At 44.6% G+C, this 72,089-nt stretch overlaps 2 long non-coding RNA genes across 2 annotated transcripts; both read left to right on the top strand.

Annotated features, from left to right (window-relative positions):
• Positions 1–29,321: 29,321 nt before the first annotated feature.
• LOC140578793 (uncharacterized) lies at positions 29,322–31,008 on the top strand. The gene is made up of 3 exons (XR_011983065.1): positions 29,322–29,456; positions 29,725–29,861; positions 30,563–31,008. It is a non-coding gene; the product is annotated as an uncharacterized lncRNA (long non-coding RNA).
• Positions 31,009–31,280: 272 nt separating this feature from the next.
• Positions 31,281–32,980, top strand: LOC140578796 (uncharacterized). Its single transcript, XR_011983071.1, has 3 exons — positions 31,281–31,394; positions 31,479–31,606; positions 31,731–32,980. It is a non-coding gene; the product is annotated as an uncharacterized lncRNA (long non-coding RNA).
• The last annotated feature ends 39,109 nt before the right edge of the window (positions 32,981–72,089 follow it).

A 72,089-nucleotide genomic window follows, 5' to 3' on the forward strand; every position in this document is an offset into this window, starting at 1 on the left:
TGCTCCTCTCACGGCTCTCACGTCGTCCAAGGTTCCTTTCCAGTGGACTCCTGCTGCCCAAGACTCCTTCACTAACCTACGGAATACGTTTACATCTGCTCCCATTTTGCAGTTACCTGATCCGTCTCGCCAGTTCATCGTCGAGGTAGATGCCTCGGGTTCAGGAGTTGGGGCCATTTTATCCCAGCGTTCCGTTGAGGATAACAAGGTGCACCCCTGTGCCTTTTTTTCCCGTAAACTGTCGGCGGCCGAAAGGAATTACGACATCGGTAACCGTGAACTGCTGGCGGTGAAGCTGGCTCTGGAGGAATGGAGGCACTGGTTGGAGGGGACAACGGATCCGTTCCTGGTCTTGACCGACCATAAGAACCTCGCGTACTTACGCACCGCTAAACGCCTGAATGCCCGCCAGGCTAGGTGGTCTCTGTTTTTTGCTCGTTTTCACTTTCTGTTTTCATTTAGACCAGGAGCGAAGAACGGCAAGCCGGACGCACTTTCTCGTCAGTTCGAGGGGGAGACTCGTAATGACGACCCCGGTCCCATCCTGCCTCCCAGCCGTTTCATCGGAGCCATAGCCTGGGGTATTGAGGAGGCCGTCCAGGCAGTCCAGCGATTCTTCCGTCCTCCTGCAGGGGGGCCTCCAAACAGGCTCTATGTACCCAAGTTTCTACGTTCTCGAACACTCCAGTGGGGACATGCGTCTCTCTTAGCTTGCCACCCAGGAGTTCGGGGAACTGTCGCCCTCCTTAAGCAACGTTTTTGGTGGCCCACAATGCTTCGGGACGTTCGGAGCTACATCGCTGCTTGCCAGGTTTGTGCGCGAAACAAGACTCCGTCCCGGTCCCCAGCTGGTCTATTGCAACCCCTACCTGTTCCTCGGCGACCCTGGTCACACATTGCTGTGGATTTCGTGACTGGCCTTCCTATATCAGCGGGGAACACAGGCGTTCTTACGGTGGTTGACCGATTCTCCAAGGCTGTTCACTTTATCCCCATCCCTAAACTCCCTTCTGCAAGTGAGACTGCTCTACTACTGGTCGACAATGTATTCAAGCTTCATGGCTTGCCTACTAACATTGTTTCCGACAGGGGTCCTCAGTTCGTGTCTCGTTTTTGGCAGGAGTTCTGCAAGTTACTCGGTGCCACCGCAAGCTTGTCTTCAGGTTTTCACCCTCAGACTAATGGTCAGACGGAACGTGCCAACCAGGATTTGGAGCGCATGTTGCGCTGTCTGGCTTCTGACTCTCCCAGTTCATGGAGTAGATACCTCTCTTGGATTGAATATGCGCACAATTCCCTACCTGTGTCTGCTACAGGGTTGTCTCCTTTCCAGTGCTGCCTGGGATACCAGCCTCCTCTGTTTCCGGCCCTAGAAGAAGAGGTCACGGTACCTGCGGTGCATCGGTTCCTGCAACGCTGTCGTCGCACGTGGCGCCTGGCCCGTTCTTCGTTGCTTCGATCCAGAGCACGGATGGAACGTTATGCGAATAAACGCCGGTCACGCGCACCTGTCTACCGGGTTGGGCAGAAGGTTTGGTTGAGCACCCGTTACCTACCTCTACACGTCCAGTCCCGTAAGCTGGCTCCTCGTTTTGTTGGTCCATTTCCAGTCTCTAAGGTGGTTAGTCCCTCAGTGTTGCGGTTGCAGCTTCCACGCTCCATGCGGCGCATCCATCCGGCTTTTCATGTGTCTCTGCTTCGACCTCATGCGACCAGTCCTCTGGCTTCCCCGAGTCTGCCTCCGCCCCCGCCCCGGTTGGTGGATGGAGGCGAGGTGTTCACAGTCCGCCGTCTGTTGGATGTGCGCCGCAGGGGACGGGGTCTCCAGTACCTGGTGGACTGGGAGGGTTATGGCCCAGAGGAACGCTCCTGGGTGCCGGCCCGTTTTGTTCTTGATCCTTCGTTGATAGCGGACCTTCATTGTCGTCGTCCTGACCTCCCGTCTCGTCCGCCTGGAGGCGGTTGTCGGGGGGGGGGTACTGTCATGGATAGCACTAGGGAACCCTCTTCGTCGTCTCAGCCACGCCCCTCCGGGGATCCCGGTCGATAGGGCTTCCCCGAGGTGTTTGCGTCCTGTCAACCAGTTGTTCTGGCCTTACCGGTTGCTCCCGTTTCTGACACTCTTCTCCCAGCTGTGTCTCGTTTTCCCCAGTTTCGGTGTTACTATATCAGGCAACTCGGCTCTCTGATCAGTGCGAGATCTTCGTGGTTTGCCCTGAGTTCGAGCGTTTTTTCCGGTGTGTGTTTCCCTGTGTTCTGACCTCTGCTACGTTTTCTAGACTCCGAGTTTCTGCCTGCCCCCTTTCTGGACCGACGCCGATCGCCCGACCACTGCCTGGACCCTTGACTGTGTTTTTCGTCTTTGCCCCTTTCTGGACCGACGCCGATCGCCCGATCCCTGCCTGGATTTCCGACCGTGTTTTTCGCCTCTTCCCCGTTTCTACCGAAGCCGATCGACCTGCCTCCCCGCCTGAGTTTCAGCCACGCTCTCGGGCTTGGTCCTGGGAACTTCTGATCTTCCTACAAGAAGAAAATAATAAACGATCAGGACTTACAGCTTGCCGCGTCAGTGTCCGTCTTCTTGCACCCACAACAGTGCATGTGTGATCCTACATATCCCCCCTTTCGGCTGATGATGGCATTGCCATCATTCAGGCGACGGAAGTTGAAACAGGATCACCACCATGCAACGAGGCATTGTTGACATCCCATTGTTTGGCGCTCAGGGTGGCACAGTGACAGGATGGACAGGGAGGAGGCGCAGGGGCTGGCGCCTGGCTTCTGGGACCGCGAGGAGTGGTGAATCCTATGTCGAACAGGGTGCCAACGGCTGCTGCAGCTCCCAGTAGGGTGCCCAGGAGCCTCTTGGGCCGTCGATTGGACTCAGCTTGGGTCTGCTCCAACCCGTGGGTAGTGTCCATGGCAGCATGATGCAGGGCATCCTGGGTCCATCGGACACCTGTCCCACTAGTTTGGGGTCTCTCGTGCAGGTAATGGCTCAGTTGACATCGTCCGATGAATACTCTCTCTGTGTAGGTACAACAGTTGGTAATCACGAGACCGGGCTGTCCCCGGAAGACGGTGCCAGGCGGAGGCCCAGGGAACGCCGTGTCAGACTGGAGCCTCAGCCTCCTAGGCAGAGTAATGCTAATAGCGGGGGCAGCATCATCCTAGTAATAGGGGGTAGAAAATAAAGACCAGATTAGGATTGAGGGGGTGAGTCGAGACTCTGAATGTTGTGCACACCGGTGCAAAAGGAACAGGGAGAAAGTATAGTGGGCAACAATTCTCGGCCAGAGAACAATTGCAAAGAAACAAACAGGACAAAGAAAATTGCAAAACCGGATCCTCTTCAGTAATTTCCCGGGCACGCGTGAGCCACCCCAGGTCCTTACCAAAAACAACAACCAAATAAAATGAAAAGTTATCAAAACAAAGAAACAGATAAACAAAAAAAAATGAAAAGATCACCCAGATATCAGTAGTCAAGCCCACCACCTTAGTCCACCGTATCTGTGACCATCTTTCCTCCCCTTTCTCTTTGGTCTTTCTTGTTGGGGTTTTGGAGATTTCGGCTGGAAAATTTGTCCTTCTTTTGGTTGGAATGTGGTTCATTCCAGGCTGCTGGCTTCGTCTTGAGAAGGCTGGCTGGTGGGTGTTTCAGGCTTTCTTTGGGCTTGGTATTTCTTGATTTGATTCCAATGAACCCACTTGAGGCATGTTTCTTGGGTGCCTTTGTTGGTTCGGATTCGGTAGGCCACAGGTGACAGTTTGTCCACGATCTCATGTGGTCCTGACCAGCGTGGTAGAAGCTTCCTGGAAAGTCTTTGTGCTGAGTTTGGTTGCACAAACCTATAGTACCAGATTTTGTCTCCCACTTGGAGTTCATCTTGTGAGGTTTTCTGGTCATAGTAGGCTTTCCTGCCCTCTGCGGTTCTTTGCAGGTTTTGTTGGGCGAATGCAAAGGAAGCTCTCAAATGCTGGTGCAGGCTGTCCAGATATTGTTGTGTGGTGTAGGCTGTGATGAGATTGTTGTCACCAGGTTGGTAGAGCAGGTGGAGAGGGAGTGTCATTTGTCGTCCCGTCATCAGTTCGAAGGGGGACACTCCTGTGGACTTGTGGGGTGTGGCTCTGATTGCCATGAGCACCAGAGGCAATTTCACATCCCAATCTTTCTGATTGGATGCCACATATTTCTTGAGCATACCGACAACGGTTCGGTTGGTCCGTTCTACTTGGCCGAATGCCATAGGATGGTGGCTGATGTGGAACTGGGCTTTGATCCCCAACAGTTTCCAGATGTCCTGCATCACTTCGGCTGTGAAGTGGGTGCCTCGGTCTGAGTTGACTTTCAGTGGGAGGCCAAACCTGGAGAACACATGGTTCGTGAGCAGATATGCCGTTGTCTGGGCTGTGTCGTTGGGTGCCGGGAGGCATTCTACCCACTTAGTGAACTGACAGGTGACTGTGAGGAAGTATTTGTCTCCGCAAGCTGATCTCGTCAGGGGTCCTACCCAGTCAATCTGTAGATCTGACCATGGGAAATTGATACCCCGTCACTGCAGAGGTGCCTTGTGGTTTCGGTTTGCTGGTTGAAATTGGCAGCAGACCAGACATCCTTTCACATATTCTGTTACATCCTGTCGCATGTTAGGCCAGTAGGCTACTTGACTAAGTGCCTCGTAGGTTGTTTTGGCATTGCGGTGTCCTGCACAGGGTGCGTCGTGGGCGTACAGTAGCATATCCCCCCTTTGTGCCTGAGGGACCACGAGCCGCGGCGAAGTGTGGGCATCAGGGACATGAAGAAGTACGCCCTTGGTAAGACGAAGAGACGGTAAGATCGTTGTCAGGTGACGGAGTTCAGGAAGCGAGTCTCGATCGGTTGCGGAGATCGAGTTGGCAGAGGGGACGCGGAGGTGATCACAGACCTTGCCGAGCGCAGCATCAGTGGATTGGAGGGAGATGATGTCTGAGTCAGAAAGCTGAGGGGAAAGTCCCAGCAATGAGGCCGCTGGCTGCGAGGCAGATGCTCGGCTGTGGCTGCGGGTGATGACCTGGACAGCATGGGTGGGTGGGGGGGAACGAAACTCCCACGGGTCACCATGTAGTGCCCCTGCTTTTGCGAGTGCGTCCGTGCGGTCATTGTATGTCTTGTCAAGTCCCGGGAGTCTGGAATGACCGCAAACCTTCTTCCAGTAAATATGCATATTTTGTGCAGTAATGAGAACATCACATGCCTGCAGGAGGTCTTGATGTTTGACAGGCTTGTTTCCTGAAGTTTTAAAGCCATTTTGTTTCCAGTGAGGGAGATGGCACATGAAGCTGAGACGTGTGTAGTTGGAGTCTGTGCAGAGCAGTAGGTCTTGTACTCCATGTTCGGAGGCCACCTCCAAGGCAATTAAGACTGCTGCCAGCTCTGCGTACTGTGACGTGTGGGGACCAAGCTTGAACTGCTGTGGTGGGACGGGGTCGTCGTTGAGCCACAGAATGCCGGCTCCAGCTTTCAGGGTCCCCTGTTGGTTGAATGCGCACCCATCCACATAAACGGTGGTCATGTTTTGACAGATGTTCTCATCAAAGTAGTGGTGTTGAGATGGTTCCATTGGGGTCGACGTGTCCAGAATGCTGGGTGTTGGTGGGCCTTCCTGAGAACAGCTTTGGCAGGTGGCCAGTCCCATGCCCAGGGGTAGCTTGTGGTTCTGGGCATACCGGATTTCGATGTCACAGCCTTGGAGTGCCATCAGCCAGGTGGCTATCCGTGCATTGGTGACCACGCCATCCCTGATGCGCTGGCTGTTCAAGAATGTGACAGGTTGATGGTTTGTTTCTATGACTGTCTTCTGCCCTCCAATGTAGTTGGAGAAATGCTTTATTGCCCAGACAGTGCAGAGCAGTGCTTTCTCACAATCAGAGTACTTGCGCTCTGGTGCCAGAAGGGTTTTGCTGGCATATGCGACCACGCATTTATCTTGGTCGTAGGTTTGATACAGCCCAGCACTAAGGCAGTGGTCTGAAAAGCCCGCTTCCAAATAGAACTCCTTGTCTGGGTTAGGATAAGCTAGGCAAGGGGCTGAGCACAAAAGTCGCTTCAGCTCTTTCATGCTGTTTTCCTGTTCTGTGGACCACCGGAATGGAGCATCCTTCTTCAAGAGTATAGTTAGCGGTCTGGCAACATCGGCGTAGTTTTCCATGAACTGCCAAGAGTAGTAGGAAACTACGCAACTCTGTCAGGTTCGATGGTGCCTTAATGGTCTGGATGGCTTGGGTACGGCTGTATTGGGGTTCGATACCATTTGGACCAACCAGTAGACCCATGTAGTTGACTCTGGTTTTACACCACTGGCCTTTGTGGAGGGCGATTTTGGCACCAGCCTTCGCTAGTTGTTCCAGAACATGGTCGATTTCAGCTAGATGCTCTTCCATTGTGGTGCTTCTGATGAGGATGTCTTCCACGTAGATGAGGTTCCCTCGAGCACGGGCATCAGGGCATGCTTTGTTCAGGAAGATGTTGAATTCAGCCGGTGAATTAGCGTATCCAAAAGGGCAGCGGTTGAAAGTGTATTGTTTGTTGGCAAAAGTGAAGGCTAACTTATGTTGGTCCTCGGGGTGGACTGCGATAGTCCAGAATCCTGAAGCCACATCCATGGTTGAGAAGACTTTGGCGCCTCTGACTTTAGGCAGTTCCTGGTCCAGTTGCGTCATGGGCCAACGGGACAGGGGAACTTGTTGGTTTAATTTGCAGTAGTCAATGGTGGGCCGCCATTTTCCATTTGGCTTAAGAACTGGCCAGATGGGAGCCGAGTAAGTGCTATTGCACGGTCGGATGATCCCTTTTTCCAGCATGGAGTCAATGATGTCCTGTTACAAAGGTCGGTGGGGCCCCTGGCCGGGTGGGGATGCGGACCATGTGGATGTCCGTCAGTCCACAATCCAGGGAGTCTTTGGCAAAGAAATCCTTGTACTTGTAAATGACTTGACGAAGCTTTTGTCGATCTCCCTCATTGTCGATAGCATCGGCTTCTGCAAGGATTGTTGCACTTCCATGTCAAAACCAGAGTAGGGTTCCCCGAGTCCACTTGTGCAGGCCCCTCCTGGAATCGGCATGCTAGGTGATTGTACTACGTCTGGCTGGGTGGTTATGGCATGGATTGTGAGATGTTGATCACCAGCAAGCTCAATGCGACACACAGCCTGTTTTGTCACCGGCACTGAGGAGACGATGGCGATAGCTTGAGTCGGTACTGTAAACAGACGGTCCCTGTCCAGTTGGGCCGGCAGCAAATTAGTGGGGATCTGGCCGATCACTGGGAGAGTCAAGTCAAAGTCGTGGAATTGTTGGCTGATGAGCCATCCCACCGTATTCCTCTTGGGTATGGTGATGTCGGCTGCTGTGCAGTTATTGAATAGCACGTATGCCGTCCGGGATGTGACTTCCAGCAGCGGTGTGGCTTCCAGCGTTAACCCAATTTCTGTGGCTTGTGTGGATGGCTGGAAAAAGGCCAGGGAATGGTTTAACGTCTGGCCCCTTTTCATGGTTATGCGAATCGAGATGCTCTTTGTGTAGGCGGGGAGTGTCGTGGTGTGTTCAGTGGTCATGGCACATGCTTTTGGGATGGTTTGTCCCGAACAGAGGTTGTCTAGGGTCACTTCAGGTGGGGGTGCTTGTCCCCTGAAGGAGGTCCAAAGGACATTGTTGATTGTGTCCACTTGAACGGCTAACCTGACCAGGAGGTCTGCACCGAGGTACACTGAATGTGGGAGGTCTGGGACGACCATGAAGCAGTGTTTCAGGGCTCGCTTGTTCCAGACAAGGTCCAGGGCGCAGACGCCAGTGGCTGTAGTGGTGGACTCCGGGTCCATGCTCAGTGGGAACCTTGAGGTTTTGCTGACATGAGGCACGGGAGGGTCACTACTCTTCAGCTTATCGTACAGCTTCTGGTTGATGGCTGATTTTTCCACCCCCATGGTCATCACCACATCGGTGACTTCCATGCCTTGGAGCCGAATGCCTTTCCTGATCTTGGGACGGAAGGATCCCGGGGTAGGGTCCAGCCCGCACAGGAAGGAGGCATGATGCTGGCATGGGTCTCTTGTGTCATGACAGTGCTCTCCAGTTGGGTATCCTCCATGGTGTGGAGTAAGGTCTGAGGAGGCAGCCAGGGTTTGACATTCCTGTGTGGCGGCATCAGGTGTCCCCAGTGGCAGCGGTTCTCTGACTTGAGCCCACATTTTCAACTGCTGGAAATCCAATAACGGCTGAAACCGGTTCAGCAAGTCTTTCCCAATGAGGAGAGGAATGGACTCAAGTTGGGAAATGTATACAGGGTGCATAAGATCCATGGGGCCGACAGACAAACTGAGGGGGATCATGTGATCCATCCTGGTGCCCACGGCTGAATACGCCTGCACGTCCAAAGAGCATTTCCTCGGCTGGAAGGTTTTGTTCTTCTGGGCGGCTAGGTGCTGCACCTGGTAGAAGAGACTGGCTGACATGAGGGTGATGTCTGCTGCAGTGTCGATGAGGGCCTCGAGGGTGAGAACATCTTCCAGGGTGATGGAGAGGTAGAATTTCTTGGCTACCCCCCTTTCCATCAGGTCACCCAGAAGCTGTGGCACAAGGACCTGGTCAGGAATTGGTGAGGCATCACCCCAGTGGGGTTGGTGCTCTTCTGAGTCACAGCTTACAACCAGGACAGCGCTGTCAGGCACTGGTGGGGGCTGATCCCCTTGATCAAGCTCTGTGTTGGTGACGGCGACATCAGGTGCTTTTACCAGGCCTGAGTCAGCCGCTCTTTCTGGTTGAGGTGGGACTTCTTCAGTTATCCCAATATCTCTGGTAGGGAAGGCCGATGGCTGTTGAGCGTCATTTGGGGCTGACATCTGAGGGAGTTTGTGGGCATTGTCTGGTGTGGGTTCAGGTGAGGGTTGTGGGGTCCTGCGTGATTTGTGCTTCCGTCCTAGTCATTTTGGATCTTTCTTCCGAAAGTCTCCTGGGCCCTTAAGGGGATGCTGAGCACAGAAATCACGCAGTAACTGTAGTAGATTCGACTCCTCTTCTTCCTTGGTTCATCCAGACCTCGAGTCGGGATCGTGACCTCTCCTTCGGTCTTGCCAGTTCCGTGGTGGATTCCGTCGGGAACTTGGGGGAGAGCTTGGCTTAGGGAACCGGTTTCCCTGTCGGTCTCCCCGTTTGTTCCTAGGCTCCATTGGTCTTGACTTCCCTTTGTTAAGAGAATGCTGTCTCCCACCGGTCCGGCTGGGTCTTTGACTGCTGTGAAGGCGGACCAGGGTAATGCTCACCATGGCTTGCTGTTCTCCAACCTCGGTCGTGGATTGGTGGTTGATGAGGAGGGTGGCCACCTTCCAACGCTAGGTTGGGATCTGTAGTGTCAAGGTTCAGCACTGCCGGAGCCTTGGTTGCCTTCTCAGCTGCTGCTCTTTGTTTGTGGTATGCCTTAATCGCCAGGTCTCGCAGTTGTTGACTCGTCATGGTGCGGGGACAAGCCATGAGCCCCAGGTAGTGGTTAATGGTTGGGTGGAGGTTCCGAAGGAAGAGAGCCTTGAAGTTCGCATATTCCATGTCTGGCTCATTTCTGGACCCAAAATATGCCCGACGAAGGCGATTGTAGTAGGCTTGGGGAGCTTCTTGTCTGTTCTGTTTAACATCGAAGGCGACAGTGATACCTTGTTCTGACTCAGGATCAGCAAACTCCCGAGTCAGTGCTTCGTGTAGCAGCGTGGCGTCGGCTTTGATTCGACTAGGTTGTCGATCCAAGAAGCTGCGGACCTCCAGGCTAGATGTGATCCTGATGAGGTAGACTCTGTCCTCATTGGTCACATTGTCCAGTCTTTGGAGGTGGAAGTCAATGTCTTGGAGGTAGGCATGAATGTCGTGGTCTCCTCTGGGATTCGGGGTAAACGTGTTGATATTCCGATCTACTTTATCAAGCTCCTTTGTGGTAGCCCGGTGCGGGTGTAACGTTCGCTTTGGTAGGCCTGTTCCATCCGTGGTGTCTTCTCCGAGAGAGACCTTCTGGGTTCTTGGTTCCTCAAGGTCTGGTGAGGGGCAGGGAGTTACCTCGTCCCGATGAGAGATCCCCGTGTGCCTTGGGAGCGACCGCACTGTTAGAGATGACATCGGTCCCATCGCTGATTCGTAGGGTGCCTCGAATTCCGACTTCACCTCATATGCTTGCTTCAATTCCTGTCTCACCCGGTCAATCTCTTCTGCGTCCGCCCGATGTTTCATCCTGGCATCGGTGAGCTGTTCCTGGGAGCTGATCAGATGGTGATTCATCTTGTGCAGACGTCTCTGTGCCTCGTCCAGATGGTTTTCCAGGGCCTGGATCTGACCATCCTTTTTCTTGAGCTCTGCGTGGGCTCTGTCCAGCAGGGTGTCGGCCTGGTTCAGTCTGGCTTCAAGGTTTTCTCTGGTGGCTCTGGCTTGCTGTTTTTGCTGGTCAGCTTCAGCTCGGAGCTCTTCCAGGGCATGTTGAAGCTTTTTGCTGGTGCGAGGCATTTCACCTTCTTCTGTCTCTTCCTCCTCATGGGGTGGAAAACTTCTCCTTTGGAGTTCTTGCTTCAGGTTCCCAATGTGATGTTGGGCCTGGACGGCATCTCTCTGTGTCTCAGCCAGAAGTTGTTGGGTGTCTCTCTCCTGCTGTTGGAGTGATTGCACTCTTTGTTTGAGGCCGGACGTTTCCTCTTCGCTAATCTGCAGCCTGGCTAGGAGTTTGTGTGCGAGGGAGCCGAGTATTTTGGTTAGCTCCTTACTCCCGCATTTCTGAGTGGGTGGTGTGGCCATCAGTTCGGCGATGTCCTCCTCAAGCTGGTCAGCTCCTTTGGACCGTGTGAGATCGGCCTGACTGGGCAGGAAGTCAGAAGTCACAACATCCAGCCAGGTACCCAAATCCTTCCATTGGTCAAGGGGGCTTTCTCTGTGGGTCATGGTGACTCAGTCAACTGGAGGGTGATCGCAGAAATCTGTTATACTCAGGCTGGGTCTTGCCAAGGTGAGAGGCCTAACACCTAAATCTGGGCGAACAAATTAAACCAACAAAATAAAATAAAGTAGAACTGGGGCCTGTCAATGGGTAACTGGAAGGGTGTAGTGAACCACGGGAATAGTTACCCACGACAAAATAAACAAACAAAAATTGTTCCCTGGGAGAAGTTGTTGCAGGTTAGAACAGTGTGAGAACTGCCTGAGAGATGCCATAGTGAGGGGGAAAGGATAAAGCCTTATCCTGGAAATTGCAGATCTGTGGCTACTGACAGTGTCAGAAGACCACAGGAGAAGTTGGGAACAGGAAATGAGAAATAGCAGCTTCAAACCAATGGGACTGCATTCAAATGTAGCTTGCTGTTGCAGATCAGATTACCCCTGGGTTGGGCTTTGTTGTACAACTCCGCTTTGACCAGACGGGGGACCACTAGCAGGTTCTGCTTTATTTGTCCCTATATGAGGTGTTGTGGTGTTAAGCTAGTCATGCAGTTAGAGAGGCTTGAACGCTGTCAGGTGTCCCTCCTGAGTAGGGCACGTCCCACAAGCTCAATCCCAGCCAAGCAGGCCCAAGTCCAGCTCCCACTCCCCCGATCCCCAGCAATGTCAACTTGGAAGGGGGTGTTCTGTACGCACAACTGAAACAACCCAGGTGGAGCTCAGCTTATCGGCTGCACTGCCTGAGACCTGACTCGACCAAGGCTGGCAAAATAGCCTTCAGGTGTCACCCACCCTAGTGAGAGTCCAAGCTAGGGCCGTTCTCAGAACTCACCCTAGATGAGGTCCTCCTCAAAAGTTGTAATGACTGCCTGAGGTACCTGTCAGCCTTGCCCTTAATGAGTCAGCGGGTGCAGCCGGGCTGGCGCGCTTTTGGGCGTCCAATTGCTGAGAACTCCCCTTCGGTTCTGACAAACTGTACGATCGTAAGCAGTGACAGCAGAGCTACAGGTAAGCTCAACCAACAGAGAGCGAAGCACTCAGCACAGGAATAGCTCAACCGATCACGTACAAAACCTCAACGACTCCCTGAGGTGATTGTATATGTAACTGGTTTCCTGTGATTAATAATGGTTGAACTTCTATGCAAGTCTCCTTGTTGGGGGAGAGGGAGTGAATGAAAGCATAAAATGAAACAAAGCCTAAAATAAATCAAAAAGGTAAAACAGAAATCAAACCAAATTAATTGTTTCTTATTGTTCAATTGTAAACATCAATTAGTTATGCAGCAATAACCTAATTAGATGTTAATGTATTGTGATCTAATCGATTTGGTCTGTTAAGTTGATTCCTGCTTTCAGGCGAAAACCTGTGTCCAATTATGTGTGTTGGTATTACCGGTGTTGACCACTAGAGACCCAACTCAGATGTTGTTATATTACTATGCCTGACCACTAGAGGCGCAATTTCGAAATGGAGTGGTAGTCCAATGCCTGACCACTAGAGGCACAATTTCGAAATGGAGTGGTAGTTCTATGCCTGACCACTAAAGGCGCACTTTTGTAATGCAGTGGTAGTTCTATGCCTGACCACTAGAGGTGCAATTTCGAAATGGAGTGGTAGTCCAATGCCTGACCACTAGAGGCGCAATTTCGAAATGCAGTGGTAGTTCTATGCCTGACCACTAGAGGCTCACTTTTCGAAATGGAGTGATAGTCCAATGCCTGACCACTAGAGGCGCAATTTCAAAATGGAGTGGTAGTTCTATGCCTGACAACTAGAGGCTCACTTTTCGAAATGGAGTGGTAGTTCTATGCCTGACCACTAGAGGCGCAACTGGGTGTTGATCCCTTTGTGGGGGGAGTCCCCGACAAGTGAGCCTATAAGGGGTGGGGTCACTGGTGACCCAGGAGAAAAAAAAAAAACAAATGGCGTCATGCAGGCCTTCAGGGCTCTGACCTTTAAGTGGTTAGAGTGGCGTTCGCTGACTGCACTCGTAACCAAGACGGTTGCTAGGCGGTTGCCAACGCTAGATGAGTGACATACACTTTTAACTCTTTCACTGTCGCCGCCTAGTGGTTCGGACGCATACGTCCGAATTTTCAATAACAAAAAAAAAAGACGTTCAATAAAAGAAACAAATGTATCAAATCAACCAAAAACGGCTTGTTACACTACAAAAAACCTTTCAGATAATATCTGTAGAAAGTTGCGCAATTTTTGTGCCATGGTTTTTTTGTAACAAAAATAAAATGACCATGGTAGCCATCTTTAAACGGGTCGAGTGTCAGGAAGTAAAATATAAGTGTTAATAAAATGAAAACTAAGCACTTCAAACTATTTCTTTCACGGCCAATACTTCATAAACCGTCACAGTATTAAGACAAAACACGCATTTTTCCATAAATATGACTGTAATGCTCTCAAATAGCTTGCTCACTCATCGTGGAAAAATGTCAGTCGGCATTCTGTACATTCGTGCAATGTTTTTTATCTTCAGAGTTTTAGAAGAAAACCAATGAATAAAATGACAAAGTTACCCTTGTTTGAAAGCTTGATCTCTTATGTACATAAATCAATCACTGTAATCCTTCATTGTCAAGTATTTTTTCAGATATATGCTCTGCTTCCCTGCTAGCACATTATTTTTTACGCACTGAACCTTTGCCCATGGTTATGTTTCACCATAATAAACTTTTTACATGAACATCAAATTACAGTGTCATTTGCTTCATCCAATAGAGGTGTGTCTAAGGTTTGCAAAATGGTATGGGATGTGCTGATTGGGCATTGTTCTTCGCGCTGGGGACATGAATGCGCAACTTATTCTCTGCAGGTGCAGTATTTGTGGGAGTGTCTCGATTACGCATTGCGCACGTAGTCTCCGTGAGTTTACCCAGTTATTTTCGGACAACAACTTTTTTGACTGAAGAAAAATGGCTCGGATGACTTTCACTGTTGAGAAAGCACAGAAGATGATTTTGAAGAGTGGTTCGGGGGAAGAAAGTGTCGCTTTTATCCATTGATTCGATGGAGGAGGACGCTTTTTTGCGTGGAGAGGATGCAACGCTCGACATAAGTACATTTCTTTACAGTTTACATTTTACTCTTTTATTCTATAGATTTTTATAATTCCGTGATTCAGCAAATTACAATTAACATTTGCTTTGGTAACACTTGTATTGTGGTACATTGGGAAAAGTTCCGCATCGCCTTTGTCAAGCTTTGAAGTGTGCAAAGTAATGCAGCGCTTTTGGCTTTCACTTGGGCAAAGTTACGCGGGGCTTTGTTTGGGCAAAGTTATGCGGGGCACTTGTCGGCCTTGTTTGAGCAAAGTTATGTACAGTACTTGACGGCTTTGTTTGGGCAACATTATGTACGGTACTTGTCGGCTTTGTTTGGGCAAAGTTATGCGGGGCACTTGTCGGGCTTTGTTTGGGCACAGTTATGCGGGGCACTTGTCGGGTTTTGTTTGGGCACAGTTATGCGGGGCACTTGTCGGGCTTTGTTTGGGCACAGTTATGCAGGGTTAGGGTTAGAAACAAAATGTTTCTTATGACCCATAAGTGGTAATGCATTTAGAAAGAAAGACGCTATCCCAAAACACTGCTAGTTACACTGCGGCCATTTTGGATAGGTTTTGGATAGGTTTGGCACAAGTCGTGTGAATAAAATATAGATTTTCCTACAAATGTGTGGTGATGATGTGTGACAAAATGTTACTTATGACCCATAAGTGGTAATGCATTTCGAAAGAAAGACGCTACCCCAAAAAACACTGCTAGTTACACTGTGACCAGTTTGGATAGGTTTTGGATAGGTTTTGGATAAGTTTGGCACAAGTCGTGTGAATAAAATATAGATTTTCCTACAAATGTGTGGTGATGATGTGTGACAAATTGTTACTTATGACCTATAAGTGGTAATGCATTTAGAAAGAAAGTTGCTACCCCAAAAAACACTGCTAGTTATACTATTGCCATTTTGAATAAGTTTCAGATTAGTTTAGGTTAGGTTTGGGATAGGAAAGGCTCCCAGTTGCACCATTTGCTCTTTCCTCCGTAAAACCTGTTGGGCTGCATCAAATGATATGAAATTGGGCACACATGTAGAAAACAAGTTTGGGAACCAGATTTTTAAAATTGGACCTATTCCATCATGTAGTTTTTGAAATATTTACAAAAATCCAAGACACAAAGACAGATTTTGTATTTTTCCAGCTGTTTTTGTTATATTCGCATGTCCATAAATTATACACAGGTTATTCATTTCGTTATTGAACTTCCTACAATCAATTGTAAAGGGGTCAACTTTGATTTTAGGTATCAGGCATGTGTCTGTGACTTTTATATCTGAAGTTATAAGGTAATTATTCCAAAGAGGGAAGAAATGCCCCCCCATGCAAGGGGCCCCTGGTGCACTCCATAGGGTTAATGTATGCACATGCCGCTTGCGGCTAAATTCTGTGTCTTGCGCAGTTTAAACCCCTTAAAACAATTGCTGAAGCGAGACAGCGCTCGCGTTACGGCGACGGATCTAAATAGCGAGTGCACTATATCTCGTCGCAAATGGTGCTTAACCACGGCGGGTCTCAAGCACTGGAGACACCCATATTCCAAATAACACACACACTTGGCTCACAGCGCAAAGCGCTGTTAAACTTGCTTTGTCTAAAGCAGGCACACACATACGAGAAAGATCCTGATAGGTAGCTAAGCTATCGGTCTTATCTCAGGGAGTACAAGCAACAGAATTCAGGTTAGAACCTCTTAACAAGAATTCCTGTTCGCTAATAGAGAGAGAGAGATCTCTGCCAGGATTTATAGAAACGGAGAAACTCGTCCGAATCGATCCTGGAAAAAACGCGCTATACCTGAGAATCTCGTCAGATATAGGGTTTAAGTTTACTGCAGTCTAAAACGAATGAAACCTAAAATAAAATAACCGAAAATAAAACAAAAGAAAATAACTACTAATAATAGAAATAAAAATAATAAGCCCGTATAATCCCGCCTTCGGACTGCCGTGAGTGCAATTAATCCTCAGCTTTGCAACCTGTTCACAGTAGCGCTTATTCAACTGCACGTTCGGTCATAAAAAGTTTAAATTGTGTGCTCACAAAAAGTTTAAACCTTGTGCCCGCATTCTCCACCAATTAATGTAGGAATTATTAGCTCAGGTAATTTTTAATATCTCCACCAATATGTTTGAAATTAATTAAAGTTTAATTAATTATTATTTAATGCTGATTATTAACCAATCGTTATGCCGAATGGTCGGCTCCTCCAAACTCAATTGCGGTATCCCTGTGAGTCTGTTAATGTAAGACTCAAATGGGATTCCCTAATTACCAGTATCGCTTAGTAACCTGGGTTAGAAGGCTCGTCCAGCGAGCTGCATCACCAGGTAATGTAAACAATTGGTAGCGAAGCCCCCCTCACGGCCGATGAGAGAGAGTCTCGCGATGTTTCAGGCGAGTTTGAGGTTCAGAGCGTGTAGCAAGATCGCACAAAGGCAGGAACTTATTGTGGAACACTCAATGACGGAGGCTAAAGTTGTGTAAAAGACATGCATTTATTCCTAACTAACACTACAACTAACATAAGACAGACATTACACCTAACACAAACAACAAACACGAAATAACGGAATAAAACAAGCGATGTAATTATGAAAATGCAATGACCAGATTTAAATGAGTAACCTTAAATGGGAAATACTGTTCTGCAAAGCAAGCACAGTTTGTGGAACATGACCCTAAAGTCTTATAGCAGGTTAACAGAACAGCTTAAGTTGTTAGAATGAAAGGAAGTTGGTTTACTTGGTTGAAGAGTGGGGGGGGGGGGGGGGGTCTTGGCAGTTGATGGCAGAGCTGCTGAGCCGATGGCACTCAGGAAGGCGCGGCGTCTGAAGCAGTGGAGTGGAGCCCCTTTGGATTCTCTCTCCTGGTGAAGCCTTGTCTTGGGTGCTGTTCTCTGTTCAGCTGGGCCTTCACCGGAGGGTTCTTGTGGGCTTCTCTTCTCCTGGGCTGATGGTCTTTTCTGCGCTTGATGATCTGTTTGCCCCGGCTGATGTTCTCCTTCGGGCTGGCGGTTATTCTCTGCGCTGCCGGTTGTTTTCTGCGCACCTTTGTTCTGAGGTGCTAGATTTTTATGGCCTAAAGTTCATGAATAGGGATGACCAGGAATTCGACTCCTGACCCAATGGCTGGCCATCCATTTGGCGGGCTTTCGGAAGGGGGTCTGTATCAGTGCTTTTGGGATTTATGGCCTGACTGATTCTCCCTTTACTGATGATTTTCATTAAGCTGTTATAACTTTTGATACATCCACTTTTATGGTAATCACCAGATTTGGAATCAGGGGTGATTAACAATAAGTTTGACACCAAACATGCCATACCAGCTTCACAGGTACATACCTCATACCATCTGTATTAATTGATTAAACAATTAATTATTTTATCTATGTGACTGATTCACATCAGTATAGGATACAGGTGTTTTGGGTTGCACCTCAACAGATGTTACACTTTGTGCAGACATTACATGAAATATTCATATTACAAACAGCACATCTTATCCATAGATAGGCGTGGCCATTGGTTTGTGGTAATATCAATATAAGTTGCACATCTGGACACAACATATCTTGGTTGGTGTGGCTTATTCTAATTGATCTTCTCCAAAATGGATAATGTACACCCTAATTCAGTTCTTTTAATATAGTATGTTAGAACACAGAAACTTGGTAGCGGTCCACCAAGATCAGATACAGTAAGGACCACAAAGGAATGTTGGAAGAGAAGGGGGGGTTTAACAAAGAAGACTCTCTAAAAGTTAGCACACATTGGTTACACTAATTTTCCAGATTCTTCTGGTATACCATGAGAACTAGGGGTGCAACGGATCGCGGTTGATCCGTGATCCGTACGGATCACGACCCACGGTTCGGAACGCACGTGATCCGCGGATTAACTCGTTTTTTAAACTTTTAGATAAATAAAAAAAAAAATAACAACCGCAGATAAAACAGTGTTTTTCTGCTGATATTGCTTAAATAATAAATAATTAATTACACAGAAGTCGTGTTTACGTCAGCGGAACATGTGACTCAGTCAACAACGATGGCTAGCGGCGGAACAGAGGAACTCGAAAAGCCTCCCGCATCATTCAAATCTTTTGTATGGGAGCATTTTGGCTTTCCTGTAAAATATAATGATGACGGAAGAAGGGTGGTGGACAAAACAGTTACAGTGTGTAGACACTGTGGCACGAGAAAGCCGTATGAAAGTGGCAATACATCGAGTATGGCCACGCATCTAAAGCGACATCACCCCGGTGTGCAGACAGGATGCAAACCGAAGCAACCACAGCAACAGCTGCTCACCGCTGCATTTAAGCAGCACTTTGCACCAGAATCAGAGCGGGCTAAAGCTATTACCAAATCTATCGGGATGTTTATCGCGGCAGACATGAGGCCATACTCTGTTGTTGAAAACAAGGGTTTTAAAAACCTCCTAAAAGTGCTTGAGCCACGGTACGAAATACCCTCGCGCACACATTTCAGCATGAAGGTCATGCCTGAACTTTACGAACAGGAAAAAAGCAAAATCGTCGCAGACTTATCAGATGCATCCTCTATTTCGATCACCACAGACGGGTGGACATCAAGGGCTACCGAAAGCTACGTGACTGTGACTGCCCACTATATAACAGCGGGATGGGAGATGCAAAGTCCGGTGCTACAGACACGCCCCCTCTATGAGACTCACACAAGCACAAATCTAGCGCAAATCCTGATAGAAGCAGTAGCTGAGTGGAAGTTAAAGAGACACAATGCATGTAGCAATATCCCAGTCACCACAGATAATGCCAGAAACCAAGTAAATGCAGTGACAGAAGCTGGACTAGGGCCACAGATATCTTGCTTTGCACATGTGATAAATTTAGCATGCCAAAGAGGAATCTCAGTTAACCAGATGGATCGCCTTCTTGGGAGGATTAGGAAGGTGGTTTCTTTTTTCCACAGAAGTACAACAGCAGCTCATGTCCTTAAAACAAAGCAAGAAATGCTACAGCTACCAGCCCACAAGCTCATACACGACGTCACTACAAGATGGAATTCCACATGACATGTTGGAGCGCTATCTTGAGCAGCAGGCAGCAGTATACTCTGCACTGACAGAAAAGACACTGAAAAAAAATATCAGAGACATTGTCACCTTGTCTGATGATGATGTGAAAGTAGCAGAGGAGGTCCTTCAGCTCCTCAAACCTCTCAAAACAGTCACAACCCTGTTGAGCACTGAAAATGCACCATCTGTGTCCATGATCCTACCTCTGAAAACCAGAATTATACAATCCATGTGTGCAAATGAGGAAGACACCAGCATTACCAGAGATGTTAAGGCTGCCATAAGAGGGGACCTGATTTCCAGATACACCAACCCCCCTGAAATACAAGATTATCTTCACAGATCTACTGCACTTGATCCAAGGTTCAAGTACCTGACTCACATAGAACCAGCCCTACGCGAGAAGACATACACTGATCTCACAACTGAGATTGTGGCTACTGAAGAGGTAAAAAATAATACAATTATTCATATTATTTAATATTAATATAATTAAGTTATAAAATATTTTAACTATTATTTATGTGAATATTTGATCTTAATTTTGAAAATTACCAGCATATGTTATTGATTGCCTATGAAATATATAACAAGAAATATAGTTAAATAACTAAGTATTTTTTTCTGCAGGGTCAAGCCACAGAGCCAGCACCCTCTGAAGAAGACACAGGGCCAAATGCATCTCCTCCACAAAAGAAGTCTGCCATAGAAGAGCTTTTTGGGGATACATTTGTGAAAGAGTCAGACACAGAGAAAACTTTTTACAACACAATCAAAGAGGAGGTAGCATCATACAGGGCAGCAAGCAGTTTGCCAGTGGATGGTGGTAATCCGCTGGTGTGGTGGAAACACAATGAGTGTAAATACCCTCACATTGCAAAAATGGCAAGACACTACCTTGCTGTGCCTGGCACTTCAGTTCCTAGTGAGAGGGTATTCTCCACAGCAGGTGACATAGTGACAGCTAAGAGGTCTACTCTCTCCCCAGAGAATGTAGACATCCTCATCTTTTTGAAAAAAAATTTGTCATTATAAGGTTTGGCCTGTTTTCAGTTCTCAGGTTGTTTTTCAATTGTTGCACTGAAGTATTCAAGTATTGAGAATTTTATTTAAAAATTGTATTTATTCGGCTTTTTCAGTTATTTCTTGGTTTTATTTTTGTATTTTATTTTAGTTATTTTTGATAAAACCAAAAGTTCCTTGCCATACTGTTCTTGTAATAAATGAGAAGCAAATTACATTTGACTCCTCCCCTTTTTGCTGATCCGAAAATTGATCCGAACCGTTAGTTTTGTGATCCGTTGCACCACTAATGAGAACATATATACAATGGTAGCTATACCTATCTATTTATTTAAATTTATATGTGTTCAAGTGCAAAGGGGTAAAATAGGTGATACTCCGTGAACATGGTTATAAGGGTGGCACACAAAACACTAAGATTGTCTAAGGACACATACAAACATAACCTATCTGTATATTGAGACTAGTAGTCATGAGTAGATCAATATACAGGGTATACAAAAGCCAAACTTAAATGAAATTTCCTTTAGGGTGTTCGTCTGTTGAGTGAGTGAGATGTAAGGCAGAGTGTATGTGGAGGGGGGTTGTGTGCCAAGTCAAGGGCAATAAAAGCTGGAGTGCTGGCCTCCCTTGTTATCTGTGTGTGTGTGCGTTCATGTGTGTAACCCCCCTTTGGTGCCTCTCGTACCAGGCTCGGCCTTGTCTCAGGCCACCTGGAATTTAGGCCCTGTGATATGTGCATGTGTGATCCTACATCAGCATCACAAAATATATCTGGCACAAGAAAGATAAAGATAAAGAAATAAAATAAAGGAAAATATAAGATGATATAAGACGATTAAGGAAATAAAAACCTTCTAAACCAGTGTAATTCAAGAAAAGAAGCTGCTTTGGTGCTTGGTTGAAATTATGGTAAAGTATGTAGTAAGATATACTATCAGATATTGCTCACTGAATGTAATTATAGGACATAAAAATATAGCAATTAGCAAACAGCAGTACTGTGCTCTAGAACCTGAATTAACTTGGTAGCCTGCTAGTGCTATTCTAGTTAATTTCAACAGTGGCATATTGTGGATTGTCATATTAAATTCATTAAATGCGTTACAGATAAATCAAGCTAGCTTATTTTGTTCCTAAGGACAAAATTAATTTCTATCAGCTAAACAGAGATATTTTTATAGCCACTGAGTCTGTGTAAATGGAACGACCAACTGATTAACTTGATGTTTTATATTATATGCATCACAACCTCTGTTTTCATTTTTTTTTTTTTTTTTTTTGGAGATCTAAAAAAGCCTATTCTTAAGAATTTGCACATGTTCAGCATCCTACTGTAAATCAATATAATATCATTTTCGGGCAGCACGCCTGGGCCAAGGAGGGATACGCGCAGTAAGGGACCATATTCCCCAGGTCTCCAAGGCTCTTAAAGGGGCAACGCCTGTTCCTGAACTGCCCAGCGAGGCTACATCTGCGGCCCTGCCTGCTTCCGCCGCTCTGCCCGCGGCACCGTCTGAGGTGCCTGCTGCGGCGCCTCCTGCTGGCCACGTGTCGGCGATGCCTGCTGCGGCGCCCCCTGCGGGCCACGTGTCGGCGGTGCCCCCTGAGGCGCCCCCTGTTGGCCGCACACTCGCGGCTCTGGCTGCACCGCCTGCGGCCACGCCCGTGGCTCCGGCTGCACCGTCTTCGGTCACGCCTGCTACCTCACTGAAGGCCCTGACTCCAGTCCCCCCAGCTCAGGTCCTATTCCCTGAGGACAGCCTGACTGCTGGTCCCACCTCCATAGAGAAGGAGCTCGTATGGGACCCCTCAGGGACCTTCCTTATGACTTCTTTCCCCTCGCCTCGACGTGGGCGATCCCGACCAAGACCCCACATATCTGTGTCCCGCAAGGGGAGTGGACATAGACGTTGGCTGGGGTCCCGCCCGCCCTACCCTCTGGCTCGCCCTCGCTCGCTTTGGCTGGGGCTCGCTGTGCGCCTGCGGATCCTGCGGCTCTGCTCCTCGTCCCCCTGTCGTGCCTCCGTTCACTCCTGGTCCTTTTGTTCCTCCGTTCTCTGTGCCCTCTGTCTCTCCCTTCCTGGTCTTTTTGTCTGCGTTCCCTGTTCTGTGTCAGGTCCTGTCCTGGCTTTTGCCTTTGTGCCTGTTCTGTGTTTCCATCTTGTTCCCGGTGTCCCGTTGATGGTTTTTTGCTCTTGTTTTCCAGGTCCTGTTTTCCCGGTCTCGTCTCGTCCGTTGAGTATTTAGTCCGTGTCTCAGTCAGTATTCCCCAGTTCTGTCATTGTATTGTCATGTTTGATGTTCGATGTCTGCCCGGATCCCTTAATAATGTGCGTATTCCCCGCTGGGCTGCCTGTACGTACATGACACCGTCACTATTTAAAATATTTTATATATATGTGTATATATATATACTCAGCAAAAAAAGAAACGTCCCTTTTTCAGGACTGTGTATTTCAACAATAATGTTGTAAAAATCCAAATAACTTTACAGATCTTCATTGTAAAGGGTCTAAACAATGTTTTCCATGCATGTTCAATTAACCATAATCAATTAATTAACATGCACATCCGAATATCACACCTATGTGACAGGTACAGGATGGCCACAACAACTGCCCGAGTCACACCAGGAACACACAAGCCCTCAGTCCAGCCTCTCTCAGCCTATTGCAGACAGTCTGAGCACTGATGGAGGGATTGTGTGTTCCTGGTGTGACTCGGGCAGTTGTTGTGGCCATCCTGTACCTGTCACGCAGGTGTGATATTCGGATGTACCGATCCTGTGCAGGTGTTGTTACACGTGGTCTTCCACTGCGAGGATGATCAGCTGTCCTTCCTGTCTCCCTGTAGTGCTGTCTTAGGCGTCTCACAGTGCGGACATGGCAATTTATTGCCCTAGCCACATCAGCAGTCCTCATGCCTCCCTGCAACATGCCTAATGCACGTTCACGCAGATGAGCAGGGACCCTGGGCATCTTTCTTTGGGTGTTTTTCACAGTCGGTAGACAAGTCTCTTTAGTGTCCTGCGTTTTTAGAACTGTGACCTTAAATGTCTACTTTCTGTAAGCTGTTAAGGTCTTAACGACCATTCCACAGGTGCATGTTAATTAATTGATTATGGTTAATTGAACATGCATGGAAAACATTGTTTAAACCCTTTACAATGAAGATCTGTAAAGTTATTTGGATTTTTACAACATTATTGTTGAAATACACAGTCCTGAAAAAGGGACGTTTCTTTTTTTTGCTGAGTATATATATATATATATATATATTTATATATATATACACACACAGTGGTACCTCAGTTCTTGAACTCATTGGTTCGACTTAAGAAATTCGAGTTCTAATCAGTTCGAAAAAAAATTACCTAGAGCTCGATCTGAATCTCAGAAGTCAAACCGTGAATGCCGATCTAAGATAACTTGTATAAGAACATAAGAACATAAGAAATTTACAAACGAGAGGAGGCCATTCGGCCCATCAAGCTCGTTTGGGGAGAACTTAGCTAATAGCTCAGAGTTGTTAAAATCTTATCTAGCTCTGATTTAAAGGAACCCATGGTTTTAGCTTCCACTACAATAGCAGGAAGACTATTCCATACTCTGACTACACGCTGTGTAAAGAAGTGCTTCCTCAAATTTGTTTTAAAATGTTCTCCCGCTAATTTCCACTTATGGCCACGAGTTCTAGTATTTAGACTAATATTGAAATAGTCATTTGGCTGAACGGCATCCAGACCCGTTAGAATCCTATAGACCTGAATCATATCCCCCCTTAGTCTCCTTTGCTCAAGGCTGAACAGATTCAGTTCTGCTAACCTCTTCTCGTAAGACATTCCTCTAAGACCAGGAATCATTCTCGTAGCTCTTCGTTGCACCTTTTCTAAGGCAGCAATGTCCTTCTTGAGGTATGGTGACCAAACCTGCACACAGTATTCTAGGTGGGGTCTTACCAAGGAATTATATAAGTGTAACATCACCTCCCTTGACTTAAACTCCACACATCTAGAGATATAACCCAACATTCTGTTCGCCTTTTTTATTGCTTCCCCACATTGGCGAGAGTGGGACATGGAAGCATCAACATACATACCGAGATCTTTCTCGTAATCAGCTACCTTTATTTCAGTGGAACCCATAAAATATCTGTACTGTATATTTCTGCTCCCTGCATGGATTACCTTACATTTATCTGTGTTAAATTTCATCTGCCAAGTATCAGCCCATTCGCTAATTAAATCCAGATCCCGTTGGAGCCTCTCTGCTGCTAGATTAGTATCTGTGCCCAAATTCAAGACCCAAATTCAGATTGGAAACATGATAAAAGCACAGGGGTTTGGAGGTTCCCCCTCGGATGGAGAATTAAAGTCACACCTGTGACACATTTAGATGAACCTGAATGACAAGATCTATTATCAGCTGAGGCAACGGAGGACCCAGGATTGAGCCACATTCCTGAGGGATTGTGGTCCAACTCCCCTACGGATGTAGGATTGATTAAAGGGTTCCCTCCTTACAAAGTGACCCTGAGATCAGATCACCGCCCAGTGGTACGACAGTACCCATTAAAGCCTGAAGCTGAACAAGGCATAGCCCCAGTAGTGCAAGACATGCTGGCATCAGGGATACTGAGGGGGGCGCCAGAGTCCACGTGTAATACCCCTATTTTCCCAGTGCAAAAAGCGAATACGGGTAAATGGAGAATGGTACAGGATCTGAGACCAATCAATGACATCGTGCAACATGCAGCACCAGATGTCCCAAACCCCCATCTCCTACTCAATTCATTGACACCAGACAAAAAATATTTTTCGGTAGTGGATCTGAGCAATGCGTTCTTTTCAGTACCCCTACATCCAGAGTCACAACATTTGTTTGGTTTTACCTATAGGGGACAAAAGTATACATATACCAGACTCCCACAAGGGTTCTCAGAAAGTCCACATGTGTACACCATGGCCCTCAGGCACTCAATGAGCACATGTCCCACGCCAGCCCATAGTCAGGTGTTACTATACGTGGACGACATACTGATAGCCTCAGACACAGAATAACACTGTAAAGAAGCTACACTAACAGTATTAAGGCATCTGTACGAAACCGGGCATAAGGCATCAAAACAGAAATTACAATACTGCCGGACTGAAGTAGTGTTTCTAGGACATAGACTCTCCCAGTATGGTCGTTCACTGCTTGAATCCAGAAAAAAGGCAATCCAGGAAGCACCCAAACCACACACGAAGCAACAGATGATGTCCTTTTTAGGACTCTGCAACTACTGCAGGGCATGGCTCCCAGATTATGCAGCCTTGGTCCAACCCTTACAATCCCTAATATACGGGAAAGACATGGCCCTAAGGGACAAAATTGAGTGGACCAGAGAAGGGGAAGCAGCATTCACAAACCTTAAACTAATGCTGCAAACTAACACTACATTGGCTCTGCCAGACTACAAACAGCCCTTCACCCTATGTGTTGACGCGGGTCAAGGCTACATGAAAGCCGTATTGACACAGCCTTTCGGGTCTAAAGACAGACCATTGGCATTTTACTCCAAACGCTTAGATGCGGTTGCAGCAGGTTTCCCCCAATGCCTACAGGCCTGTGCAGCAGCAGTGGAAGCTGTAAAAATGTCAGCAGAATTAGTGCTATGCCACCCACTCACTTTGAAAGTTCCACACTCAGTTTCATTGATACTGTTACAGACACCACTTCCCTTCCTGACACATGCTAGACACCTCACTCTAGTTTCACTTCTACTTTCACAACCAAATATCACATTGCAGAGATGTGGCCCTTTGAACCCGAGTACCCTCCTCCCGTCAGCTATGGATGGGGAACCACACTCATGCAAAGCCACAGTAGAGGAACAAACAAAACCAAGACATGATATTTCTCAAACGCCACTATCCAACTCAGTAACTGTATTTGTTGATGGTTCAGCGTCAAAAGACAGTACAGGGAGAAATAAGGTTGGCTATGCTGTAGTTTTGACTGATAAAGTACTTGAAGCTAATGCACTTCCCCCGACATGTTCAGCCCAAGCGGCAGAATTGTATGCTGTCATCAGAGCATGTGAATTGTACAAAGACAGATCATTGACGATATACACTGACAGCCAATATGTGTTCGGAGCGGTTCACCATCACTCCAAAGTATGGAAGAACAGGGGATTTAAAACATCACAGGGCACCTCCCTAGCACACACAAACCTGTTATTACGATTATTAAATGCCGTACAGCTACCATCTGCTCTTGCACTATGTATAACAGCAAAGGCAGCAGCACAGAAACAACCTACATTGAAAATGACGGATCTCCTACTGATTGACGCAGATATACTATGTGATTCTCAAAAACATGCGCCGCTCTCAAAAGCCTGGCTCAATAGAGGAGCAATCCAGATTAATGATATCTACCACATCGACGATAAGCCCGTACTTCCAAAAAATTTATACAAAACAGCGGCATTGGTGAGCCACGGGAATACCCATGTCTCAACAGGAGGGATGGTACATATAATACATCAACATTTCTATACTATAAATTTTTCTGATTATGCAAAACACTTTTGTAGATCATGCCTCATCTGTTGTAAGCATAATTCCCAGGGCAACCTGAGACCAAAGAGAGGGCAGTTTCCGGTAGCAGAACACCTGTTTCAAATCATTCACATGGACTTTATAGAGCTGTCATGGTCACAGGGAAAAAAGTACTGTTTGGTAATAATTGATGCGTTCTCGAAGTGGGTCGAAATATACCCAGTAAAACACTGTGATGCGATAACGGTGGCAAAATGTCTGGTAGGCAGTTATTTCCCTACATATGGCATTCCCCAAACCATCAGATCGGATAACGGTACCCATTTTGTAAATCAAACAATGGACCTGTGTTCACAAGCGCTAGGGTTTAAACTAAAGAATCATTGCGCATACCATCCTCAGAGTGCAGGATTAGTGGAAAGAACCAACGGTACCATAAAAACTAGGCTAAGAAAAACAGTGGAAGAGACAGGGAGGCCATGGCCGGAATGCTTATCTCTGGTAAAATTGTGGATGAGAATCACGCCAACCCCAGCAGGTCTTACGCCATCCGAAATAGTGCATGGTAGGCCTTTTCCCCTAGCTACAGAGATGAGTGACATAACAAAGGCGCACAGGGAAACAACACTTGCAGATTGGATGAGCAAACTGCTGCGCACTCAGGAACTACAAAGACCCAGTAGTCTGCCAGTAAATTCTGCTTCTGTATTACAGGACAACCTCAAACCAGGAGATTGGGTTCTCGTCAAGGTCCTCCTTCGGAAGGACTGGAGCTCTCCCAGGTGGGACGGGCCGTATCAAGTGCTCCTCACGACCCCGACAGCCGTGAAGATAGCGGAGCGGCCGTTGTGGATTCACAGGAGTCACTGCAAACTCATTAAACCCCTACAGGAGCCAGTACAACCGACGGAGTAGCAGTGGAAGTCCGCTACAAAGGCGCGGTAACCAATAGGGTGCCGACGTCTCAACCCGGTGAAGAAACCAACTGATCTGCACTCACTTTTAGAATGGCTTACTGTAAGCGGTTCCTTGTGAAATGGCTTCTGGTCCCTCTGACTGTAGTCGGTGGAGTGCTCTTGTGGACGAGGTCAGCATCGGATAACACTTGCCGCGCACCAAGGTGGACGCACGATGGCTCCCACTTGAGACCTCTTACAACTAACCACTCACATCCCTATATGCAGAATTACTGGTACACAGTAAAATAAGCAGTGTAAAAAATGCAGTGTTAAAAGTTATTTATTCCAAAAGAGTTAAATTAATAACCATCAGTGTTAATAAATGTTATTTTGTAGTGTAGTTGCAGGGGTGCTGCGTGGTGTAATTATATTTTTACACTTGAAGTGCCAATTATCTTTGCCCCTCCCCTTTTAACCGTCGTGAAGACGAAAACGCCATTTTGTCCACATGCCAGCTGCAAGGTGAGGTCTTTCTCTTTCTATATTTAAATTTTAAAAAAATGTTTTTAATACTCACTAAATACTTTGATACTTTGTTAGGAGTGAAGATGCTTGTCAAAGTTAAGTTCAAAAGTGAACAGAAGTATGTTAAAGTTTCTCACAGCGATTTGAAACTTTCCGATTTTCTGGATGCATTTGTAATTATATAATAAACAAGTTTTAAGCTGACAATGTCGGTTGCATTAGCATAGCCGCTAAATTGAATCTTATTTCGGTTTACAGCCTTCGAGAAGTTCGGCATCAGTGTTTCTAATAGGCCCGAGGCCAGGCTTTACGATGAGTCTGGCACTGAAATAGACGAGGACGTCTTTGAGGAAGTTCTGAAGCAACCGAATTTGGGTGTATTACTTTTGCCAGATTCTTCAAATGGTAATGTATTTCGTCAACATGTACGTAGTTGAGCATAGGCAAGTGACATGTGGTTGACATAATGTGAGCTTATTTGTTTTTCCAACATGCGAACTTTTCGGATCAATTTGCAAGAGTTTACAGCAAAAGTGGTGTGTTCGATCTGAAGCAGCACCACGCGGACCGATTGCAAAGCACCGTGAGAGCAGAGAGCAGGCAGCCCTGCTTGCTTCGAATCTCTCTTTGATATTACTTTGATAGTACTTTGATATTAAACAACGACCGTTCTGCACGCGGGAGTTTCAAACCGAACACACCTCATCTCAAAGCCGGTCAGTTTTGACACGCACATGTAGGCTCACAGCCGCATGTAAACATGGCGTCGGTGTGGAACTTCTTAATTGTGAGTTAAGCTGACACAAAATTATTGACTGAAACTTTGTCAGAGAACATCAGCAAAAACAATCAGAAAGCTACAGCAGAACTGTTTTGGGTCTCCGGTGTTTCGTTACTGTTTTAATCCACGTTTTCAATAAATCAAGCGAGTCAATTATGATTAACTTGCCTCGTTTTGCAACAAATCAGGCATTTGAATGACTGAATAACTCGGTCATTAATACAGTCATTTACAGCCAGCTACTGGTAATTTGCCACAATATCTTTGTAATCTAGTTTGTTTAAAAATATTTAAAACATAAATCTTATTAAATAATTTATGCATTTGAGATTCTGTGGTGTAAATGTATTTCAAGATTTATTTTCAGCCAAGACAGCTCAATCATGCTCCAGAACATTTTCAATATTAAATTGTAGTAAACAACTTGACTAAGACTAATTTTATGGTTTTTTTAATTCTTTGTTAACAGAATTGACCCCTGTTTCTCCAGTGCCAAGTGAAGAAAGCTCAATTGAGAGTTCAAGCAATAAATCTGATGACACCATTCATCTAACTGATGACAGCCCTACAAGAACCAGGAGAGCTGAAGATGAAGCAGGAATTGTGAGTGTGTGTCTGTGCTTTGGATGTTATTCAGTAAGAATTTAGTCACTTATTTTTTTATTATATTTTAAACATTTTGAAGAAAGTGCCTTGTTTGCTGACAATATCGCACTGTGTCATTTGTGTTAATGCATGAAACTAAAGTGCAAAAGAGTTTACAAAATTCATGTGTTGGAGATTTGATCCAGGTGCAGAATCACAATGATCACAATCATGTTCACAGAATGTTTCCAGAGATGGGTTGTTTATTGTGCTTTGTAATTTTCAGATGGTCCAAAAAATTCTGCAGACTAAACCTGGTGGGGATGGAATCATCAGAGAGTACAACAAAACCAAATGCTTATCTGACAGCAACAGGAGAAAGCTGGTCAATATTCTTACTGCAGATATGACTGAAAAGCACAGGTAACTTGTATTTTAAGTATTCTTTAAGCAAAAGGTTAATTCAATGAAAATGGTAGTTCTTTCAAACCCTGTGTCATTCCACAGAGTAAGATCTTTCTCATGTTTCAAAAACAAATGAACATATCTGTGATAATGTCCCCCTCATAGACATTAAAACAGCTGCCACTTCAAGGCCAAGAATGTTAGTAAACGTCTTTGAAATAGTCTTTGTGACTCTAGTGGTTCTTATAGAACAAGAAAAGTAGTTTGTGTGCAAAAAATAAAAAATTTATTAGTCTGTTTTTACACACACTAAGGATTTAAAGTTTCATGAACCACTATAGCCACATGGAATATTATCACAATGGTTATACTACATTACATGGGTCATGCAAAACATGGGTCTTGAAAGTTGTAGTTATGTTTCTGTTTATATGGGTTTAAAAAGCTTTTGAATGTAATCAAAAATTTATAAAAATCTTCCAGGTGTGGAAAATTACAAAATGTAATTTTTGGTAAACGTGGATATTTACAAAGGCTTCAGGACGAAGTTTAATGTGTTATTTATTCTTCTTTAGCAAATGCCTGTGACGCTCAAATTCTCATCTTGTAGATGCAATTTGATAAAGTGTAATGTGTTAACTGCTGGGAAATTTTAAAAAGTTAATAATATTTAATTGTTTAAATTTAAATTCATATTTGATTGTTTCTCTATATTACAGCTCATCTCCACCCAAACAAGTAAGAGAACTGTATGCTCAAGGAATCATTGCCCTGTTTCCATATCTTAGAGATCCATATGCAAATCTTGGATATGTAAGTAAATTACTTAAATTAGAAAAATAAGTATGTGGTAGATGGATGTCTTGTTTAAATTTTTTAATTTTAAGGAACATTATTATGACCCTCAAAGTGGACAAGGGTACTTGTCATGGAAAATTAAGAACATTCAGAGGAACAGTGCACCATCAGAGACCCGTAGATGTGTCCCCAAGTCTTTTAGTGGTGGCCCATCTGCACAGAGAGAAGCTTCATCCAGCACAGAAGTTATCCTGACCGAAGAACAGTATAGGGAGGCTGTGTCTCTTATGAAGCATACTTCAGAGGAGGCGACAGTAAAGGTCAAGATGAGGGAGACATTTCAGTATCGTCGCAAGATGATTCATGACCCAAGCAGATGCACCGATGTGCTAACTGACTTTCCGCGTTAATTGGATATCAAAGGCCTGGTAAGAACATTTGAGTTATTAATGTGATAATTTTTCTGTGAAATAAGGACAATAGAGAATATCTGTGGTGATATATTGATTATTCATTGTAAAGATAATACATTTGCACTTCATTGATTAATTCTGCTTTGTTGGGTTTTACAGATTGAGCTGGATTTTGCTTGTCTTTTTGGTGAAAAGACAGCTGCTAAATTTTTAGAGAGGTGGCCAACTACATTTATGCAGAAAGTCATTCAGCAGAGCAAGGGGCTTAACTCCTCCAAAGAACTTCAGGACCTGATTCACTGTGCAGAATCAGCTGTGGACACTGAATCAGATGAAGATGGTATGCTGGTTTTAACAAGTTAATAATATAATTATGTACCTTACTGACTATGTATCCCCCCACTAAAATAACGATGTGTCTTAGGATGGGGTAACGGTCTTGCTTCGATTCTTCTTTTACTTCACCTAATTCCACCATCACCACAAGGTCTCAAGAGACCTGGAAAAATGTCGGCATCTCAAGCTGAGAAACACATTGTGATCTTCAAAAAGGTAAATCTGCCATTTTCTGTATTAACTGTCTACTTCAACTTCAACCCAGTTGTATTCATTGTAAAACTAATATAGAAACAAGCAACTGGAGCGTTGTTAAGGATTGTCTTTGTTTTATTTTTAGGCAGGGACTAACATGCAGGAACATCTTGATTCAATTGAAGAGAGAACCCAGCCCTACCTGCTTGCTATGGGGACAAAGAAAAGCAGCATTCATGGATACTACATCATCCTTGACAAAAAAGCCATACCTTGCAAGTCAGTGAGTGGTCTTGCTGCCTTTGATGAACTGTTCAAAGCCCACTTTGTGTTTGGTGCCTCGTACAACAAGGTGCTTCATAACATGTACACCTTCATACAAACAACCGTTTATGAGATTGACATTGGCAAAGTGAAAGAGAGTCCAAGGGTTGCTGAGCTCCGAGCCAGATTCATGCATTAGAGGTGATTGCCAGCTAAAATGATTTGTTTTGTTTGCTCTTGCTGTCTGGAGAACACAAATTTGCTTGTTCGACATCTAAAACTAATTCATGGTCTATTTTCTTGCAAATCGCTTCGTTTAAAATGTGGACAGGCAGGATGCTGTTTAGAATTTGGAACATATTCCGGGTTCCGCAAACATTTAAATAGAGTTCATAGACCAAGTAATGAAGTTCCATTACATGTTCAAGATGGTGCTGTTCATGAAGCAGTTGTTGGGCAATCTAGTAGTGTTGATGTGGCTAAATCTTCAAATGTCAGTTCCTTACCAATATCCAGTAAAAACACCACGGATATGTGTGCGTCCGTAATAGCACAACTGCAAGCTGCAGTTTAAATCAGACTAATGTTAATACATTTGTTATGTCTATGGAAGAAGTAGTTCAGGACATCCAGGACCAAGTAAAAGAGACAGCTCTTTGTTGCTTATCTTCACAGAACTCAGACATTAAAAGTGAAGTGGAACAGTCATTTCAGACAATTGAAAACCCTTTTACCTCACTTAATTCCATGTCTAAACGAAACTCCTATTTTTCCAGAAAATGGGGAATTGTCCAGCCTGTTCAGAAAGTACTTGGTGTCAGATTTGACAATAGAAAAAACAAGTCCACTGGATTATATGAGCAAGTTGTAATGACTGACAAATTTGCCTATGTCCCAATTCTTCAAACCTTACAGAGCATTTTAATGCACCCAAAGACCTCATTCAGGTTTAAGTCAGGTGTACCTAATAAAGATGGAATTTACTGTGATATTGAAGATGGATTATATATTAAGGCCCACCCCCTGTTTTCCACTGAAAAAAATGCACTTCAGATTCAAATGTTTTACGATGATTTTGAATGTGCCAATCCATTAGGGTCAAAAAAAGGGATCCACAAATTGGGAGGTATATATTTTACATTAAGAAATTTCCCACCACAATTTAATTCGTCTTTAGCCAACATGCACTTATGTGCTCTTTTTCATTCCGAAGACATAAAAACATATGGATTTGATTCAATTTTAGAACCTATTGTCAATGACATAAAAGTTCTTGAGTCCACAGGAATAGAAGGACCCTCTGGTTTTGTGCATGGCAGTATAGTCCAAATAACAGGAGATAATCTTGATTTGCACTGCCTTTTTGGATTTGTTGAATCTTTTCGAGCTCGGAATAGCTGTAGGTTTTGCCTTACTGAAAGGGAAGATTATCAAACTGTGTTCTGTGAAGATGAGTTGAATGTTATTTTTCTCACTAAAGAGACACACTTGCGACACTGTGAAGCTATACAAGCAGACCCAACACTACCTCATGTTTATGGTGTAAAGCGTACATGTTTGCTGAATTCTCTGCAGTACTTCAATATATCAGACAATTTTTCTGTACATTTAATGCATGATGTTTTAGAAGGCATTGCACAGTTTGAATTAAAACTTGTTTTGTGTTATGTACAAGCTCATTTCTTGACAGCAAAAGAGTTGGCTGGAAGATTGCATTCATTTAATTATGGGTACATGGAGAGGAGAAATCGGCCTCCTGCTGTAAAACTTGATGATGAGAGAAATGATTTGGGCATAAACGCAATACAGTGTTGGTGTCTTCTCCGTAATGTGCCACTAATTTTTGGTGACATTGTACCCCAAGATGATGAACACTGGCAGTTACTATTACTGTTGCTACAAATTGTAAACATTGTATTTTCTCCTGTTTTAACTGAGGGCCTTACTGTGTATTTGAAACACTTAATTGCTGAGCATCACAGGCTTTTCAAGTGCTTGTTTCCAGACAGAAACCTCCTGCCTAAGCATCACCTAATGATGCATTACCCCCGGTGTATACAAAATATTGGGCCCATTGTTCACATGTCATCAATGCGCTTTGAATCTAAGCATAATTTTTTTAAGACACAGCAAAAGTGTTTCAAAAACATTGCTCTGTCACTTGCAAAAAATCACCAGAATAGCATGCCATATACATGGGAAACCTTTAATCATGACAGAATAGTGCTTGGACCAGGAAAGACTGTTTCTCTCTGTGACTTAAGTGAAAATGTACAAATTGCATCCAAGATGAATATTCTTTCTGAAACAGATGTTCTCTCAGTTAAATGGGTGAAATATAATGGAACTGAATACCGTTCTGGTTTAATAATTTGTGGTGAAGTAGACATTGATTTACCAGTGTTTTATAAAATCAGATATATTGTTGTTAGAAATGAATTTGTGGTACTGGTTGCATCATCACTGAAAACTGTTTGCTTTGATGATCATCGTTATGCCTACAGAATTGAACCAAGACACTGTGAATCCTTGAAAGTATTCAATGTCACTGAACTAATTTATTACAAACCTTTTGATATGCAAATGTCTTATGGGTCTGATAATTTCTTTTGGTTTGTTGTACCTTACTGCACTCTTGTTAACAGCTGTCAATGCAGGTTTTATTTAACAATTGATGTTTTTATCTTTTATTATTTTATGACAAGTCGAACTACATGTTTTAAAGTCACTTTGCCCATTTTTGTAAATAAACATTTAAATGATTACATCTGTGTAAAGATTTATTTTTAAAAATTTGAATATTTTGCACCAAATAATAACACTATCAATAACACTTAACAGAGCAATCTAAATTAAAAAATAACACCATAGGTGTTAAATGCCCCATAGTGTTAAACTTACAGTGCAATAACAAGTGTAAATAAAAACTCTCTCAGTGTTGAGTTTTGACACTATATGGTGTTTTATTTACACTAAAAGTTCAACACTACAGTCAGTGTTATTTTTACTCTCCATAGAGTGGGACCATATGTGCTCCAAAGAAGTGTTAAAATTAACTCTTTAATATTGACACTGCTTATTTTACTGTGTATCGCTACGTACACGACACAGTTACGAAGTCCAATGTTTTACTGTTACATATGCTCACATATGCCCATACATGCGGAAGGTCCCACAATATTTGCTAAGCCCATGAATAAATCCCAGGCTAAATGTGCATCTTCGTTTGGAGGGAATCCCTATGCCCCAGGGCTTATTAATGGCACTTGTAATCTCCTGTTCTGGATCGACTTCAATGTCACTAAATCCAATTCCTTATTTCCATTCTCTGTTTTTATGAACAAGGACCCAGGAACATTTAACCATACAATGTGTTATGACCAGATGCATGGTACACGTCTTTTGGGTAACACCACGAACTGTGACCAAATTGCTGTTTCAGGTGAAGGTGCACCAGTCAACATGTCAGGCCCCAGCAATGGGTCCTATTGGGTGCAAGATGTAGCCTGGTTATGTGGTAGTCGTGCCTACTTTGTGCTGCCACCTAATTGGTATGGGATTTGCACGCCCATCTTCATTTCAGATCATACGTTTATTGTATCAACCAGTTCTGTTTCAGGTTCCACTCGCAGACGACGTTCTGCCACACCAGCCCTACGGCCACATGACAGCGTGTGGGGAACTGATGTGCCCCCAGAGTTCAAACATTGGTCCACAGACCAGAAGGTTTTATTATCACTGTTCCCCTGGGTCGGGGTAGCAAAGAACACTTTACGCCTGGAAACCATTGAGTATCGTTTAGGGCTTTTTATTAATAATTCTATTGTAATTAATGAGCAACAAAATGCACAATTGGATGTCACGAGGCAGATGGTGATTCAAAACCGTATGGTGCTCGATATGTTAACAGCGGCCCAAGGGGGTGTTTGTGTTTTATTGAACAATACTTGTTGTACATACATTCCAGATAATGTCCATTCCCCTAATATGACTGAAGCCATGAACTGTCTCAGAGATCTTCGGAGAGCAATGGCCGCGGACTTTCACCCTAGCACATCTTGGTTTGATTGGCTATTTCAAGGGGGCTGGCTCGGACTATTCAAATTTCTTGTAATAATGGTTATCACATGTTTGATTTTTCTTTGTGTTCTTTCCATTTGCATTATACCATGTTGTAAAGCTGTGATTAGCAGAATGGTTGTTAATTCTTTTGTTGTAGCATACACTGCCCTGAGCCAACAAGAGTTCCTCGCTGACGAAGAACATGATGACACCGTTGTTTAGTGATGCTGCCCACAGAAAATGTTTAGACAGGATGTGGATGGCGGATGTCGAATACACGGTTCATGATAAACAGGAGGGACTGTTGGGTTGAAATTGTATATATATTATCACTCACGTGTATTCTGAAGAAAGTATAACTGTATATATTATCACTCACGTGGATTCTGAAGAATGCATAACTTGTTCCATGTAGCAACTGTGTAAATGCTTAACAGTAATTTTCCATCACGTGCAGCAGATGAGCCCACCTCTGACACGTTCTGTTGTTCCTGTTCCCACTCCCACATTTCCCATTGCTTCTATCCCATTCCAAATGTTGTTCACACCCGCAATGTAACCTGATCAGTATGTTTACCTTAAAGTATAAATAAACCCTGTCGAGGAGCCACACCCTTGTAGCTCACACTGCAGATTGGTGTGGTTACCCTTGCAGCAAGTAAAACAGCGCGTGTCTCATACTCTGTGGGCCGGCAGCTGGGGGAGCTGATCACTCTCCCCGACAATTATAATAAAATTAATTATTAATTATATTAATTAAATATAATTAATTAATAATTGTTGTGCCGAGCGGGACGGAACGGAGACAAAGCGCAAACGTCAGGGTATCTGGGAATACGGGGTTTAATTACAGGTAAGGCAGGCAAAACGCAGACGGATGATACAATGACCGGAATGGGTGAAACAAACTGAAACGCGGACGAAATACAGAGGACCAGGGGCGATTCTAGGTTCAGAGCTTTGGGGGTGCTGAGCACCCAGAGAGCTGCCCAGCAAGGCAAGATACACTTTACTCGTCACAATGAGACTTTTTCCCTGCGTCAGTGTACTTTCAATCAAAAGGCAAATAACCAAACCACGTGTACATTTAATAAAATATATGACTATTTAAACACTGATCCAACATTATTCTTGATTGACAGATCATGATCTTCTACTTTTACCTGAATGCCCGTCCTTTTTTTGAAAAAACTTCATTATATCCATTATGAACCTGGCTGTCTTGCTATGCAAAATACACACACACACACACACACCAGAAGTTATAAAGTTAATAGGCATTCAGTTAGTTAGCTACCTTAGGTTTAATATTCGGAACATGAAAAAATAACCAGCTTCTCTCGTTCCATTTCAAAGAGGACTGGTAAAACGGTTGGCAATTTAAGTTTTTAGATTTAGGCTATATAAATTTCAATGGGAGCAACAGGACGGTCAAAATGTTGCTGATTTTCCTACAGAGTAGAGCGGATTGTAGGGTAGCAAACATCGTCAGAAAACGTGTTTTCAACACTGCAGTTTACCTGTAAGGGTAACAGGGCTGTCAAGTTTTGAAGACAGGCAAGAGTGACATTCCACAGGATGCCTTTTCATTGGTTGTTGTGTTGTATTCTACCCAGATACAATAGTACTATTTTCTGATTGGCTATTGTGTAGACCCTTTCTTTTTTTTTGATTGGCTGGTAAGTGACAGGCTCTTGGGGCAAATCTTGTCCGACTTCAACGTCATAAAAGAGGCGTGTTTCATCCGAGTTCCGACTTGGAGAGAAATAATCGAATGTGTCATAATGTCACCCAGCTCAGAATATCCGAGTTCCGAGAGAAAAACGAACGCACCATTAGACTCCAGCGGAGACACGCTTGTTTTATAGTGAGGCGCTACTGTGCCGCGGTCTGGGGAAAAAATGGGCTCTGCGGCATATTAGCCTACAAATTATTTTTCCGCGTGAGAAATACAATGTGTGGCGGGAGTGCGTGACAAAAGAATGAAAAGAGTGACTGTCACTCTCAATGCGTGACACTTGAGAGCCCTGGGGTAATGTTTTTCAGCTAATAAGAGACATGGTCTGACTCCTACTACCTAGCTATATAAAGAAAGAGTTACTGAAGGTTAAATGCCGCTAACATGTCCTGTTTTAAGCCAAGTACTCACACCACCGCTCCAATGCGTCTCAGCCACCATTGCTGGAGCCAGTCAGAGTAGCGGAGAGTGAAGCTGGCACGAACCATTTTTCGGGGCTGGGGGGGGGGGGGGTATCTATACTAGTTATTAAAATATTACATCTGAATGATTTTTCATATTTCAATACTGTCTCACATAAACAGCATGAACTGTCAAAAAAAAGTTAGAAATCTTTGGGGGTGCTTTTATTCATTTATTCACAGCAATTTGGTCACAGTTCGTGGTGTTACCCAAAAGACGTGTACCATGCATCTGGTCATAACCCCCAAAAATGGGCTAAAATCGCCCCTGCAGAGGACTAATGACAACAACCAGAAACAGCTGATCACATGGGGATTCCACACGGGGTTAACGAGGGGACGTGGTACACGGAAGGAGCGGACAATCGGGGTAGGACACATTGTTTGGATACATTTATTTCCTTATTTTACAAATTACTGTTTTGATAAATGTGCTTAGATGTGTTTAGTACGATATATGCTCTTCTTCGTTTATCCGGTTCATTTTATGTTTAAATGCTAAAAAAAAACATATTTCGGTGTAATTTTTTGGGGCCAGGAACCAATTAATTGGTTTTCCATGATTTCTTATGGGGAAAATTCGATCACAACTCGAACTTTTTAGGATTCCATCCGGAGTTCTGAACAGATTAAATTCCAGTTCTGAGGTACCACTGTGTGTATATATATATACATTCACCTAAAGGATTATTAGGAACACCTGTTGAATTTCTCATTAATGCAATTATCTAATCAACCAATCACATGGCAGTTGCTTCAATGCATTTAGGGGTGTGGTCCTGGTCAAAACAATCTCCTGAACTCCAAACTGAATGTCAGAATGGGAAAGAAAGGTAATTTAAGCAATTTTGAGTGTGGCATGGTTGTTGGTGCCAGACGGGCCGGTCTGAGTATTTCACAATCTGCTCAGTTACTGGGATTTTCACGCACAACCATTTCTAGGGTTTACAAAGAATGGTGTACAAAGGGAAAAACATCCAGTATGCGGCAGTCCTGTGGGCGAAAATGCCTTGTTGATGCTAGAGGTCAGAGGAGAATGGGCCGACTGATTCAAGCTGATAGAAGAGCAACTTTGACTGAAATAACCACTTGTTACAACCGAGGTATGCAGCAAAGCATTTGTGAAGCCACAACACGCACAACCTTGAGGCGGATGGGCTACAACAGCAGAAGACCCCACCGGGTACCACTCATCTCCACTACAAATAGGAAAAAGAGGCTACAATTTGCACGAGCTCACCAAAATTGGACAGTTGAAGACTGGAAAAATGTTACCTGGTCTGATGAGTCTCGATTTCTGTTGAGACATTCAAATGGTAGAGTCAGAATTTGGCGTAAACAGAATGAGAACATGGATCCATCATGCCTTGTTACCACTGTGCAGGCTGGTGGTGGTGGTGTAATGGTGTGGGGGATGTTTTCTTGGCACACTTTAGGCCCCTTAGTGCCAATTGGGCATCGTTTAAATGCCACGGCCTACCTGAGCATTGTTTCTGACCATGTCCATCCCTTTATGACCACCATGTACCCATCCTCTGATGGCTACTTCCAGCAGGATAATGCACCATGTCACAAAGCTCGAATCATTTCAAATTGGTTTCTTGAGCATAACAATGAGTTCACTGTACTAAAATGGCCCCCACAGTCACCAGATCTCAACCCAATAGAGCATCTTTGGGATGTGGTGGAATGGGAGCTTCGTGCCCTGGATGTGCATCCCACAAATCTCCATCAACTGCAAGATGCTATCCTATCAATGTGGGCCAACATTTCTAAAGAATGCTTTCAGCACCTTGCTGAATCAATGCCACGTAGAATTAAGGCAGTTCTGAAGGCAAAAGGGGGTCAAACACCGTATTAGTATGGTGTTCCTAATAATCCTTTAGGTGAGTGTGTGTATATATATATATATATATATAATTTATTTTTCTTTTCCCCAAATTACAAATTACTTGTATTTTAATGAAACACATTTTTTCACACCAGTATTTTGTATTTGTTAAATTTGATGACCAAGTATTTGCAATTTCTAAGAAAATATTTTTTGATGTTTTTCTTTCCATCTCTGTTGACTGTGGCATATGCTACACTGTAATATTCTTAGAAAGGTCAGCAGCAGTAAAAAACAGTAAGGCATTTTTCTAATGAAGTACATTGCCCTAGAGGCTCAAATTGGTAATTGCACCAGATGGAAGTTCAGAAAAAAATATATAATAAAAAATGGTATTCTGTTAACATTTTCAATTAACAGCTTGTGGTCCCATTGATTCAGCATATTATTACTTACTGTTCAAAACCTCAGGGGCACAACCACTTAATTGTTAGGGATTTATCAGCTTAAAACAATCAAGTACAATTAATATATTATTATCCATTCTATTCCTGTATAGTTTTAAAGTTTTCTTAAAATCTGCACTACCTGCCTCTTTCAACATCTAAAGAGAGAGGACTCATTAAACGAATATGCAACCTACTAAATATATATTGTTGCTGCAGCAATTAATTTAACTTGCATACTGAAGAAAAAAAGATTAATTCTATAAAAGGAAACATCTCTGAAATCCATTAGAAGAAGCAAATTTTTAAGTACAGTAATTTTTATGTCTTATAAAACCAGCTCCTAATAGGATTATTCCAAAACACACTGTCACACCAGCTCCCTCGATCCTCCTGTGTGCCACGCCCCCTCATTTACCTCCTGTGAATTCCTGATTGTTCTCAGCCATTTCCTGTTTTGCCATTGAGTCCTGTGTATATAAATCCGTGTCTGAGTTTGTTTCCCAGGTCTGTCATTGAAGTCTTCACTGTGTGTATGTACTTGCCCTCAATAAATCCCCTGTTTGTTGTACTTCGATCTGCCTGATCTTGATTCCGCATTTCCTGCTTGCTCGGCCAGCAAGCGGACCTGACACACACCATTATTGCCAAATTATAAGTATCTGGAAAATCCAGAAAGTTTTGATGTGTGAGGAACATTGGTCCAATAGCCATTATTTGAGAGCACTCAAATCTATTTGTTACAAATTCACAATTTTATTATAAGCATGTCTTTCATTACTATGAACCCTTACTTTAATAGAAACTTCAAAAGCTTCAGTTATCAAGAGATACAGCGATTATCACCCAAAACCCAGAAATAATTGTATTAAAAGACATTATATTACGGTTGGGGGGGTTATTATAAGCTTTTCAAAGATAAAGACAAAAAAATATTTTGGAAATCACATATTTTACTTACATTCATGTAATTCAACCAGATGGGAAAAAACTAAATTTCTTCAAGAGATATTGCATTACAAACATTTTAATACATATTTTCTTATAGGAGTTTTGAAATTCCTTTTTATGGTACAGTAACGATGCATGACTCATCATATCTCTATGACCACCCCTGCACAATTATCATTTAAATGCGTACTTGTAAAACAAAATTCACTGAAATGCTGAACATTACTTTCCTGCTGACAGATTTATGGATGGTCTCAGTAAGGTTGTCATCTCATAGCTTCAGTGTTGCAGATATGAATCTGCCCCTATTCCGTCTGTGCAGACTTTGCATTTTCTCTCTTGCCAGGGGAATCATGCCCATCATGCACAGATTTCACGTGAAATTGGTGAAATAACAACGGACTACACTCATTCAACCTGGAACTCAACACCAGCACATAACCTTCTGAATCCACTCCACTGCTGTACCCTTACATCTATGTCAATATGATGTGCCAACCTTAAATATATCTACAGTAGTTCAAAATAGTCTAAAAAAAGGGGATGGAGATTCACATGCTACAACCCAAATTCCGGAAAAGTTGGGACGTTTTTTAAATTTGAATAAAAAAGACTTTCAAATCACATAAGCCAATATTTTATTCATAAAAAAGTTGCATTTGCCAAAAAAGTTGGCACGGGGGCAACGAATGGCTGAAAAAGCAAGAAAGTTAAAAAATATTCAGCTGGGAGAACAAGTAGCAACTAATTAAGTTAATTGATATCAGGTCTGTAACATGCTATAAAAGGGATGTCTTAGAGAGGCAGAGTCTCTCCAATCTGCGAAAAAGTGCATAAAAAGATTGTGGACTACTTTAACCCTCTGGGGTCTAGGGTTAGGAAACACACTTTCACTGACTGGGGCATGATCACACATTTCTTCAAATATCATAAACTTAATTCATGCCAAATAAATTATTTCTTATATATTTGTTTTGCCATTACACTCATCTTTATTTTAATATATATTGTAAATATGTCAGATTTTTGTTAAGTTTGAAATTTGACATCAAAGTATAGACATTGCAAAATGCAGTTTGGAACACTTGCAGAAACATTATAAAAGTACATAGTAAGCAATGCTGGCAAAGTCTTGGCTACATGAAGATGACTAAATGGTGTGGATGCAACATTCATTTGGATAAATAAATAAGAAAAACCTAACTCATGTCACTATTTCTGGCTCCTTTCATTGAATATGTAGCAACTTTCATGTGTATGAATGAGCCATTGTCACCTGGCCACGTCCCCAACCCCCTTTTATGGTGCTGAAGGGGATGTATCTGGATCGCATTTCACCGTTGCGCTGTTAATCAAATTACCATGCGAATGCGATTTGAATACGCGCTAATGCGGCTATTTAGAATGTGAATAGTGATCTTCGGGTGAGAGCGGCACTACACGCCCCCGATGCAGGTAAAACAAAGTAAGATGACATGGTTTACTTTTCTGCCGATTTAACCTAATAAAAAAAACTTTAATACTTCCGACAATGGACGTTTTGAAAAGAAGACAGATTACGGATTTAGCCAGCGTTTTTTTCATGATTCTACATTAAGATTTCATTGAGATATAAACTGAAATAGACGCGAAAAGTACGCGATGTCGCCGACGACATACTCGACCCCAGAGAGTTAAAAACAATGTTCCTCAACCTCAAATTGCAAAGGCTTTGCAAATCTCATCATCTACAGTGCATAACATCATCAAAAGATTCAGAGAAACTGGAGATATCTCTGTGCGTAAGGGACAAGGCCGAACACCACAATTGGATGCCCGTGGTCTTCAGGCCCTCAGACAACACTGCATCACTCATCGGCATGATTGCTTCAATGACATTACTAAATGGGCCCAGGACAACTTCCAGAAAACACTGTCAGTAAACACAATCCGCCGTGCCATCTGCAGATGCCAACTAAAGCTCTATCATGCAAAAAGGAAGCCATATTTAAACATGGTCCAGAAACCCTGTCATGTAATCAGCGTTCAGTTCAAAAGCCAGCATCGCTGATGGTATGGGGGTGCATACAGTAGGGCAGCTTGCATGTTTTGGAAGTTGGCCTGCCTGCAGTCCAGATATTTCACCTATAGGGAACATTTGGTGCATTATTAAACAGAAAATACGCCAAAGACGACCACAAACTCTTCAGCAGCTAGAAATCTATATCAGGCAAGAATGGGACCAAATTCCAACACGAAAACCCCAGAAACTCATAACCTTGATGTCCAGATGTCTTCAAACTGTTTTGAAAAGAAGAGATGCTACACCGTAGTAAACATGCCCCTCTCCCAACTATTTTGAGACCTATAGCAAGCATCAAATTTGAAATTAGTTCATTTTGTGTAAATTAAATTCTAAAATTTCTCAGTTTAAACATTTATGTTACCTATGTTCTGTTATGAATGAAATATTGGCTCATGTGATTTGAAAGTGTTTTAGTTTTCATTTTATTCAAATTGAAAGAATTTGGGTTGTATTACACAGACACACACACTCTCTCTCTCTCAATCATATTTAACTTAAATGAATGAGTAAACCCACAAGCGCCCGAAAAAATCAAGTTATTAGCAATTGATACTTTGATGAAAAACATTGCCAACAACCCCTTTAAATGGATGTGTGGCTGTTTAAGTATAAGTAAGAGCAATTCTAGGTGGGAAAAAGGATAGTAAAAGGATTATCAAGGCTAATGACAGTTTCATCATGCTAATGTAGCAGATCCCAGATGCTATCTTTGAGAGCACTTCAACTTTAAAATCAGCTTTCATCTTCAGAGTTGAAGGAAGCATCTGCACTATGAAAAACTTTCCACCAAATTAAAATACAGAAAAGCATTTCTTGGAGTTGTTTGTTTTATTGATCCCCCTGGACAGTTGTGTGAAATTTTAAGAAGGCGGTAGCATCTTTGTTTTATATTTTCATTCAAGCCCTAAAAACATTACACTTTACAAAAATAATGAACATAAATTCAAATGCAAACTTGAATGGTGGAGACCTGCTGTCTGTAACGTGAAACATAGAACTTCAAACATGTTTAAAAGCAGCTTATTTAATTAAAACATGTTCTGTGAATTCTAGGTGAACTTATATGGTTCTGTGACTTTACATACAAACACATTTAACTTTTAAATTTTTTTTTAATTTTTACATTTTACATTTTTTTTTGTCCTTTCTGGATGAATTTTGAAGCCATTTAATAGAGATCAGGTCACATAATTCCTGCAACATCTGGACCACCTATGGTCCTGTTTGAGGTCTCATATCCCCTATTTGCATAAGTCAAATCAATTTCACTGGACTAAAAACGACTCTAGTGGAGAAGGATTCAGATCTAGAAAGAGAACGACAATTTATACTTAGCATGAAAGATACTGTCTGAACTAGTCAAGATTACTCTTTGGTGTGTTGTTGCTTGGTCAAGGAAGTAACGTCCCTATGCTCTTCAATCTTCTATTTTATACTCATCTATTCTCTTATTCCCTTGTTTTCTATCATTTTTCTTTTTCTTTTTGCTCTTGCTTTCTTTGTATTTTGCAATGCACACATTGTCTTTATGAAGATAGAACAAACAGTATGCAGCGGTGCATGATATATCAGTTAACATACCAAAATTAACCACTAATTGTCACGCCCAGCTCCACCCGATCCTCGTGTGTGCCACGCCCACCTCGTTACCTCGTTAACTCCGGATTGTCATCACCTGTTTCCTGTTTCTCTTGTCTTGTCCGGTGTATTTAGTCCGCGTCTGAGTGAGTCTCCCCAGATCTGTCATTGTTATGTCTCGTGCTCGTTTCCCTGATGTGCCTCCGGACCTGTCAATAAACCCCGTTTACACCATACTGCCGTCTACTCGCCTGCTTATCCGCTCGCCCGATCTCCCAACGTGACAGAATGACAGATCTCCCCGAAGGCACAGCGCGGCAGACCAAGCACCAGAGGCTCGGTCTGCTGCAAGAAGCAGTGTATTGGCACTCCCAACCTGAGGTACTGGAGGATCCCGTAGCCCTGGAACTGGCCACCCGGGGCGCGGACCTCCTCGCGGAGGAGCGCCCGCCTGGACAGCAGTACCCGCTCTAAAAGGCGCGCAAATGCCTCCATCACCTGAGGCAACGCCTGACGGAGAGGAGAGAGGAGCGCATCACCTTGAGCCTGGGCGACGTGTGCGAGGCGGCTCCGCCTTCCGCAGCAAGTGGCAGGAAGGAAAAGCGGAGGGGAAGCCGAAAACGACAGGAAGAAGCCCGGACGCTGTTCCTGGGAGCTTGCTCTCTGTTCCCCACCTGGGAGTCGGCCAGTGGGCAAGGAAGCTCCCCGCCCCAACCCACCTAGGTAAGGGACGCTATTCCCCGGGTCCCTAAAGCCCTTAAAGGGGCAGTTCCGGACCTGCCTAATCCAGTCCTGCCTGCTGGCGCCCCCTGCTGGCCACGTGTCGGCGGCGCCCGCGGAGGTGCCCCCTACTGGCCGCACGCCCGAGGTGCCAGCTGCAGCACCCCCCAGGGTTCCTGAGCCACAACCCTGCCTGGAGACAATGAGGAGGTTTCGCCTCCTGCAGGAACTGTACTGGCAGGTGGTTGGGGAACCCGCCGAGCATCTCCGGAGGGAGTTTGGCACCGCCGACCCTGATTCCCCACGCCAGCAGCTAGCCCAGGTGGAGGAGACCCTGAGGCAGCTGCTCCGTTTGCGGCCTGCTGCCGCCACTCTGCCCGCGGCCCCGCCTGCTGCCGCTGCTCTGCCCGCGGCCCCGTCTGTCCTGCCCGTCCAGCCCAGCTCTTCTGTCCTGCCCGTCCAGCCCGGCTCGCCCGCGGCTCTGGCTGCCCCGCCTGCGGCCACGCCCGCGGCTCCGGCTGCCCCGCCTGCGGCCACACCCGCGACTCTGACTGCCCTGCCTGCGGCCACGCCCGCTGCGTCTCTGGAGGCCATGACTCCAGTTCCCACAGCCCAGGACCCAGTCCTCGAGGTGGTCCCGGATGATCAGGACCTAGCTCCCTTCCTCAGTGAGGAGGAGGAGCTGGAATGGGACCCCTCGGGGACCTCCCTAGGGACTCCTGCTCCCTTGACCTGCCGGGAACAACGCCCTGTAGGACCCCGCCTGTCAGTGTCCCATAAGAGATGGGGCCACAGGCGTCGGGCCCGGGTTTTAATGCATTGAACTTTTTATTTAAGTACTTTTAAAACCAGACATTTTTTACTTTTACTTAGAAGTATTTTGCTGGATGACTTTTACTTCAGTAGCATTTTGGTGCAGTATCTGTACTTTTATTTAAGTATGACAGTTGAGTACTTTTTCTACCACTGAACAGATATGGTATTTGTGTGGATGTTTTACTGTTACTACTATATGCAACCCTTGATCAGGCCACGAAACTTCCAGGCACATTATATGCTTTGTTCCATCATCCAACTGGATCATGTATTCTTTATTATAGTTTGGAAAGCCAGGTTGACACATGTGTTGTATAACATTACTTATGTTTGCAGCCGATGATGTGAAAGGGAACAGGCTCCTGGTATTAATTATTTTAATGCTTGCCAAGCACCCAATGTTTACTGAAGAGATGTGCCCAATGCCAAAATCCCAGGTGTCCTCTTGTACTGTAATTGTTCACCTCATCAAAACAACCACACAGCTCTCCATCTGCGTAATTAATTCAGCTTTCAGCATTTGGTGTGTATACGTGTCATGCTTTTTTTGTATGTGTGTGTGTGTGTTTGTGTGTAGAAAATATGGTTGACATTAATCTCTCTTTAGAAGGTGTGCAACAGGATCATAAAATCCCATTGGAAAAGTTGTTTTGATAGTCTTTCTATGGGCTTGCAGTAATTATGGAATGTGCCAGCGTAACTAATTTGTTGGGGGCAGATAAGAGTGTGTGTGTGGGGGGGGGGGGGGGGGACATATCTGTATGAAGAGCTCTGCTTGTTAAATAGCTGAGAAATTTGCCACCTAGCAACACAAAACTAAATGTGTGGTTTTATTTCTTTATGTGTACAATTCAAGGGACACAGTAAAATACACAATCACCTTCAGCCTTTTTGGTTGTGTGTGTACTATTATATATCATAATGAGCATGAACAAATGAATCTTTATGTCAAACTGAATGTCACTGTCTTTTAACCCTGGTGATTTTTTGTGATGATGTAGCAATGTTAACCTGTGTATCCAACCTTGGTGCTTTAATTAAATGTCTAAGTATCCTTTTCATTAGCTTAGTTGAGCACTTCCTGGGAACATTCATGTCATGGCCATTGAAACAGTGACAGTGAAATTAACTTTGATTGGTGAGAAGATGCCTGCAAAAATTATGAAGACCAACAGAAAAAGTTTTTGCTATACAGTGTCATCTGGTGGTGTCATCTGTTAACTTACAGTTTTAATGACTCTATTTTGCCCTTTGATATCACAACATGCATGTTAAGGCTCAAGTCTGGGAGAAGTGGAAAATTTGGAGATGAAGGCTTAACCATAAAACCTTGATTGACTTAACTGAGAAGTTAAAACAAGACACAGGGCAAGTCAAATCACAGGGCTTAAAGAGATGTAAGTTTATCATCCCTGGATATAAATAAAACTTGGGCCAATATACACAGAAACCTAAAAACAAAACATAAAAATGCAAGTGCATTTAGTGGGAAACTAATTCACTTTGCTTGAGATAATCTTTTAAGCATTTGCATTTGATACTAGAACAGAACTGGAAAGGACAAGGTATGAAGAACATGAAGCCATATTACTAACATATTGTAACACAGGTGGGGATCAGTGTATCCCAGCATGCTTGTGGGCAGTTGTAAATAGCCCCTTGTTGGTTGTTACTGTAATGCTTGTATTTCCCTATTGTCGTGTGTGTGTTTGCCTGTGTCTTGTGTGAACCCTGTACAATCCTCGCATGTCTTTAGTGTTGTATAAATTACCCACCATGTGTGAGCATTACCGCCAGGTGTCTGACCTCTCTGTGTTTCCCTTTTATATGTGGGTTTGGTGCTTGTTGGGTGCCTGTTACTGTGCCTCTAAAAGGGCATTGGGCCTCATTCACCAACTGTAAAATTATAGTATTTGAATAATTTATAAAAGTAAAATATAAAAAATAATTTCAAAGTGTAAAAATTATTTTCATGGTAGTAACGACAATCATGCAGATTATAAATAGGTCTGTTTCTGTGCATTGGGCGATAAAAATGGCATTTCTGTTGCTCCTAGAAGAGTTTGCCGATCGTGCCCTGAGAAGGGAACACATGTTCAAAGATCATTTAGGTCTATTTGTGGAGTCTGATGAGTACCTAATTTCAAGGTTTAGGCTACCAAGACTGGTCTTAACTGAGTTGTGTGACATTTTGGAGCCTGCGCTGCAAAGCCATACACGACGGTCGAACCCTGTGCCACCACATGTGCAGGTACTTTGCACCTTGGGCTTTTTAGCCACTGGGACGTTTCAGCGGGAGTTAGCAGACCGGGTGGGCATATCACAGTCATCCATCAGCAGTGCTCTTCCAAGAGTTGTGGATGGAATAAATTAGGTGGCCACACAATACATATCCTTCCCTTATAGACCACAACAGCAGGTGCCAGTCAAGAGAGGGTTTTATGCTATTGCCGGTCTGCCTAATATCATCGGGGCAATAGACTGCACTCACGTGCGCATCAAGGCACCCTCACCAGATCCGTTTCCCTACCTCAACCGCAAACAGTTTCATTCAATTAACGTGCAACTCATCTGCAACGCCCAGTACCACCTACTGAATGTCGTCTCCCGCTTCCCCGGAGGTGTGCATGACTCCTATATACTGCAAAATAGTTCGGTAGGTATGCGCCTAGAACAAGGAGCTGCTGGAGATGCATGGCTCATTGGTAAGCATATTTCAACCATTTTAAACTCCTGTGGGTTTGTTTTCGTTTTCATCTTTAATGTTAAATGAATCGTTTCATTAGGAGATCGAGGGTATGCCCTAGTTAATGATGCCACTGGTGGACCCCCAGACTCCTCAGGAGACGTCGTACAACCAATGGCACGCACACACCCGCTCCACCATTGAGTGAACAATTGGAATCCTTAAAGGACGCTGGATGTGTTTGGGTACAGCAGGTGGCAAGCTGCTTTACACACCAGAGAAGGTGTGCATATATACGAATGGGCGTACTTGTATTATTCTCGTTTGGACACTGGAGAGCATGTAGCAAATTGCCTAATTATGCCACAATTTCCATTACGTTTTCTAATCATTGATAATCTTGGCACTGTTTTAGGTTTGCAGAATAATCATGGCTTGTTGTGTATTACAGAGTCCGTGAAATCTTTTCTTGGTTGTCCAACACCACGTCTGTTATTACACGTGCTGTTGAATGGGATCTGAGGGCGGCACACGCAGAGGTAGCGGTACTGTAAGACGGCTGAGCGGGGCCATCTTCCTCCTCACAGACAAGTCGGATATCTGAAGGGGATATATGAATAAATAAAATACAGTCAAAACCATTGCAGTGCACCTACTTAGATGTTTCAGTCTGGTCACCAATGCGCAAGCAATAAAATTTCCAAATAGGCTTTTAGATGAGGATGCCTATGAGAATTTTCACCTAGCCTTAGGTTTTTGCAAACTAAAATAGCTTCCAACGGTTTACAACAGTTACAGAAACAACTCTGTTAGATTATGCTGTGGTATTGTAGAGACTTCAGGAAGAACCACTTACCTTCTGCTTTCCTGGTCGGAGATGGCCTTGGGGAAGAAGCCGCTGATATGGGGCCCTGGACAGTGTCGAGATGCTCCACAGATGGCACACCTGAGAGTGCCGTCTGGCTAATAATGGCCCTGATGCACTGGTTTATGTCAGATTATTCAGGACCTGCCTGTCCCCCTCCAGTGTTCATCATATGTTTCCTATGTCTAGTGATGGCTTTTTTGCCATCAGATTTTAAATCAAACCATTTCTTTTTCACCTCCTCTAACGTGCGCCATTCTCCGGACACAGCATTCACAGAGAAGGTGATACTTTTCCATGTCTCAGCTTTCTTCGGGGATTATATCCACTGGTTACGCTGCTGAATAAAATTTCTCTATTTGCATTTACCTCCTGTATTAATACTTCCACTTCAGCATTGCTGAAGTTTTTTTTCCTCTTCGTGCCACTCGACTCACACCCTGCTTGCACACGACCCTACAGTCTCATGTCCTTTTACGGGAAATTGCAGGGCGTTTCTCTATGCTAATTAGGACAAACTGGCACACGCTTTCAGTTACGAAGACATGGGATTCACCATTCTTAAGAACAGAGGTGCGAACAATTCTACTACTTAAGAACACGTCATGAATCCGAGGTAAGTTGTTCTTAACAAATTTCGTAGGAACAAATTTAAGAGAATTCTTAAGAAAATATTGGTGAATGAGGCCCATTGTGCACATACAAGAGTTTGATAATGAAACTGAAATACCTGGTTTTAGATCACAATAATACATTAGTATAGTGTCTGGCCTGCTTTTGCAGCTAATAAAGCATCAATTCATCTTGTGAATGACAGATACAAGTCCTGCACAGTTCCAGAGCGATTTTGAGCCATTCCTCTTGCAGATGAGTGGCCAGATCACTATGTGATGCTGGTGAAGGAAAATGTTTCAACTCCCTCCTACAAAACACGGCAAGGTGGCTCAATAATATTCAAATCTGGGGCCTCATGTATAACGATGTGCATAGAATTCACACTAAAACATGGTGTACGGACAACACTAGGAATGTGCGTATGCAAGAAAAAATCCAGATGCACAAAAATGTGCATAAGCACAGATCTACTCACGTTCCCTTTATAAATCCCAAATAGCGTGAATTTTTACGCACGTGAATGAGCCCACAACCACCCCCCCAACCTGCCCATAATTATGCATATTTGCATATGTAAATCTGTATAAATACTCGCTTTGTTCTGTGTTTTTCTTAAACAACAATGGATAAACCACGTGGGAAAAAGAAGTATTTCAGTGAGTGCGAAGTGGAGGTCATGTTAACAGACATCGAGAAAAGAAAAGTGACATTATTTGGTGGTTTAAGTAGTGGCATCAGCAATAAACAAAAGTTGATGGAGTGGCACAGCGTGGCGGAGTCAATTAAAAGTGTTGGTTCCGAAATTCTCACGGTGGCGCGCAATTCCTCATCGTCTGCCTTTGTACTGCTGGCCCCAGTTCAGCACACAGCTCCAAAAGGATTGCTCTTGAAAATCTGAATAGACTTAGAAGCCAGTCATCATCATGGGCCAAGAAATCACTATGATCATTTTCTGCACCATTTTATTGTTACAAATTGATAAAAAAAAATCAGGTGCCGTGCATTTGTAAACAACATACAATTAATGTTGGTGTATTGGATAAAGTCAGCGTCATGATTGTGAGTATAAAAAGGGAAACCACAGTAGCAATGAAAACCAATCAGAAACATGTGTACGCCATGTCTGGAGCTACCGTGAGAATGTGCGTAGCGGTACGCCAAGTTTCGTTTTTATACATCTGTCCAGGTTCACAAATTATTTATACACTCACCTAAAGGATTATTAGGAACACCTGTTGAATTTCTCATTAATGCAATTATCTAATCAACCAGTCACATGGCAGTTCCTTCAATGCATTTAGGGGTGTGGTCCTCGTCAAGGCAATCTCCTGAACTCCAAACTGAATGTCAGAATAGGAAAGAAAGGTGATTTAAGCAATTTTGAGCGTGGCATGGTTGTTGGTGCCAGACGGGCTGGTCTGAGTATTTCACAATCTGCTCATTTACTGGGATTTTCACGCACAACCATTTCTAGGGTTTACAAAGAATGGTGTGCAAAGGGAAAAACATCCAGTATGCGGCAGTCCTGTGGGCGAAAATGCCTTGTTGATGCTAGAGGTCAGAGGAGAATGGGCCGACTGATTCAAGCTGATAGAAGAGCAACTTTGACTGAAATAACCACTCGTTACAACCAAGGTATGCAGCAAAGCATTTGTGAAGCCACAACACGCACAACCTTGAGGCGGATGGGCTACAACAGCAGAAGACCCCACCGGGTACCACTCATCTCCACTACAAATAGGAAAAAGAGGCTACAATTTGCACGAGCTCACCAAAATTGGACAGTTGAAGACTGGAAAAATGTTGCCTGGTCTGATTAGTCTCGATTTCTGTTGAGACATTCAAATGGTAGAATCAGAATTTGGCGTAAACAGAATGAGAACATGGATCCATCATGCCTTGTTACCACTGTGCAGGCTGGTGGTGGTGGTGTAATGGTGTGGGGGATGTTTTCTTGGCACACTTTAGGCCCCTTAGTGCCAATTGGGCAGTGTTTAAATGCCACGGCCTACCTGAGCATTGTTTCTGACCATGTCCATCCCTTTATGACCACCATGTACCCATCCTCTGATGGCTACTTCCAGCAGGATAATGCACCATGTCACAAAGCTCGAATCATTTCAAATTGGTTTCTTGAACATGACAATGAGTTCACTGTACTTCAATGGCCCCCACAGTCACCAGATCTCAACCCAATAGAGCATCTTTGGGATGTGGTGGAACGGGAGCTTCGTGCCCTGGATATGCATCCCACAAATCTCCATCAACTGCAAGATGCTATCCTATCAATATGGGCCAACATTTCTAAAGAAAGCTTTCAGCACCTTGTTGAATCAATGCCACGTAGAATTAAGGCAGTTCTGAAGGCGAAAGGGGGTCAAACACCGTATTAGTATGGTGTTCCTAATAATCCTTTAGGTGAGAGTATATATTCACTTTCATGTTCATCAAACCACTCTGTCACCAGTCTCACTGTGTGTATTGGTGCATTATCATCTTGATACAAGGCACCACCACAGTGTTTGAACCATTGGTGAACATGGTCCTCCAAAGTGGTTTGATGGTCCTTGGCAATGACTGGCCCATCTAGAACAAGTAGTTGGGTCTAGGGAATGCCATGATATTGCAGCCCAAACAATTACTGATCCACCGTTCTACACTCCGGGAAACAGCATAGGTGCTAAGGCTCTTTGGGGCTTCTCCACTCTGTAATTCTCCCAGATGTGGGAGAGACAGTGAAGGTCGACTCATCAGAGAAGAATATAAATTGTGTTATAAATATAAATGTTGTCCACAGGGGTGGTGCAGTGGTGAAGTGGTCAGCACTGCTGCCTCACAGCAAGAGGGGCCTGGGTTTGGTCCTGGGTTCTTTCTGTGTGGAGTTTGCACGCTCTCTCTGTGTTTACGTGGGTTTTTGCTGGGGGGCTCCAGTTTCCTCCCACAGTTCAAAAGCATGCAGGATAGGTTGGTTGGTGTGTCTAAATTGGCCCTGTGAGTATGTGCACCCTGTGGTGTGTTGGCAACTGCCCAGGGTTGGCTCCCACCAAAGTGTAAAAATTATTTTCATGGTAGTAACGGCAATCATGCAGATTATAAATAGGTCTGTTTCTGCACATTGGGTGATAAAAATGGCATTTCTGTTGCTCCAAGAAGAGCTTGCTGATCGTGCTCTGAGAAGGGAACGCATGTTCAAAGATCATTTAGGTTTATTTGTGGAGTCTGATGAGTACCTAATTTCAAGGTTTAGGCTACCAAGACTGGTCTTAACTGAGTTGTGTGACATTTTGGAGCCTGCGCTGCTTTGTGTTTGTGTTGGCAACTGCACAGGGTTGGCTCCCACCTGCGCCCATTGTTTCCTGGATAGGCTCTGGTCCCCCCCACAACCCTAGTTGGGATTCCGTAATTTCAGAAGATGGATGTATATTGTCCACAGCCCAAGATTTATGCTGCTGGCTTGAATTTTTGGCATTGGCACAAGTAACCAAAAGCTTGGCTACAGCAGCCTGAACATGAATATTGACCCTGACCCTGCTCACAATGAACATTTTTGGTAGGAACAGGACAGTTGAGGTTCGGATTTAATTCTGCAGTGAGTTGGGCAGCTTTGGTTTTATGTTTTCTTGGATACAATCCAAGTTGGTACCTGGACATCCCTTTCAGACAGTTACCTCTGGCATCCACAGTTACTCATGTTGGATGTGGTGGTAGTCCTTTGTGGTGGTGTGCCAACATTATCCTGGATATCGTGGCTTTCAATAAACCACAAAGACTTGCTGTCCTGGTCAGACAGATGTGCCAGCGAGACGTGCACCAACAGTTTGTCTTCATTTGAACTCTGACATATTTCCCATTATGTTGTGTGGGTTGCAGTTTCTTATATACAGTTGTGCTATTGCACTACTAATTCAACCTTCACACTCTGCTGTTACTGATGGAATATACCATCAGTGAAAATTGGCCATCAGGCTGCAAATATACAGCTCTGGAGAAAATTAAGAGATCACTGAGCATTTTTAAAAATATCTGCATTTTTAAATTATGGTTTATTCCTGGTTCTGCTGGCAGAAAGCTACAGCGAGAAGCAGGTTGCTTCTAGGTTCAAAATTTCTAAGATAGCAGTACACAAGAATGAGGTGAAGCAGAATACCCTGGGAATGACCAAAAACCAGCAGGTAAATGGCGTAAGTGACTTTCTAATACCTGAGATGACCGTTAATGTCACGCCCAGCTCCGTCCGATCCTCGTGTGTGCCACGCCCACCTCGTCACCTCGTGTTAATCCCTGATTGTCATCACCTGTTTCCTGTTCTGTGTATATTAGTCCGCTTCTGCCACTATCTCCGAGATCGGTCATTGATGTTGTCGTGTTTCGTGCAAGTTCGTGCCTGTCTGCCCTGTCGTCTCCAAATGCCAACATAACGCCCATTTTCAAAAAAGGGGATAGAAGTAATTTGTCAAACTATAGGCCAATCAGTCTAACTTGTATAACTGGTAAAGTTATGGAGGCTATAATCAAAGAGAAAATGGTAGATTACCTGGACTCAAATAACATTTTGAGGGATAGCCAGCATGGATTTAGGAGAGGTAGATCCTGTTTAACAAATCTGTTGGAGTTTTTTGAGGAAGCTACTCAGGAAGTTGATGATAAGAAGGCCTATGATGTCATCTACTTAGATTTCCAAAAGGCTTTTGATGTTGTTCCCCACAAGAGGCTCTCACTTAAACTCAAAGCGACAGGTATTTTAGGAACTGTAGCGACCTGGATTGATAACTGGTTAACGGATAGGGAGCAGCGAGTAGTTATAAGAGGCTCAATGTCACAGTGGGCCTGCGTTCATAGTGGGGTACCGCAGGGTTCAATTTTAGGACCACTTTTGTTCCTAATTTACATAAATGATATAGACACCAATATATACAGTAAACTGGTGAAATTTGCAGATGACACCAAGGTGGGTGGTGTAGCAGATACTGAACTAGCGGCTCAGCAGCTACAGCGGGATCTTAATTTAATTAGTGACTGGGCTGACACCTGGCAGATGAAATTTAACATAGACAAATGTAAGGCACTCCATGTAGGGAGCAGAAATATAAAGTACAGGTATTTTATGGGACCTACTGAAATAAAGGTAGCTGATTATGAGAAAGACCTTGGTGTGTATGTTGATGCTTCCATGTCTCATTCTCGCCAGTGCGGGGAAGCAATAAAAAAGGCCAATAGGATGTTGGGGTATATCTCCAGGTGTGTGGAGTTTAAGTCAAGGGAGGTAATGCTAAGATTATACAATTCCTTGGTGAGACCTCACCTAGAATATTGTGTACAGGTTTGGTCACCATATCTTAAAAAGGACATAGCGGCCTTAGAAAAGGTGCAGCGTAGGGCCACAAGAATGATTCCTGGTCTTAGAGGAATGTCATACGAGGAAAGGTTATTTGAGCTAAATCTGTTCAGCCTCAAGCAAAGGAGACTGAGGGGGGACATGATCCAGGTCTATAAGATTCTAACAGGTTTGGATGCTGTTCAACCGAATAGTTACTTCAGCATTAGTTCAAATACAAGAACTCGTGGCCATAGGTGGAAATTAGCGGGAGAACATTTCAAACTGGATTTAAGGAAGCACTTCTTTACACGCGTGTAGTCAGAGTATGGAATAGTCTTCCTGATAACGTAGTGCAAGCTGAATCCTTGGGTTCCTTTAAATCAGAGCTAGATAAGATTTTAACAACTCTGAGCTATTAGTTAAGTTCTTCCTTAAGCGAGCTCGATGGGCCGAATGGCCTCCTCTCGTTTGTATAGTTCTTATGTTCTTATGTTCAAATAAACCCCGTTTGCCCGTCCGCTTGGCTCTACTCGCCTGCTTCCCCGCTCGCCTACCTGCACGCATCATAACACTTAACTAATTCAACAGTTACTCATGAAACGTAGGACAATATCAATTGACCTTCAAAAGGAATGGGAAACATTAAATGCAGGTGTGAAAATTGCACTACGAGGACAGTTAGTATCAGGCTCCTAGAAGCAGGACTGAAGGGCCATGAAACAAAGAAAAAGCCCTTCATTAACGAGAAACAGAAGGACTAGGCTGCAGTTTGCATAATTGCAAATGAGTGAAACAAACAATTTGCTGTGGTCTCTTAATTTTTTCCATGTACGGTGTATACTTATATATAGGCGGGAAAACCTCAAACACTATTGGCCAGCTGTTTCAGTTTCATTGTCCAACCCATGTACACTCACCTAAAGGATTAATAGGAACACCATACTAATACGGTGTTTGACCCCCTTTCGCCTTCAGAACTGCCTTAATTCTACGTGGCATTGATTAAACAAGGTGCTGAAAGCATTCTTTAGAAATGTTGGCCCATATTGATAGAATAGCATCTTGCAGTTGATGGGGATTTGTGGGATGTACATCCAGGGCACGAAGCTCCCGTTCCACCACATCCCAAAGATGCTCTATTGGGTTGAGATCTGGTGACTGTGGGGGCCATTTTAGTACAGTGAACTCATTGTCATGTTCAAGAAACCAATTTGAAATGATTCGAGCTTTGTGACATGGTGCATTATCCTGCTGGAAGTAGCCATCAGAGGATGGGTACGTGGTCGTCATAAAGGGATGGACATGGTCAGAAACAATGCTCAGGTAGGCCGTGGCATTTAAACGATGCCCAATTGGCACTAAGGGGCCTAAAGTGTGAAAAGAAAACATCCCCCACACCATTACACCACCACCACCAGCCTGCACAGAGGTAACAAGGCATGATGGATCCATGTTCTCATTCTGTTTACGCCAAATTCTGACTCTACCACTTGAATGTCTCAACAGAAATCGAGACTCATCAGACCAGGCAACATTTTTCCAGTCTTCAACTGTTCAATATTGGTGAGCTCGTGCAAATTGTAGCCTCTTTTTCCTATTTGTAGTGGAGATGAGTGGTACCCGGTGGGGTCTTCTGCTGTTATAGCCCATCTGCCTCAAGGTTGTGCGTGTTGTGGCTTCACAAATGCTTTGCTGCATACCTCGAAGATGTCACCTAATTTTCTCTTTTAATTTAAAAGGGTTACTAGCCATATCATTGTGATATGTATTCTTCAGCATCAATGAATGATTAAAGAAACAAAAATATAGGAATGTGCTATAATAAAGAGCTGTGCATTATTCATAAACATTTTAGCTACTGGTATAACTTAAATTATTCTAATACAAGAATTATACATTTTGTTTTACAGTAAAAGTACACTTGGTTCAAGTACAAGTACATATTGGTGGAATAAAAAAATACTCATGAGACGCCCTCATACTCACACATATACACACACACATTCATGTCCTCCTGGGACTGAGCCATCTGGAGGTGCATCAGTCGATGACATAAGGCAGTCTGAGAATACGGCGGAACTGTTTAATTAGAGCTGTGACAGAAATCTCTGCTGTATGCTCCAATGGCAGCATATGAAGCAGCAGTAATAGCTGGGGGTCTTATGCCACCTGGCTTCAATTCACTATGTTGCACATGGGCTGAAGTTATAGCATTTATATATGATGTAGCAACACGCATCACAACACAATGTAGGATCACACATGCACATATCACAGGGCCTAAATTCCAGGTGGCCTGAGACAAGGCCGAGCCTGGTACGAGAGGCACCAAAGGGGGGTTACACACATAAACACACACAGATTACAAGGGAGGCCAGCACTCCAACTTTTATTGCCCAAAGATTTAGGGACCTACAGACAAGCAGAGTGGACCTAATGGACAGGGGTCCCTCGACTTGGCACACAACCCCCTCCCCATACATTCTGCCTTACATATCACTCACCCAACAGACCAACACCCTAAAGAAAGTTTCATTTAAGTTTGGCTTTTGTATACCCTGTATATTGATTTACTCACGACTACTAGTCTCAATAGACAGATACGTTATGTTTGTATGTGTCCTTAGACAATCTTAGTGTTTTGTGTGCCACCCTTATAACCATGTTCACGGAGTATCACCTATTTTACCCCTTTGCACTTGAACACATATAAATTTAAATAAATAGATAGGTATAGCTACCATTGTATATATGTTCTCATGGTATACCAGAAGAATCTGGAAAGTGAGTGTAACCAATGTGTCCTAACTTTTAGAGTTAACAACCCCCCCTTCTCTTCCAACATTCCTTTGTGGTCCTTATCTGATCTTGGTGGACCGTTACCAAGTTTCTTTGTTCTACCATGCTATATTAAAAAGAGCTGAATTAAGGTGTACATTATCCATTTTGGAGAAGATCAATTAGAATAAGCCACACCAACCAAGATATGTTGTGTCCAGATGTGCAACTTATATTGATATTACCACAAACTAATGGCCACGCCTATCTATGTATAAGATGTGCTGTTTGTAATATGAATATTTCATGTAATGTCTGCACAAAGTGTAACATCTGTTGAGGTGCAACCCAAAACACCTGTATCCTATACTGATGTGAATCAGTCACATAAATAAAATAATTAATTGTTTAATCAATTAATACAGATGGTATGAGGTATGTACCTGTGAAGCTGGTATGGCATGTTTGGTGTCAAACTGATTGTTAATCACCCCTGATTCCAAATCTGGTTAGTGATTACCATAAAAGTGGATGTATCAAAAGTTATAACAGCTTAATGAAAATCATCAGTAAAGGGAGAATCAGTCAAGTCATAAATCCCAAAAGGCCTGATACAGACCCCCTTCCAAAAGCCCCCCAAATGGATGGCCAGCCATTGGGCCAGGAGTCGAATTCCTGGTCATCCCTATTCATGAACTTTAGACCATAAAAACTTGGACCTCAGAACAAAGGTGTGCAGAGAACAACCATCAGCCCGAGGAAAGACCATCAGCCCGGGAGATGAGAAGCCCACAAGAAACCCTCCGGTGAAGGCCCAGCTGAACAGAGAACAGCACCCAAGACAAAGCTTCACCAGGAGAGAGAATCCAAAGGGGCTCCACTCCACTGCTCCAAACGCCGCGCTCTGCCATCAAGACCCCCCCCCCCGCCACTCTTCAACCAAGTAAACCAACTTCCTTTCATTCTAACAACTTAAGCTGTTCTGTTAACCTGCTATAAGACTTTAGGGTCGTGTTTCCACAAACTGTGCTTGCTTTGCAGAACAGTATTTCCCATTTAAGGTTACTCATTTAAATCCGGTCATTGCATTTTCATAATTACATCGTTTGTTTTATTCCGTTATTTCATGTTTGTTGTTTGTGTTAGGTGTAATGTCTGTCTTATGTTAGTTGTAGTGTTACCTAGGAATAAATGCATGTCTTTTACACAACTTCAGCCTCCGTTCATTGAGTGCTCACAATAGTCCCTGCCTCTGTGCAATATTGCTACACGCTCTGAACCTCAAACTCGCCTGAAACATCACGAGACTCTCTCTCTTCGGCCGTGAGGGGAGCTTCGCTACCAATCGTTTACATTACCTGGTGATGCAGCTCGCTGGACGAGCCTTCTAACCCAGGTTACTAAGCGATACTGGTAATTAGTGAATCCCATTTAAGTCTCACATTAACAGACTCACAGGGATACCGCAATTGAGTTTGGAGGAGCCGACCATTCGACAATACGATTGGTTAATAATCAGCATTAAATAATAATTAATTAAACTTTAATTAATTTCAAACATATTGGTGGAGATATTAAAAATTACCTGAGCTAATAATTCCTACAACAATTACCACTTATGTACAATGATCAGTCACACAAATTAACCAATGACAGTGTAAAAACCTGTCAAATAATGCCAGAGTTGAACAGGCTGACTTCTACGACATTTCTTTATTTTACCTTCAATTATCAATACTAAGATTAATAGGATCATACTTGGTTCATATTGGTGGACTGACATATTTAATGGAGGTGATGTATAGCTAAATGTAGCATGTAAGCGTTACAGAGAGTCTGGTAGTAGACGTCACACAACGGCAAGTCAACAAAATAGAAAACTTTCTACAGGCAATGCAACTAAATGAAAAAAAGAAAAATGCAGATATAAGCATGTTCTGTTAAATATCCAGTGAAGTAATTATGATTAGGTAAGTATTGTAGTGACCCGTCAGATAACCAGTCACAGGTCTGACTCAAATTAGCAGTTCTTTATTACACGGCTCGTAACGATAGCGTTGTTGTTTCTGCCGCAACTCACAGCACTCGATCACCAACCTTTTTTACTCCCGACGCTCTCTCTCCACACGCACGCGCACCCCCACTCTCACATGCCCCACCCATACTCCATCTCACCCCCCCAATCGCAACACAGATAATCACAGGCGAAAGAACAGAACAACAATAATTCAGCATTTTAAACAAGTAACTCAAATAACAAAACCCAAAGTCACCACACTGCCCTCCCCATTATGAAGCCCCTCGCCCACGAGGGGACACAATAAAGTCTCTAAGTCGGGTGGGCCTCCGCTTCTGTCTCTGTGGTCTTCCCGGGGCACTATCCGGCCTTGAACTCGGGGACACAAGGGAAAGAGGGGTCTGGGGCAAGGGAGAAACAGGATTAGTGGGGTCAGTGGATGTATGGTTGGAGTTGGGCACAGGGTTTGGATCTGGGAAAGGTTCAGGGGGGGATTGCAGGATTGGTCCCAGTACAAATGAAGGGACAGCCGTACCCCTGTAAGGGGCTAACCTATCTCGGTGGAGGGCCACTTTCCTACCCCTCGGGGGAACCTGCACCCTGTAAACTACCTCCCCCATCCGTTCCACAACTCTACATGGTCCCTCCCAGTGACTGTCCAGCTTAGGGCAACGCCCTTTCTTCCGCTTGGGGGTGAAGACCAAAACCAGCTCCTCAGGTTGGAAATGTCTCCCTCTATTTTTCAGGTCATAATAACGCTTTTGTCGCAGGCCCGACTTCTCCAGCTGGTCTCGGGCAAAAGCGTGAGCACTGTCCAAGCGGTCCTGCAGCTTACGGGCATACTCTGGGCCTGGCAGCCCGGCTGGAGTGTCCGGTGGCCTCCCGAAAGCCAGCTCCGTTGGTGTCCGCAGTTCTCTCCCAAACATCAGCAGTGCGGGGGTGCAGTTGGTGGAGCTCTGCACCGCTGAGCGGTAGGCCATCAGGACAAGGGGTAGGTGTCTGTCCCAGTCACGCTGGTGGTCAGCAGTAAGTATGGCCAGTTGCTGCTGCATCGTGCGGTTAAACCTCTCCACTAGGCCATCGCTCTCCGGATGCAGTGGAGTAGTGCGTGTTTTCTGCATGCCCAGCCGTTCACACAGGGCGGCAAAAACCCTAGACTCGAAATTCCTGCCCTGGTCGCTGTGAATGGTCTCAGCTGTGCCAAACCGACTGAACATGCCCTCCAACAATGTATCTGCCACCGTCTCCGCTTCCTGGTCTGGGAGGGCATAGGCTTCCGGCCATTTGGTGAAATAGTCCATTGCACACAGTACATATTTGTTCCCATTGTCAGAGACAGGGAAAGGGCCCATGACATCCACGGCCACTCTCTCCATGGGTGCCCCAACTGCCCGCTGCTGAAGTGGTGCATGTGACTGATCAGGGGGCCCTTTATACGCAGCACATACATCGCACCGGCGACAAAAATCTTCCACATCACGCCTGTGCTGCCCCCAATAAAACCCCTGACGGAGGCGACGGAGGGTTTTAGCAACTCCAAAGTGCCCTGAACCGCCCCCACCATGACATGCCCCCAGCACAGCATCTCTAAAGGTCTTAGGCACCACGACTTGCCACCTGTCCTCCCCCGTGGCAGGTTCTTTCCATGCCCGCTGCAGCACACCATCCCACAAGCGCAGCGTGCTATATTTGCACCACAGTCCCTTGGTGGCCACTGACTGCCCCACTACCTCGTCCCAGGATGGCCTCTGCCCACTCTGAACCCACTGGCGCACTGGCCGCATGTCACAGTCCTCCTCCTGCTGACCTGCCCACCCTGCAGCGTCCATCACCTGCAACATACAGCATGTCCTCACAGCTCTGGTCTCCTCACCCCGCAGCTCTCTTTCCCTGGCGTCCCTCCGATCACAGTAGTTGCAACCAACCGCAGCACACGGTCGACGAGACAAAGCGTCTGCGTTGGCATGTTGGGCACCGGTCCTGTGCACCACGGTGAAGTTGAATGACTGCAGCCCCTCCAACCACCGAGCCACCTGTCCCTCAGGCTCTCGGAATGACATTAGCCATTGCAGTGCAGCGTGGTCAGTCCTGATGGTGAAGGGGGCCCCGCAAAGGTGGTATTTGAAGTGGCGTGTGGCCACCACTACAGCCAGCAGCTCCCTTCTGGTCACACAATAGCGCCGTTCACACTTGTCGAAGACCCGGCTAAAGTAAGCCACCACACGTTCCCCTTCATCCCCTATCTGAGAGAGCACTGCCCCCATACCAACATTACTGGCGTCCGTATCCAGGACAAAAGGCAGACTGGGGTCAGGTGGAGCCAGGACAGGGGAATTGATAAGGGCCTGCTGCAGTGTGGCGAATGCGAGCTGGCAGTCTTGTGTCCACGTGAAAGGGTGGTCTCTCTGAAGCAGGCGAAAGAGGGGCGCCCCTATGCAGGAGAAACCTTTCACGAACCTCCTGTAGTAAGAGGCCAGTCCAAGAAAACTTTTGAGCTGCCTTTGGTCGGCGGGTACTGGCCAGTCCCTGATCACCTGGACTTTTTCGTCCAGCGTGCTAATGCCTGCACTGCTCACCTTATGGCCCAGGAATTCAACTTCCTTCCGCATGAAGTGGCATTTATCGGGGTGCAATCTCAACCCTGCTGCCACAATCCTGCCCAGCACCAGCCTTAGTGAGTCCAGAGCGGCTTGGAAAGACCGCCCGTGAACCAAAATGTCACCAGTCACTCGGAGCGGGGAACATTGGCCAGCACACTGTCCATCAGCCTCTCAAAAGTCGCTTGTGCGTTGCACAAGCCAAAGCTTAGCACCTTAAACTGCCAGTGTCCCCTGCCGAAGCTGAATGCGGTCTTTGGTATGGACTCAGGGGAGAGGGGGACCTGCCAGTATCCGGTGCGCAGGTCAAGGGAGGAAAACCAGGAGGAACCTGTTACAAGGTCTAGAGTGTCGTCAACTCTAGGGAGGGGATAGCAGTCTTTTCTGGTCACTTTATTAAGGGGTCTATAGTCTACACAGAATCTCCACCTCTGGCCTTTTTTCCTTGGCACCATGACCACCCCAGAACACCACGGACTGTTAGAGGGTTCGATGATGCCCGCCTCCAGCATGATCCCCACTTCTCTATCAGCTGCCTCCTGCTGCACCATGGGGAGGCGGCGGGGACGCACCTTAATGAGCTGGGCCTCATCAGTGTCAATGTGGTGCTGTACTAAGTGTGTGAGTCCCACTTCATTGTCAGTTAGAGCAAAAGCGTCTCTATACTCACATAGAACTTGCCACAAGTCCATTTGCTGTTGGCTATCCAAGCCAGCACAGTTCATCCTCCAAATGTCTCTAACTGCGGTCAGCTGGTTTGTGTGCTGGCTGCCCTCTACCCCTGGCTGTTGTGGCTGACATGGGGGTGCGGTCACACCATCCTCAGCTGGTGGGGGGGTGGCCTGAGCACTTGGGGTTGAGACAATGTCGCTCCCAGCTAGCTGCGTACCGACAGCCAGGGCTGCGTGGTTTGATGGAGTGTGAAATATAACTGTGCTGCCCCCCCTGGTTCGCGACAAATCACTCTGGTGCAGTTTGTTGGCATGCAACAGTGAGGTGAGTGAGCACCCTGCTGCTGAGGTCGCATGGTTGCTAGCAGTGACCCTCAGAGGGGGGACATGACGAGATGGGGAGGTCAACTGAACACGCTGCCCCCCTGGTAGGACCAGTTCACTTAACCCCAAGTCCACAACACACCCTGTGGATCTCAAAAAGTCCAACCCCAAGATGCACGGGTCCTGCACTTCAGCCACCCATGCAGAAAAAGTCACTGATAAGTTCCCTACAGTGAAAAGAAATGTTCCTTTACCAGCCATAGGGGCCATATCACCCATCACCGTTTGTAGCTGCACTGAGGTCTGTTCTAGAATGGTCCCTGCTGGGACAACATCAGGCCTCACTAATGTGGCTGTGGACCCAGTATCTACAAGGGCCGTGCAGGGGATAGAACCTATTAGGACAGGCACGTGGCACAGATTACCCACCATAGTCCACCCCACCGTCACAACTGATTCAGCAGGCCTTTCCCGGCAGCTAATTGATGGGGTCCGCGCTCTCCGGGCTAGACGGGCCCCCTCTCGTTTCCCTGCTGATGGCCAGTTTTAGGGCAGAGGTGAAGCACATGACCGGGTTGGCTGCACCCCCAGCAGATGACAGGCCGTCTGTGCGAGATGCTATCCTCCTGGGACAGTGCTGGGTGTGTCACCACGGCCCGCATAATGTCCTCCACCCACGCTGGCCTCTGTGGAGGTGCTTCAGCAGCAGCAGCTACCACTAGAGATGTCTGCTTCGTGGCACCAACAGCAGTCTCTCTCTCCATGGCCAGCTGTAGAGCCTCGCTCAGGCATGAGGGGTGGGTGAGCTGCACATGCAGTCGGAGCTTGTCCGGCGCGAGAGCTTGTATGAACTGGTCTTTGGCCAGTTCCCCCTGAATAGTAGACGGCATGGTGGCATACGCACGTCTGCAGAGGCTCTCGATGTCATAAGCCAGGATGCGGAGTGGCTCACCAGGCTGCCTGACGCGACGCTTGAGCTCACTGCGCAGGGAATCTCGTAGGTTAAACTCCCCAAAGCGTCTTTGCAGTGCCCCAACTAGGGTCGCATAATCGCTCCTCTCCTCCGGGCCCAGCAGCAGCAAGCATGCTAATGCGTCCTCCGTCAGCGCTAAAGCCAGCTGTAAGGCTTTCGTTTCCTCCGACCAGCACGCCACAGCAGCTAACAGTTCAAACTGCGACTGATATTCCTCCCAGCTCCCCTTACCGAAGAATTTCGGCGTTTTCAGTCCAGCTGAAGCAAGACGTAGGGCGCCGCCATCTTTGTTTACATCCCAGGATACCCCGCAGCTGTGACGTGTCACTGACGCAGCCCGTGCAATGCTCGACTGGCGCGAAACAGCAGCCTTCTGGCATGGCGGGCTACAGCATTTCTCAGCCGGCAACGCTGTCCGCCCTTCCTCAGGCATGTTTATGGCGCACTCCGTGTTGTCTTGTCTCTCCACCTTGACTCGGGTGCTCGTGGGCCAGTCCATGGTGGCGTGAATCTCAGTCAGGATTTCACCGGCGCTGGGGCGAATCCGTACTTCTGACACCAAATGTAGTGACCCGCCAGATAACCAGTCACAGGTCTGACTCAAATTAACAGTTCTTTATTAAACGGCTCTTAACAATAGCGTTGTCGTTTCTGCCGCAACCTTTTTTACTCCCGACGCTCTCTCTCCACACGCACGCGCACCCCCACTCTCACATGCCCCACCCATACTCCATCTCACCCCCCCAATCGCAACACAGATAATCACAGGCGAAAGAACAGAACAACAATAATTCAGCATTTTAAACAAGTAACTCAAATAACAAAACCCAAAGTCACCACAGTATTTTTAGAACTTTTGCACTTGGAGAATTTAGCCATTTAAAAAAACATGTTATTTAGTTAACATGGGATCTCTGACAAAGTCTATACTGTAGAACCACTTGATATTCCTACACAATATTGCGGCAGATGGTTTTGCGTATTCAGTAGCATTTAGCTCTCCACCTCAGAACAATCTAAATTGCTTGATTGTAAATATTGCTTCCAAAGAGTTCATTGTTTCCTGTAGATTTCTGTTTGGGAGTACATTGTAAACCAGAGGGATAAAATATAGAAATTGCACAGTTTAAAATATAGAAAATGCACAGTTTCCCCATAATGCTGTCTTCTGACCTTCTTCATTTAGTTTCTTGGACTTTTTTCCATGTGGTACTAAATGACCTTGCTAACTGTCCAGTGAATAATTTGCTTGCATGTCTAAGATGCCTCCACTGTCTCTTATACATGGGAGAAATCTACACTGGCACGTCCTATACCCTCTCCATGACCCTTCTTGTGATACACCGCATATGAAAAAGAACTGTATGATTCATATATAGTTAGCAGACTTTTTTTTTTTGTACACATTTCTAGTATGATTACTATGAATGTTTTTTATAAGTTCACTACAACTCACTGTGTTTCCTTAGATGATTATGGCCACATTCATACAAAAAAAAATCACACATGAAATATATGGGATTTTTTTTTGCTTATATGAATAGACTAAAACTTTTACTATATTTATATACACTCACCTAAAGGATTATTAGGAACACCTGTTCAATTTCTCATTAATGCAATTATCTAATCAACCAATCACATGGCAGTTGCTTCAATGCATTTAGGGGTGTGGTCCTGGTCAAGACAATCTCCTGAACTCCAAACTGAATGTCAGAATGGGAAAGAAAGGTGATTTAAGCAATTTTGAACGTGGCATGGTTGTTGGTGCCAGACGGGCCGGTCTGAGTATTTCACAATCTGCTCATTTACTGGGATTTTCATGCACAACCATTTCTAGGGTTTACAAAGAATGGTGTGCAAAGGGAAAAACATCCAGTATGCGGCAGTCCTGTGGGCGAAAATGCCTTGTTGATGCTAGAGGTCAGAGGAGAATGGGCCGACTGATTCAAGCTGATAGAAGAGCAACTTTGACTGAAATAACCACTCATTACAACCGAGGTATGCAGCAAAGCATTTGTGAAGCCACAACACGCACAACCTTGAGGCGGAAGGGCTACAACAGCAGAAGACCCCACCGGGTACCACTCATCTCCACTACAAATAGGAAAAAGAGGCTACAATTTGCACGAGCTCACCAAAATTGGACAGTTGAAGACTGGAAAAATGTTGCCTGGTCTGATGAGTCTCGATTTCTATTGAGACATTCAAATGGTAGAGTCAGAATTTGGCGTAAACAGAATGAGAACATGGATCCATCATGCCTTGTTACCACTGTGCAGGATGGTGGTGGTGTAATGGTGTGGGGGATGTTTTCTTGGCACACTTTAGGCCCCTTAGTGCCAATTGGGCATTGTTTAAATGCCACGGCCTACCTGAGCATTGTTTCTGACCATGTCCATCCCTTTATGACCACCATGTACCCATCCTCTGATGGCTACTTCCAGCAGGATAATGCACCATGTCACAAAGCTCGAATCATTTCAAATTGGTTTCTTGAACATGACAATGAGTTCACTGTACTTCAATGGCCCCCACAGTCACCAGATCTCAACCCAATAGAGCATCTTTGGGATGTGGTGGAACGGGAGCTTCGTGCCCTGGATATGCATCCCACAAATCTCCATCAACTGCAAGATGCTATCCTATCAATATGGGCCAACATTTCTAAAGAATGCTTTCAGCACCTTGTTGAATCAATGCCACGTAGAATTAAGGCAGTTCTGAAGGCGAAAGGGGGTCAAACACCGTATTAGTATGGTGTTCCTAATAATCCTTTAGGTGAGTGTATGTTATAGTATGTGAATTTTATTAGGAAATTCACATGTGACATGTGATATTAATGTAGGGAAATTATACATTTTTACCAAGGTTCTTGTATATTTTCTTGTTTTATATTATAAAATACTTATAAAATGTTAATAGGTAATATCTTATATGAAACATTAAAAATAAATATTTGAATTGTACAATTACTACATGATTATAGATTCATAGATTTAATTGTCTCATCCTTTATTGTTCATGTAAAAAATAACAGGATTACACAGGATGGTAAAATTTTGGTTTGACCTTTATTAACAGACAAGACCAGTAAGATCAGAAGTAACTTGGGTATGAACAACACATTTTTGAGAAGATATAGAAAATAAGGACACAAATAACAGTGTTAGAAATTTGACTTAACAATCCTGAACTGAATTAAACCAAGAAGTTTAACCCTCAATGGGTCCTTGTCAGAAAGTTACGTTCCAGGTCCTTGGGGTTCAAGTTGCACCCCTATCCATTGGCATATATAATTCAATGATACCAAGCTCAAATTCAATTAACTAAAGTTAAGATACATTTATTAGTTAACTGTATGATGCTTGCACAGCTTACGCAGTGAGATAGTGCAGTTAAAGGGGTTGCGGGCGTTGGGGGGGGCAGCAGAGGGGACTGGTCATATAATGCACATTCCGACTGTATCCTCTTGCAGAATGTGTCGAAGAGCTTCAGCTGTGGAATACCTAGCTATGGTGTTATATCTTTTCTAACAGTTGAAATGTAAACAAAACAAAATGGCTGACTTTTTTTAATATCCGAAAATGTTCTAGAATATAATAACATAAAAAATTATAGTAGCAATTATCACTAATTAACTGCATTTGTCGATCATATCAATGTCATAAATTAACCCTAAAAAGGGTTATGTAATAGCAACTGGACTTTGTTTTTCATAGAAGACGTTTTGCACTCCATCCAGAGTGCTTTCTCAATTCTGACTGACTGGCATAGCAGGTTGATGAACCCTGTGGAATCCTCAAGTTGTTAGCACTAGATGGTCACCTGTGGGTTGTTGTTGTTCCTCCTGGCTTTCATGTGTTTCACTGATACCACCTGAGGCCGAGCGTGAACGACTTTGGAAGCGTCTTGGCAAAGTTGAAAGAACTGCATTGTAGGTGGACCGGGAGGACAACTGCTTCAAATGAACGACCGTCGTTGAACAGAGGGGGTGGCCTAAGACGTCTATCACCTACCTACAATGCAGTTCTTTCAACTTTGCCCAGACGCTTCCACAGTCGTTCACGCTCAGCTTCAGGTGGTATCAGTGAAACACATGAAAGCCAGGGGGAACAACAACAACCCACAGGTGACCATCTAGTGCTAACGACTTGAGGATTCTACAGGGTTCATCAACCTGCTATGCCAACCAGTCAGTCAGAATTGAGAAAGCACTCTGGATGGAGTGCAACACTTCTTCTATGAAAAACAAAGTCCAGTTGCTATTGCATAACCCTTTTTTAGGATAACCATGACCTGGATAACTGAGAATCTCCAAAGACATCTGTCATAAATTAAGTTTTTTTTGGGGTGCATTTTGCACCCCCGAAGAAAGTATGCCAGCGATAATTGACGTCAACACTTTTTCTATCATTTTCTGCATGACCGTATGTAAAACTGGTGCACTTACAATGTCCTAGAGGATAACTGCTGTAATTTTAATAACAACATGGTAGTAGCCATAGAAATGGGCAGGGGGTGCAGAACGCACCCCAAGGAACCATTGAGGGTTAAAGCATACATGCTTATCTCTAACTAATAAAGAATGATTCAGTCATCATTTTCCAGTGCTCTCTCTGCAGTCTTTTCCGCTTTTCTTTCTCCTCTCAACTCAGTCAATTTGGCATTGATTGTAAAGCCAATGGTTGAAGGCACCACATGCGGCCACTTGACCATATACATTTGTGCTGAGCTTAATTTCTACACCACGTCGTATAAAACAATTCAAATCAAACCATATAAAAAGTTCTGGTACCTGTTATTTTTTGTAGACATATGAACACTTCACATGATTTTAGATGCTAACATATTACATGAAAATTACAGCCGATAATGTTATCCTAGCTAATTTACTTAAATCAATATGCAGTCCTGTAAGCAATGCTCAAATAATACGTTTATTAAGATTTCAAGATTCAAGATTCTTTATTTGTCACATACATAGTTATAACAGGTACAACATGCAGTGAAATGAACCCTGACCGATCCAAAGACTGTGCAAAAAGAGAAAGAGAAAGAGAAAGATTAAAAAAAAAGTGCAGATAAGGTAATATAAATATAAATATAAAGTGCAGACAATAAGATTAAAAAAAATTAACAAAATATCCAACATATACAAAATGCAAAATAGTGGCAAGTGGTGGCGCATGACGTGATGTTGTGCAAAGTGCAGTGTGCATTGAAGTTGCCTTAGAGAGTGGATTGTCCATGCAGTTAGGAACCTGCTGTATGATATTTGAGAGGTAGTGGTGTCATGTCCTGGTTGAGAAGTCTTACGGCATGAGGATAGAAGCTCCTCCTGAGTCTCTCTGTTTTTGCCGTAATGCTCCTAAAGCGCCTGCCTGATTTCAGCAGCTCAAACAGACAGTTACTGGGGTGAGTCGTGTCTTTGATGATCCTGATTGCTCTGCTCCGGCATCTCCTGGTGTATATGTCCTGCAGAGACGGCAGAGCAGATCTGGTGCAGCGCTCTGCTGCCCGAATCACCCTCTGCAGTCCCTTTAAGTCCTGGACATGGCTATTTCCATACCAGGATGTGATGTTCTGGGTCAGGACATTTTCCACGGCACCGGAGTAGAACGACTTCAGGATCCCAGTAGAGACGCGAAATTTCTTCAGCTGTCTCAGGTGGTAGAGACGCTGTCTTGCCTTGCTGCACTGGCTCCGGATGTGTTCTGTCCATGTCAGGTCCTCAGTGATGCGAACGCCCAGGTACCTGAAACTGCTCACACGCTCCACTGCAGCCCCGTTGATGTAGAGGGGGGAGTAGAAACGCTCCGTCCTCCTGCTGAAGTCCACTACCAGCTCCTTGGTCTTGCTGACATTTAGTTGGAGGCAGTTCTCCTGGCACCATGATGTCAGGTTGTCTACCTCCTTCTTGTAGGCTGCCTCATCGTCGTTGGAGATGAGGCCCAGCACTACTGTGTCGTCAGCAAATTTGACGATAGAGTTGGAGCTGTGTATGGCCTCGCAGTCTCTCGTGTAGAGCGTGTAGAGCAGTGGGCTGAGAACGCATCCTTGAGGTGCACCTGTGTTGAGTGTGATGGAGTTAGAGACGCAGCCACCTACTCTCACCACCTGTGGTCTGCCTGTGAGGAAGTTGTGGATCCAGGCGCACAGGTGGCTGTTCAGACCTAGCACCCGCAGCTTGGTAGACAGTCTGTGAGGGACTATGGTGTTGAACGCTGAGCTGTAGTCAATGAACAACAGTCTTACATAGTTCCCTTGCTTCTTGTCCACGTGGCTGAGGGTGGTGTGCAGAACGTGGGAGACGGCATCATCTGTTGATCGATTAGGACGATAAGCAAACTGGAGTGGGTCTGTGGAGCGTGGGATGGAGGCCATATTAGCTTCTCCTATTAAAAAAAACGCCAACTTCCTAGATATCCTCATACAACGACGTCATGGAATTATACACAAATGTTCTCACCATTGTTTCGGGAAAAAATTCAGAGATCCGTTAACAAACGAGCGTACAAATCGCATGAACAAGCTGTTTTGAATCACACATTCGCACCAAACGTGCCAAACGTATAATTCAACCAATCAGAACAGCGCGTGCCGAATGTGTGATTCAAACAATGAAATATGCAGCTGAAATTACCTGATTAAATATGATTGCATAATTTTGTGTACAAACATTAGGGTTATGACAAATCTCAAATTTATTAGCCTGGGATTGTAATT

The sequence above is a fragment of the Paramormyrops kingsleyae genome, chromosome 1 (genome assembly GCF_048594095.1).
Source record: "Paramormyrops kingsleyae isolate MSU_618 chromosome 1, PKINGS_0.4, whole genome shotgun sequence".
In the NCBI taxonomy this organism is placed as follows: domain Eukaryota; kingdom Metazoa; phylum Chordata; class Actinopteri; order Osteoglossiformes; family Mormyridae; genus Paramormyrops; species Paramormyrops kingsleyae.